Source organism: Serinus canaria, chromosome 1 (genome assembly GCF_022539315.1).
Source record: "Serinus canaria isolate serCan28SL12 chromosome 1, serCan2020, whole genome shotgun sequence".
Lineage (NCBI taxonomy): Eukaryota > Metazoa > Chordata > Aves > Passeriformes > Fringillidae > Serinus > Serinus canaria.
In genome coordinates, this window is record NC_066313.1 from 92,469,342 (window position 1) to 92,541,430 (window position 72,089).

Below are 72,089 nucleotides of genomic sequence, written 5' to 3' on the forward strand. Positions count from 1 at the left end.
CAACTACAGACATCTTTTTTTTTCTAAAACATGTTCAGAAGAGATGAACAGAATCAACACATCATTGTTCCTGATATTTATATGTGAATATTACAAAATTTTTGTGGATTGGCCTCTAGAGTTCTAGGCAGTAGTCTGCAGACTTGAGTGTCCATATTAAGATATAATGTAGTGAAGGTGGTGAAGCTATAGATCTTTAATATACTTACACACCTGCTGCTGTAAATTAATTGAATATTCTCCTACTTTAAGAGTAGTTTTGTGCATTATAATATTTTACATATAAAATTCTTCTTCTAAATTTTCTGTCAGCATCCATTATGGAGCTAGAGTAGCAACCAAGTAAAACATCAAGTAAATTTAATTTGAGTTACTCTAAAAGAGGAAATATTTACTGGCATAGTAGTTTGTTTTTTTTTTCCGTTCTCTATTTTTTTTTTTTTGAAAATTTCAACATTCACAGACTGGTTAATTAATTAGTATCACTCTCACTGCTGACTAAGTATAGCTTGTATACATGTAGTACTAATTAAACTGAAAACAAATTCCTAGTCTATCTCATTGAAATGGTTGTGACATAATTCAGACCTTTTCCAGAGAATATTGGCACTTAATAAACAAGAGATAATTTTCATTAAGGGCTAATATTTGTCCCAATTTATTATGCTGTCATTAGTTATGTATGGCATTAGCCACCCACTTTTCCTCTTTGCCTGTTAAATTTCTATATAATTTTATTTTATCCTTTATCTACTGGAAAATAAAAGATTGATCCAGAATACCCATTTATGTAAGTTTGAGCTATTATATGTACAGTATATCTTGCCTAGAAATGTACCTTTTGACTTCTGTGAATACTAAGACTGGGTTTTTATTTGTATGGAAAATTTGATTCATCTCAGGGCTTTATCAATTATCATGAGAGAAGAATGAATTTCAGTGTCTGTCATACTCTGGCAGTACAACTGCAAGGATTTCAAGACATAAGGTTGATCAAGTCGAGATGCCTACTTTGGATTAAGCTGACTGGCTTTCTCATCTCACTGATTATTGACTAGGGCCTGTTATTGCAGGCTAGATGTCAATTTCAGTTGTAGCAAACAGAATTTAAATGTCCAGCTATAGAGCTGAAGCCTTTCCTTTCTGATAAACCTGTGTCTCTACAAAGGCTTGAGGATTTGAAGTAATAAATGTTTTGAAGAGTTCACTGTCTGTTTCCTACTTTAAAAATATTGAGAATCCACATGTTAAATGCCCTATTTCATTCATTGCTGTACAAGCACTGTGAAACTTTTGTGTCCCTGAGGACATCAGCAGTCCTAAGTGTTCTTTTCCAGACCCCCAGAACTCCCAGGGCCCAGGGGAGGACTCCACATCAACCCCCAGGGACCCCTAGGTTCTGCCCCAGAATTGCCAAACTTCCCCATAGCCCTGCCCTTCTGTATATTGATTTAAACTGTAAATAACATTTCCCCTAATATAAGGTGTGGTAATATTCAATATTTTCATGTCCAACCCATTCATGGAGCCCTGCTAGAGCCTCTTTGTGACAAGCCCAGCATCCACCAGGTCTCAGAAGACAAATGCTACTTTATTTGACAAAGAGATATCCTTCCTGGGTGAGGGAAAAAACAAGACAGAGTACGACTGCTCTGTGATGACAGGTTATGTTAAATTTGTTAGTACACAGAACTTCAAAACTGAATAAAACTTGGTTTTATTATTTTTTTCTTTAAATGAGTTCATCTCTAGTACTTCTTTCCTTTAAAGGTATTTATTAAAAGAATATCTTGCACTAAAGCAAAATTTGTTTCAAGTTAAAGTTGCATTAAAAATTTAACATTCCTCTGCTTTTTGTACTTGGATATTATCATAAAATATGCTGTATAAGCCAAAAATATATCACTTATAGCGTTATACCAAATTCACTAAAGAAATTTTTATTAAAATACACCAAAAATAGAGATTACTCAATGTATTTTATTGTACCTACAGAATAAGAATGAAAATATCAAATAAAGATATATATATATCTGCAACTCACTTACATTCTGTAACTGCAAGAATAATAAAGACATTTTCTCATAATGCAGTTAAACTGAATTTAGTGATATATTTTAGAACCTTAGCTTTAGATAAAAATAATGTATAATATTATGATATAAATTAACAAAAGAATATATTAATGACAAAATGTTGCAAAAATGCTGGTATAAATGCATTGGTTTTTTTTATAAATAAATGTAAATATAAATAAATAAATTCTTCTATTTTTTCACATCCAGGAAAAGTGTCACAAGGCTGTTTAAAAGATAGTTAGTAAATTATATTAAAATTATTCCTCAGTTTAGACACCTCATTGAAAAGAAGTTGTGCAGTAAGAATTCTGCCTAATATTTTGATACTTTTTATATATGGAGAGTATAATTTATATAATTTAAATTTAAACATCTGTCTCTCCTTTAGGTAACACAATCTACAAATTATACCCATGTTTTACTCCAGAACTGATTCACATCATAACCTGTAGTGAAGGTGATATGAATGGAGATAAAGACCATTACCTGTAAATATCTTACATGACACAATAGTACCAAAACAAATTAAGAACTTGGTGAAGGAAAGACCAGCCTTTGAGAAAGCCATAAAAGCCCTAAAGTAAGAATGATTGAAAACAAAGAAATAAACAATATTCTGACAGAGATTTAAACAGGGTAGAAACAGTAGTTTAAAAAAAAATATAGGAAATAAAACATCCCTGTTTCCAATAAATACAGTGGTTATAAATTTGGTATCATATATTCATACATTTAAAGCCCATAAATTAAAACAAAATACTGTGAACTCTATTGTGTGTAAAAACTACAAGTGAAGATGGAAAAAATACCCCCAGAAACATTTTATCTCTTTCTGTTTTATTTTTTCAGGCCTTCTAAATTAATGCCTTTTTAAAAGCTTAGTATTACCTTTCTTTATTTCTTTAGTTAGTAATTATAAACCAATTCATGTTAGTGTAGGGTATTAAAATACAAATCTCATGCACAAAAGTGGCAGGTTTTGAAATGTAATTTTTAATGGGAAGTCTCTTTGTGGTCTCATATCTATATATTTATAGAATCAATGTATTGTACAAACACATACAAAGCTTAACACAGAACATGCTGCTTAGTATGTTTTTTCTTCAAATAGCCTGCATTATTATTTTCTTCAAGGAAGTATCTTGTTCAAATATCATTCAAAAAATAAAGTATATGTCCACACAAACTCTGTTCCTCCAGGTGAGGAAAAAATAACACAGAACACACGTGAGAAAAAGTATCTACTACCAAGAAACACTGTTAGCATTAAAATTAGCCAGCAACTTGAAGTACTGATAAAAGTAGTCTATCCCATCAAAGTATTCCTTGATGAAGGGTAATTTGGTAATAAATATTAAAGAAGTTATTTTAAAAAAATATTCTATATAAAATACAAATTTTTCTGAATATGCATAGGTATAGAGGATTTTTGCATTGTTTAAATATTCTCTGGAATGTGGAAAAGGATTATTAGGTTATATGAGATTTTCACTTTGTCTGGATTAAAAGTCAGTGTATATCCTTGCATTGAAAAGAAAATGACAGACCCTTGAACTATTGCACATTGTTTTGGTTTGAGTACAGCACTTATCTGCATGATTTTAAATTATTTATGTTCTTATGCTGGTGGAATCACACTGCAGAATTTTTCTCTTGTCCTGAGAATTTGCAATTTATAATCCTTTCTTAATAAGTAAATGATCCATGCCTAACCCTGAGAATTCCTCCATTAGATGTCACAGTAAACATTTAAATTTTTTTTTTTTCTTTTTAATAGTATGTTACATATTGAAAGCTTTCTTTACATACACTCAAGAAATACACTTAGCCTTTGTTCTGGTTTTGGCCAGAACAGGGTTAATTTTTGATTTTTGCCAGGAGGGAATCAAGGGGGAAGGAAGTCTTTTCCAAGTGGAGGTAGCATGACAAAGATCAGGTAATGGTGAACATTCGCATATGAATCACTCACCTCTCTCAAACATTTTCGTTATTAATATTGTTGCTGTTATTGTTCAATTTCTTATCTTATTGCTGTTTCCTGGAAATTGTTCTTACCTCAACCTGTGATCTTTACCTCATGTGCCTCCAATTCCCCTTTTCATCCCTCTGTAGAGGGAGGGGAAGAGGGAGAGGTGGAGTGAGTGAACAGCTCATGTTTTGGAGTGGTATCTGTGGGAATATTAAATTGAAAAATACCATTCCTAACCATGAGAATCCTAAAAAGAACAAACAATGGTACCTATTTTATGCAGCATTAGTGGCTTTTATACTCTCTCAATTACACATTTTAGACATAGAACAAATAAGAAAAATTGACAAGAGCAGTAGAAGAGCAACTTTACTTCTAATTATCCATGTTGGTTATTCAGTTAATGGGGACAGGAAAAATGAGGAACACAGAAAACTGGCTCTGAGGATGTGAATTTTCTGAGATGAAACCAAAATCCACTGTATGGAGGTTTTGTTCAGCTCATTTGTTCTGTTTTCCTGGACTTGCCTGATGATCTCCAAAGTTTCTTGCTTTCTATGTAATTTCAATTAATGAATTAGTGAAATTCAAAATAAAGATGTGCTCCCTGGTTACCTGAGATGACTCCTGCTAAGGTACCAATGCTCTTTTCAGAGTCGAGAGCTGTGCCAGTAAATAAACAATGTCTTTACAGAAAGAAAACAGAGAAAATATGTTCCTGAGCCCGAGGATCTTGGAGCTATATCCAAAAAAGAAGGAGAAAGAAAGGGTCTTTTTTTTCTTTTCAGTTAACTTTTGTATTTCATTACATCTCCATCACTCTATGTGTATATATACTCGTCTCCTTTTGTAAATGATTCTAGATTTCTAACAGAAATTTTTGACTATAACATAAACCACTGATGTAGTACTATACAGATGGCACCATATATCTTCTATATTTGCATATGTTCAATTTCTGTTTTGATAACAAGGAAAGACAGAGTTATTAAAGCTGTGAAAAAGCTGCAGGGAAAAAAAATGAGCAAAGAAAGGTGTTGTTTTCTGAGCCAGAGAAAGTATAAGGATTAGGATGAGATAAGTGCAGAAAACATAATAAATTTTGTTTTTTTCAGAATGGATCATGTACAGATCATAGGTAAAGATTGCATGTCTCAGATTATCTTCCATTCAGTGTGATGGGTGTCCCCCTTTTCCCTCTAACAGTGAGCTCTCTGAAAAAAGACAGCCTGTGGTACATAACCTTGCCAAGAGCAGAGCCTAGCTAGTTAGTGTAGAGAGCATTTTTTGCAGACACTGTATAGAAGCAAGCTGCACAGCCCTGCATACGTGCCTCACAGCTGAAATATGCTGCCCTTGGGCAAACATTATAAAGAAGTTTGCCAAGATGTACCCCAGGAAAAGGGATGTGAAGCAGGATGTTCTAAGGATGAGAAGATATGGGGCAGAACATTCTGTCAACATTTTTGCCAATCTATGCTACCTGACCAAAGATATGTTAGCTCTTTAGTCTTATACATAATACTTTACATAATACTATACATAAACATTATGTGCATTCCTACCTCACAGGGCCCTGTATTACCATATAAAGGTACCCTCAGATTTGAACTAAATTGAGCATTGATCATTACCTCCATGAGGATTGATCTCTGACTCCAGAGGGCTCCTCTCTCTATTACCCCTCTCTTTTCCCCCACCTCTCTCTCTCCCATATACCCTTCTTTCTATAAGTTAGAACAAGGCAGAGGATTGAAAATGCTTGGTTTTCAGAGACTAATGTACATGTCTTGGTGAGCAATAGGTGGTTGGCTAGTTGGCTTTATCCCAGCCATTTTCTCATACATATTTTTCATTTAGCAATTCATGCTTAATAGCAGTGTTAATAAAGTCTAAATCTAGTCTAGATATTTTACAAACATCACTGATATATTACCAAAAAACTTCTTCAATTAAAAGAAAGCATGTATTTTAATTTTTAAGCAATACTGTATATGTTTTCTTTGAATGTGATAACCTGTTCTTTCAAAAGGCCTGACTGAAATTAACCCAAACCTTTTCTTTATTGCATTTAGTGATCTATACACATACTGGATGTAGTCCAATTCAAACACATTTGAAGGATTAAAATAAAAATTGGTTGGGGATTTAATCATCTGTGAATTATGACAAAGCTTAAAGAGATTCTCTGATCATAGTGGAAGCCAATACCTAAGTGCTGAGCATGCTTTGAGGTTCAAAATGAGCCTCCACTGCCTGACTGATTTTAAGGATGAACTAAAACTTGGTGTACAGAAGGTCTCTATAAAATACCCTGAAAGACCAAGATTAACATTAATGATGTCTAACATGGCACTAGAATGGGTCCATATCTCTGGAGCAAGAAATTTTCAGTTGCTTTGTTATTATCAGAGCTAAAAAACAAGCACTGTTGGAGTTGTTTAGAAGCACCTGACTGGTCTGATGTTGGCACTATAGGATCAGACAAGCTGAATCCCAGAAATGTTTGCTTCTTTCCACTAGCATTTCAAATAACACATAATCATCGGGCTTAAAAAATGTCTTATCTAAGTGGACTGCCAGCCTTTATACTTTTAAATTGCCACAGTTTTCTACTCTTTTTACTAACAGGAAAAAATATGAATGGTTAGATTGTAAATTCTGAGTATGAAGATAGGAAAATTGCTGAAATAAACTTCTACTCTTGAAAACAGGTTTCCCAGTAAGGTTGTGGACAATTTGGCTCCGGAGATTTTTAGAATTCAGACACATGAAATCTTCAGCAGCTTAAGCTGAGCTTTGACATTTACACTGATTTGAGCAGGAGGTCAGATTAGGTGACCTTCAAAGATCACTCCAAAGACTTTCTATAGTTCTTAGAATAATAATGTCAACTCCAGTAAAAAGAACCCATGTGTGTTTGATTAATGCAGAGAAAAAAGACTGAAATAGAAGATATGAGTTTTGCTGCATTAATATTTTTATAAAGCAGAATATTTATGTATATTTCAGTTTCTTTAATGTATGAAACATTCTACTCTTAGTAAAACCAGAAACTTATAAACCCATGATTTTATGTACAGAGTGTGGCATAGAATGAGATTAAATATATGCTAATTAAGTCAATTTTCTTCAAAGGCTTTCTACAGTGTGTTGAATGTAATTTGAAAAGAAAACTTTTATTCTTTTCTATGAAGCCTCATGAAAAGAAGAAAGGATTTTCATACAGGTTGTTATTCTTTTAGTGGGGAAAGAAGGGGAAGGATTTGGTTGAAAATTGTAGGATTGGTGAAATTTCTATATTTTACAATATAGTATTACAATTTCTAGATATTTTATATGAAAAAGTGTTTTATTCCCAATCTCTAAAAGAACATTTGACAATGAATATTTAATGTTCTTTTATATTTCTTAAACATCAGGAATATAATCATAAAAAAAAAATGCAATTTTTTTGAAAGAGACAAAGCAGAAGTGTATACCACTTTTTTTACTTCTGTCTTCAGCATGGATGACAGACCAAACGGGTCTCAGTGCCCTGAGGTGGACAACCATGACTGCCAGAATGATGAACTCTCAACTGACCCTGAAATTGTGGGGGATCTGCTTCTCCAGATGGATCCCTACAAATCTATGGGGCCTGATGAGATTCATCCAAGAACCCTCAAAAAGCTTGTTGATGTTACAAAAGCTCTCTTGATGATTTTTGACCCATCTTGGGAATCTGGAGACATCTCAGCTGACTGGAAGTTGGCAAATACCCTGATTTTCAAGAAGGGCAAGAAGGAGGATTATGGAAACTACAAGCCTGTCAATCTCACTTCAGTGCCTGGCAAAACTGGGGAAAAGGTTATTCTGGTAGGCATTGGAAAACACATGAAAAACAATGCAGTCATTGGTCACAGCCAGCATGTGACCAATGACTGCATTGTGATTCATGACAGGACAGTCCTGCTTGTCAAACCTGATTTCCTTTTATGACAGGGTAACACAGCTATTTTATCAAGGGAAGCCAGTTGATGTAACTTTTTTGGATTCCAGTAAAGATTTTGATGCTGTCTCCCAAAGGATCTTTCTGGAAAAATTGTCCAGCACACAGCTGGATAAACACATCATGTGATGGGAGAGAATCTGGCTCGTGGGTCAGGCACAAGAGGTACAGTGAAGGGTGACATCAGACTGGTGACCTGTCACTAGTGGGGTTCCACAGGGCTCCATCCTTGGCCCTGTGCTCTTCAACATCTTCATAAATAACATGGACACAGGACTGGAAGGGACACTAAACAAGTTCGCAGACAATAAAAAACTGGGAGGAGCTGTTGACTCCCACAAAGGCAGAGAGACCCTGCAGAGAGACCTTGACAAATTAGACGAATGACCAGATGTATGAAGTTCAACAAGGGAAAGTCCCAGATTCTGCACCTGGGATGGAACAACCTTGGATGTATTTACAGACTGGGGAAGGAGAAGCTGGAAAGCAGTGCCAGGGAAGGGATCTGGGGGTCCTGGTTGATGGCAAGTTGACCATGAGTCAGCAGTGCCCTGGCAGCCGGGAGGGCCAACCCTGTCCTGGGGGGCATCAGGGACAGCATGGCCAGCTGGGCAAGGGAGGGCATTGTCCTGCTCTGCTCTGAGCTGGGGTGGCCTCACCTCGAGTGCTGGGAATGTTTTGGGTGCCACAGTATAAGGAAGCCATTAAACTATCAGAGAGTGTCCAAAGGAAGTCAATAAGGAAGGGCCTGGAGGGGAAGCCATATGGGCTGAGGTCACTGGAGGTATTCAGCCTGGAGAAGAGGAGAGTGGGGGAAGATCTCATTGCAGTTACAGCTTCCTTGTGAGGGGGGTACAGGAGGGGCAGGCACTGATCTCTTCCCTCTGGTGATCAGTGACAGGACCCAAGGGAATGACCTGAAGTTATACTAGGGGAGGTTCAGGTTGGGTTGGATATTAGACAAATGTTCTTCACCCAGAGGGTGGCTGGGCACTGGAACAGGGTCCCCAGGGAAGTGGTCACAGCCTGACCGAGTCCAAAAAACATTTGTACAATACTCTGGGGCACTTGATGTGGGGGATGGTGCTGTGCAGAGCCAGGAGCTCTATTTGATGATCCTTAAGGATCCCTTCCAAATCAGCATATTTTGAGTTTCTTTAAAAGAGATCGTAGATCTTAAATCCTTCAGTTTTCACTTACATTTCCAAAATATTGACATCTTTTTTCTAAATTTTTTATAAGAAAGAAAGCATTTTGAATGGATGATGTTATTAAATATTATAACCTAGTTTAAGACACTAGCAAACAATGATGAGAAGCCACATACTGATTAAATATTATAATGTCTTTAGAGATAGATGTTTCTATCTCTTCAATCACTTCTTGTTATGAAATATTCAAAAATGGAAATCTAGGACTTGATTTAGCTTATCTAAATATAGACATTTAGTATCGTCATGAGAGAAGGTGGAAAATGTGGAATTTCAATTAGTAAATTTTCCACTGGTAATCTTGTGCTGAAAAGCTTCAGTGAGGCAAAAAGCAGCAGAAAGTGTGGAAAGACTCTGACTATGGGCTGAAGAAGAGTTAGACTGAAAAATTAAATTTATTTGTATACAAATATTTTTTCCTATTCCACTTCTGAAAGAGAATGGGGGAACAGGACAGAGGGTGGTGGAGAAGAGGATATACATAAATATTATATTATATAATAAATATCATATTATATACATGAATTTTGAAAACCAGAATCTACATCTGAATCCAATAGGTTGGACTCAGGTACTTTCAATGACTAACACATTGCAAACAAATTCAACACAACAGAATTTCTAAGTAAGTCATATTCAATAAGGTGATGCTCTTCTGGCTCTTAATGAGCATACACTGCTGATTACCAAATAATTTAGGAATTCTTGCCATAAGGAAAGGTATCTCCAGTGTTTACACTGACTTCACCCAGCTGTCACTGCAAAGTGGCCAGCAATGGAATGGCTCTGTTTTTAATCTGTTGGGGAACATTAAAGGCAAGATACCACCAACATGGATTATTGTTTTTCAATATCACATCCCATACAGATAAGAATGAGTTTCTTTTAAAATCTTATATTACTGCACCTTGAACTGTCTATTCCTATAATTAATCATTCATTTCAAAATGAAAAGGAAAGAATACAGAAGACACATTATTGACTGCATATTACAGAAAACTCTGCATATACACTAAGATGATCTGTCTCTCTCAGTGGCAGCACATTTTGTCCTTAGGTAGCACTTTTTGTGAGTAGGTCCAAGAAGAGAGCTCCTTTGTCATTAATGAAATGCATTGAAGCAGGGGTATTTTGCTGCCACAACCAGGGGCATAGATATTCTGTATGTGAAAATACCCCTCCAGGACAATCCATGCTTTTAATCCCTAGTTTCAGAGACACTTAAAGTTTGTGTGTCTTTGTTGGTAAAATTTAGTTTTGTGGTAAGATCACAGTAGTTCTATATTAGGGTAACAGAGGTCACTGGGAGGGAGTTAATGTAGAGTAGCAGTGCTGCAATAGTCTGGGAAGAGTGAGTAGGAGTGCTCTGGAGGCAAGTGCAGGTACAGTTAGAAAGGAGTCAGTGGCAGCTTTAGAGGTGTTAAGATATTAAGGACACTGCACCTGAAGAAGTGTCATGTCACTGAAAAAATTAGGATGAGTTGAGTTGATGTCACTTCCTGACCCGTAGCAACCTTTAGCTAGCCGGATGAGCTTCTCTTTGTCAGTCTTGCTCTCTTCTTTTATATCTTGTGTCTTATTTGACAACCTGTCTGCGTTGTAGCTTGCTACTGTGACCTCCTGCTTACTTTGCCTGCTGCTGTGAGCTGCTTTGAGCCTTGCTCTCTGAGCCATATTTATAATAATAGAAGGTATTGTTGTAGTGGAGAAATCACCAGAAGTCAGAAGAAAGGGTGATTTGAAAAGAGAAGCTACAAGAAAAAATCAAGAAATCTGGAAAATACAGGAACTATGGAACTGCTGAACAAATTTGGAAATGTGTATTAAATTATCTTTGCTCTATCATTTGATCAGCATATGAGACAATGACACGCTGGCAGCATATTTTCTGAACACTATCTGTTACTGGGAACACTGTGCTTGCTATGTGAAGGTCTGCAGGTGGAAAACTGAGCCCTGGTCTGAGATTTGGATGTTTGAACTGTCATGAATGTCTGGGCAGAACATGCAGAGTTACTGGACGTGCCAAATAATAGAGCAAATACATACAAAATTATAGATAGTGCTAAGAGGAATTAAAATATTTCACAGATGGTTAAAGAAAATAATATGAAAGATAGCCAAGCTTCACAGACATTTGGAGAACAGGTTTAAGGCTCTTTTGGAGAACAGTGTCTTGCAGAGGCAATGAAGCCTAAGTTACTATGTCAGCAAAAAATGCATGAAGAAATCATTGCATCTCATTATGTCCTCATAACAAACTCTTTCTTCACAAGCAGGGTGAAAAACTGTCTTGTGAAATATAGGATACTTCTGTTGTTTTTTTTTACTGTAGATGGATAGACAAAAAAAAGTTTAAAGACTGTTGGGATGAAGTTCAAGAAATTACAAATATATAAAAGATCTTTAGACTACTATCTTCTAACCAAAGTAGAAATCTTTCAAAATGACTGCTTCTCCTTCCTTCCTTCCTTCCTTCCTTCCTTCCTTCCTTCCTTCCTTCCTTCCTTCCTTCCTTCCTTCCTTCCTTCCTTCCTTCCGTCCTTCCTTCCTTCGCATTCCTTCCTTCGCCATTCCTTCCATTCCTTGCACTTCCGCCACTTCCTTCCTTCCTCCGTCCTACCTTCCTTCCTTCCTTCCTGCCTTCCATTCCTGCTCCTTCCTTCCTTCCTTCTTCCTTCCTTCCTTCCTTCCTTCCTTCCTTCCTTCCTTCCTTCCTTCCTTCCTTCCTTCTTCCCTCCCTCTCTCTCTCTCTTTGTCTCTTTGTGTTTCTCTTTCTGTATCTCTTTCCTTTTTTATTATTTTCTTGTTTTTTTCAAGTTGAATGCAAGAGTCCTTTTATTCCAGGATGTGGTTTGGTTTTTTTAAGTATAAAAAACTTATCAGTAGTTATTAGTTATTGCACAGACCTGAAAATGTTTCAAATCTCTTGGTACAACACAGACTACATAAACCAGAATATTTCTAACATAAAAGGAATTAAACATTATAATAAAATAGTAAAAAAGCATAAAATAAAATAGCATAAAATAATACAATACAATACAATACAAGTAAATAAAAATAAAATAGCAAAAAAATAAACCAGGATGTTTGTAATATAAAAGGAATTAATCATTATAGGTAAATAGTGTATTAACAGAATCCCTAAAATCAGCAAGTATTCTAACATGGTAATCCTGAAAATTATATTTCTACAGAAAACTGAAAGGAAAGCAATTGAGGTACTATAAAATTTTCCTTATTTTCAGAAAAAATAACATTTTATTATTAGTTATATTATATAAACTATAGGTCATTATCATTTTTAAAATATTTAATAAAATTAAAATATTACTTTGAAAACTTTTTGTTGGATTTTTTTTCAGAGAAAAAAGGAAGTTAAAATCCCTGCTTGAAAGATATGAGAAGTGCAATGCTTCTCTTCTATATTCTGTTTTGTCCCTGCCCACCAAAAGAGGCAGGTGAGACTAAGAAAAGAGAAAATTAAAGAGGAAAAAAATTACACTCTCCTTAGTATTGATGCATGATAATAATCAAGAACATATTCAGCCAAAATAGTTTACAAATTTTTGTGATGTATTTATGAAACTTCTTTCATCCTTATGAATATTCATTTGACAAAATTATCACTACCATTGGTAATGCAGCTAGAAATAGCATCTAGGGTAAAAAAAAAAAATCTTTCTTATTGTTTCTAAAATGTCTTTTTCTTAACCAATCCTTTATTGTAAAGCCACATCCTTCTTGTGATCATAATTTTGAATATATAAGAAATTAATTTGCATCATAGGCTATAAAATGTCTACTCCCTTTTTCAGGCTGATCTTCAAAATGGAGTTATTAGCTGGAAAGAGATCAATCATTTTAGGTCACTGTCCTTTGAAAATTTTTCTCAGGTGACTGATGATCCATAGGTCAGAGAAGAACCTGTTCTATCATAGGTTTTAAAGGGTAATGTTATCCTGAAACCCCAATTCAGTTAATTTAAGGACAAACATTATTTTCTAAAGGTTAGGAAAAATGCATGTCCTAAACAAGAGCTTTTAGTTTATCACAGAATTCCATGGACCTGAACAATAAAATTTCAACCAGTTAAAATATTTTTGTTTTGCAACTGAGAACACAATATATATTACACTGCTGGTAAAGTTTCATTTCAAAAATTTTTCTATCCATGCATTGCTCTTCCTCACATAAGCACATCTTCTGAAGGATTTTGTCAATAAGCCATGGTTGCCTGAGCTCTATCCTAATAAAATGACAAAACCCTCTGATTGTTGCTCTTTCTACATCCTCTTGGGACCATTGCATCCTTGCTTTGCCTGCATGTACTAAGTATAGACATTATATAAGATTCCACTCCCTTTATTTCTCTTCTGCAATGAAATTCTGGAAGCTAAGAATATTCTGAAGAATCTAGTCCTGACCTACTTCTATGTAGCATCAGATTTTCATATTTCCTCTGGCTTTAATACAAGCTTGAAGAACTTTGGATCACGTTTTTCTTTGTGGTCTTCTAGACAACTTATCTTAAACATCTTCATCTTCTTCCTCATTGGATAAGTTGTTTAGCTGTAAGTGAAACTGAATATGGGAATGAACAAATGGAGTGTGTCACCATGATATAGGATGTCTATCACTTATTGTGTGTGTGAAGAGTTTTCCATTGTTGTGGGTTTTGATGATGGTATTTCTGCACCTTGAGCTGCATAGAACTGCTGCCTTGTTCTCCTATCATATCAGGCATCATCTGAGTAGATTCAAACCTATTATAACCCTACCACCCTAAAAGAGAAGAAAATAAAATCAAATTTGATTGTTAGATTATTTTCAAAGAGTACGCTTGGGGATATTTTATATTAATGTATTTATATAGAAGAAGAATATATTAAACAACTTCCCTTGGAGGGAGAATCTTTTAAAATTCAGATACTTTCATTATTACAGAAGAGAGGATCTGTTTACTTCTGCAGAATAAACAGCAGTTCTATTTCCATGGCAAATTGTATCACCATAAGAAGATAACCCTGGTTCTCAGTGTTTTGAGTACTACAGAGGCAATTTTTGTGGCTAGTTTAGGGCTGGCCTTCTCAGGAGCTTGTTGATGTGTACAAGCTTCATAATACTTTGCATAAATTGATTCTGTGTTCCACAGAATATTTTTGTGACTCCTGTGAATAATATGCCCATTGTAAAATGAATCATCTTTATAAAGGTTAAGATTTCATTAATGCTGAATAAACATTAAATTTTATTGTAAGGGAATCTTGATTTAAGATTTTATATACATATATATATATATATATAAATAGAGAGAAATATGTTTATGTATATATGTATTTGTTTAAATATATCAATGAGTTGTACAAACAACATATAAAATTTAAGAGAAGATCTAACAATTTTCTGTAAAGCCCACACAATTTCACTCATTTGCCAAGATCTGAATTTGATTGTGTAATAAAAAAATAATGTTCTACCTCATCTTTGTGAAAAACATTTACTCAGACCCACTCACTTCAGTTACCTTTCACACATTTTGAAGTAGATCCATTAAGATCTTTCCTTGACCTTTAGGTTAATTTCTCTTATGGCCAGCCACTCACAGGGATCATAAGTTTAAGCTGAATGTCCTTTCTCAAGGACATCTGGTGCTTACTTTTGTTCACAAAGGCACTTCAGTGATGTAAAATGACAACTGCCCATGTAGGGAGGCCAAAAGAAATATACTGTACACTTGAAAGCATGTTTAAAGATAATGTTAAAATTATTTAAAGCCTAGTTACATGAAATAAAATATCATTTATATTTCTACTTATTTTTACATATTCACATTTTTGGTTTCAGAAAATCTCTTGTAACTTGCCTGACTCTTGTTACAGTGTGAAGTACATTTCAAGACAAAGTTTATGTAAAATCAAATATCATTTTAAAAGAATATATATAAAAGCACACAAATATATGCATAAGCACATAGTCCTAGAAACTAAGTTTAAATAGGAAAAAAAAGGACAAATACATTATATAATTGTTAACAGTCTACAGACGGAAGTATTCATCAAAATATTAAAGTCTGAAGTCTAGGAGAGTTCTCAATCCACTCTTACAGAATGCTAAATAAGATTATCTTATGTGGAGCAGATTGCAATGATCAGCAAAACTGAGTTTGAAGGAGACCATCTGTGGCATTTTAGCCAAGTAAGATTGTATTGCCATAGCTAATAACAGGCTACTAACAAAATTTGCAAGGCCTCAGGAGTGAAACTTGTCAGGCTTGGTTTGCTTGAACTGTCCTTGATGTTTCTGGAGCTTTGATCTCGTTTGGTTTACCTTCAACAGATTTTTCTTTTTTAAAGATTGGGTAGCTATGACTACCACTTGTTTTATTTTTCATTATACTTAAATAGAAAAAGTGTAGTAATAACAGTGAGTAGCTATTCTGTGGCAATGAAATATTTATTTATATGATAATGACATTAGAGACAAAAACAGTATTAGAGACAGTATAAGAGAGGAAAACAGGCCTAGCTTGACAATAAAGAATTTGAAAAGTGTAGAAACAGGATACAGAATAACAAAGTAAAACAGAGGGTGATAAAGAACACTGAGGTGTTTGGTTAAAGAAATGCACATCTAGAGGACTGACAAAACAAGTTTGAAAGTAAAAAAGACAATAAAGAGTGAGTGTTGGTTCATCAAATGAGCCATAAATATAGTAAATTCAATCAGTCAGTAATGCTAAAAATCACTGAAGAGAGAGTACATTGTAGAACTTTGTTTGAAAACAGACTCCAGTAAAAAGAAGTAAGAAATGAGAAACAACAACAACAACAACAACAACAACAACAACAAAAAAACCAAAAAACCAAAAAAAAAAAAAAAAAAAAAAAACCAGGCAGAAGAAGAAATGGAAGAAATAGATCTCAATTTCTGTCTTTGCAGTGCAAGTGAAGGACCTGGAGCATAGATGACCTGCTTCAACCATTATTTATACCCAGCCCTGGCTCCCCGTGCCCTTGCTTGTTTGAGGAACATGGGTGGTCACAATCTCAGAGTTCAAAGGGGTGTTGAAAAAGGGAACCATTACTTATAATAATTTTAACTGTATTATTATATTATTATTATTATTATTATTATTATTATTGTTATTATTATTATTATTATTATTATTATTATTATTATTATTATATTATTATTATTATTATTATTTATTATTCTTATTATTATTATTTTATTATTGTTATTATTTGGCTGTGGTTTATTTTCCAATAGAATTTAACTCCAGATTGAAATCTGAACTAACAAAATTTCTTTGATTAAGATTTACATAACGTTAAAAGGTCAGATATTTTGGGTTACACATAACCCATACTTTCTTTTTGCTCATAACAACACTTTCTGCATAATGGAACTGGAATTCCTGAGACATATATTGTTATTTTGCATTTAACTTGCTGAAAGACTGCTTATTATGCAAAGTCAATAGATTATACTAGGAGCAACCTGATGGGAATTACAGCAAACTTTCAGTAGGTGAACTGGCATCAGGCAGTGCTTTTCACTTATGATGACATGAATCAGACATTTTACATAGAGAAAAAAAAAGAGAATTGTTTGAATAGGTATGTCTGCCTTAATGCTTTCAGTCAAGCATAAAAACTTTTTGGTGTCGTCTTATAGTCACTTACACTTATAGTACTTTATACTACAATAAAAGCTGATTATAATCAAAATGCATAATTAAAGACCACATTATGCTGTCAAGACACCTTAAAAATTATGTGCCAGGCAGTGTCTTGGAGAATGCTTCAGTTAAGGAAAGTCTTGTACTAATTGCTTCCTTCACTGAGTGTTCCTCAAAATATTATTGAGGAGCAAGACTTCCTTTATTTTAAGCAAGTTTAAATTGTATTCTTAATAAAGATTCATTCTAAGCAGAAACACACAATATCAATTTATATTGAGTGTGACCTGGTTCTGTCCAAGACAGGGTTAATTTTTGCAGTAGCAAGGAGAGGGCATTGTTGACACAGAGCTTGTTCTATACCACCTCATGGCATGGGGTAGGGAGAACAGATTTTCTTCTGAGGAGAAGGAGTTCTTTATGGTTGAGTGAGTGAGCAGAGGGAGGCATCTGTTATTGTCTGTTTTCTGAGGACATTTCATGTGAATTAGTTCTTTTTTTGTACCTTCTGTCACTAGTATTGTTGCTGTTTGTTTCCTTATCATACTGCTGTTACCTGTAAATTGTTCTTATCCAAACCCATTACCTTTGCCTTTTGTGCCTTCAACTCCCCTCTCCAGTGCACTCACAGGGAGGGGAGAGAGAGGAGCAATGCATGGTTTTAGTGGAAGCACTAAACTGGAGAATATTATTCCTAAATCACAACAGTGTGGTACCCAGGAAAATCAGCAACTGCCCCCTCTAGAATGCTAAAGACTATTTATAGGTCCTCTGCTGCATTCCTCTGTTGCAGCTCGATGCCTCCATAACTTTAACAGCAAATGATAACAATGTTTATGCTACTATATCATTCTTAAGTGTCTGACTTACAGAGTGCCTTACAGAGAAAAGTAAGTGTTCTTTTTCCATTTCCCAAAGTTCCTTGCATTTTGTTATATTTTCAATTGAATGTTATAGCACTATTTGGATGAGAAGCATGGACGTGAGTCACCAAGTAATCACACAATTATTTGAAGTGGTACTTCTTCTTATTAAAATAATTGTATCTGTTTGTTGGTCAAACCCTTAGCTCTGGATCAATGTATTGGATCAAACTCCTAATACTCAGCAACTTATGTTCTGGTACTTTGGGCCAGTCAATTCAATTAATATGCTCCCACTATGTATGATTAAAAGTCCTCTGCAGACACTGAATGTACTTACTGCCTAGAGCTGACATTTTTAAATATGATATGGGTATTCTTTTGTTTTCTGATTCCATTTATAGATATGATACATGTTTTGATTGTTGAATACCTTAAAACTTGCATACTCATAAAAAAGAGATGATTTTGTATTCTCCACTGGAGGGGAGCTCTCCACAGACAGAATCTACACAGTGTTGAGTGAAAAATCCATCTGGGGGCTGCTCAATTCTGCATTAAAGTGACATGTCCAGCATCTGAAAGGATGGTGGCAATTACTTGCTACCTATATTCTTCTTTTTTCTCCATCTTAGTTAAACAACTATTTTTATTATGCCTTTTGTTGTCGTGCCTTTTCATCGTCAGAGCCAAAAAGAAACCTATATTATATCTCTCTTCCCTCACCCCACTAAAGGACATCTGGTTTCTTGAATTTGAAATGATTTGTGTTTACTTACTGAAATAGAAGACATTGGAAAAGTGACCTTATCACACACCAAGACCTCTCTGTTTAGTTTTAAATTTTCTGTTACCAGTATGCATATATACAATACAAGAAGATGACATCCATAATATTGTCACTGCATTCTGCCTTAAGTATAGAAAGTAAGACAGCATTGTAATAAACAACATTTTACATCCTTTTAGCTCAGAAACTTGACCAGTCATTTTTGAACTTTATTAGGACCTTTTCCTGGTGGAGTACAAGAAAGATAACTCTATGTGCATCAAATGAGTGGATTATGACTCTTCAAAAGTTAAAGTTCATCTCTGCAATTAAATCAAGTCTGACAAAAACAGCAGCTTTGGGAAAAGGTCATGCATGAGTGCTGAGAGGCTACAATCCAAAGCATCTGAGATAAACAGCAAATGAACTGACTAAGGGCTTGTAAATCTAGTCTTTCTTGTATATTTGCTGACAAAGTCAGGGTGTTATGGCAAGGAATTTTTAAAATAAATTTGGAAAAGGAGCTAAATTACACAGCATGTTATTTGCATTGCAGACTATTGGTGGAAATCTTGTTTGTCAATGCCAAGAGTTCTATTATATTTTTCTTTCTACTTTAAAAAAAATTTTTTCCAAATGTTAATGAATGTGGAAATGGATCTTAATGTATTCAGTAGCACAAAGAACAGGTTTTACAGAAGACAGCAACTTAAATGAGAAAAGATCAAATGTAAGATTGTATTTTAAATAGATGTGCAAGTTAAAAACCAGGACACAGTTGGGGCATTTAAAAACCTTGTATATTAAATCAAACTACAATAATTGTCTTCAACAATACAGGATCAAAAATTAATTTTTTTAAATGTAATTAATTTTCATTTTATAATTAGGATTTTCATTACGCATTAAAGTACTTGCAGCAGAATTTCAGGGGAAAACAAAGGAACACATTTCTCAACTTTCTAAAATGAAGAATCCTTCAAAAGATTTATGAGGTCAGGTAAAAAGGTAATAATGTGCACAAGAACTAATAGGAGAGGGTTCTGGGGAAACTAACATGCAAAACTGCTGAAGAACATACAACCTCATTTTCACCCAGTGTTTTGCAGGAGATAAACCATTATACAGGATAATATCTAGAATATAAATAATGAAGAATAAATTTTGCATACTGATGATAGTGTGTGGGTATAATAATGAACAAAAGAATCTAGAATCCTGTAAAAAGGCAATATAAAACCCCCTGCCTCCATGTTTAATTTTAGAACTAATCTGCACCAATAAGGTTAAAAAGGAAATCAGCAGCACCTGAGATAAATGTTGTTTGGTTTTTCCCTTGCCACATTTATATCACCTAAACATTACGAAAAGTTAAACTTGTTCATTGTGTGGAATAGTATGAATTTTTGCCACTGTGGCCAACAGATAAAAGATGTTTTGTGGTATGAGTTCAGCAGCTCTGCTGGAATACATTATTGGACTGACATTTCATTACCTGTCAGCTGACTAAACATTTCAGTTTTTATAGCACTTTTTCATTACCATTTATTTTGTCTTTGAGTAATGTGTCCCAACACATTGAAACATGCTCAAACAAACTCTTTATATTTTATAGAGATTTATTTTGCTCTCAAAGTACAATGCTCTGTGGTGAACTTGCTCTTCTCATACTTTCTACAGTTTGTAGCTAAAAATAGACTAATTCTTAATATTACTATCAGATTTTGTTAATGTTGTCTAACATTATTCAATCTTCTCTCAGCTACTTGCATGGTTCAAGAGAAGATGGGTGACCATTCAAGCTCTGACCAGAATCTATTTTAAAATAGTTTAAGAAAAAAAAAAACAACTCAGTGATTAAAATAAGAGAAGTAATAGACAAAGAAGAGAAATAGGTATCCCTTTTGTCTCTCCTCCCCAACATCCCCCTAAGTGCAGTAATGAATTGGACTTGTTGAGCATAAATGGGGACTATGGATGTTTCGTGCAGCTTTTATTTTCACTCCTTTTTTTGATCGCTTTTCTTGATTTCTTAACAAGGGATAAATACCAAAAGATAAAACCTTAAGCAGCTATTGTCTTCCTTTGACTGGAACATCTAAATGGCTGGTATAAATTGTGCCAAAGAAACAGATTTCTGACAGGTCCTAGAAAAGTAATTCAGAGGTTATTCTTTCTGTAATTTTACATTTCATTTAGTATTTTCAGGACTTAATTTTTTCAATTAAAAAGAAATCCAATAAAAAAATCCAATAAAATTTCTAATATTATATCAATACAACTAAAAAAACTCCTCATTTTCTAATGAGTATTAAACCCAATTGTATAATTTTTAATGTAGTTTTGTAATTATATCCTGGTAAAAAGTATATTTCTTAAAACTTCCAAATCTTTCCAGCATGAGACATTTTCATTTAAAGCATAAGCTTTAAAACAACAGCTATGTCATGCAACTTGAAATTAGAAATAGATTACTTTTAGATTCATCTTGACAATCATTCCAAGAGAATCAAGGTCTCCCTGTGAAGCAAAGAAGGAACAGCACGTCACAGAATCACAGAATGGCTTGGATTGGAAGACACCTTAAAGATCATCTAGTTCCAAGCACCCTGAATGTATTTCTTCAATATTACAGTCCATCAGCTAGGGCTGTTTAACAGACTGGGAGAAGCCAAAATTAGGGCTCTAATACAAAACAATGTTTACAGCTTGCCTTTGCTAATAAATAAAAGGCCAAGTGCTCAGCTATAAAATTGAAAGGTGTAATTCTATGAACCTTGTCTCACAGCCATGTTGGAAGCTGAGCTCTGTTAGGCATGACACATGGTTTGCCAAACCATGTGGAAGAAGGAATTGCAGGGCAGGGAGCTGTAACTGCTCACTGTTTCTTGTACTTCAAAATGTTCTTTTGAGAAACTTATATGCCTGGAATATTTATCACTGATGCTTCTAGTTGGGAAACACAAAACATTCAGAGAGGCTTTGATGTTTTTACATAATTTGCCATTGTATTTGGTGCTTCAGGACCAGATGAATTCTATAGAAATTGATTCAATTCAACAAGTTTATAATAACATAATTTTCTGAAATTATTTGGACACATCTAATTTGCATTAGATGCAGGACAGAGTCTTCAAGAAAATTTTTAGCATTGATGAAGTGAGGTTGAAATAAGTCTGTCTAATTACAAAGATAGATCTACTTAGAGGAGAATGGGCAAATAAGATTGTCAAAAAGTATTTGTACAGAATTTTTTTCTAGCAGAGAGAGTTAAAAGCCATTTTATGTGTCAGAAAGGAAAGGAAAACCTGCTGTATAAAGAACTAAATTAAGGTTTCTTGCTGAAGGAGTTCTAACCTTGCCTACAGTTGCACACTAATTTTCACTGTAATATCTATGCTGTATTGTCCCTATTTCATATTTGCTCCCTAATTATTTATTTTGACAGAGGTAAGAGCTTAAACAAGAGGAAGCAATGGTCTGTAAAATTACAAAATGAAGTTTTATTAATTTTAAGTGATAATGAACATAATTTATCAGAAATACTTGTGTGAAATCCTTAAATTAAAGTGCCATCTGCAAGACATTGCTTGAGCCATATATTAAATATTATCCATAACACAGTCATTGTGTTATGGACCTTCTCAATAATATTACCTGTGATTCTTTGACTGTAATGAAGTCCTAGTCAGAAGATACAGCAATATAATTTAGATTACTTTCTACATCAGGACTGTCCAGAGCTATCCCTTAACCTAAATTTCAGCCAGAAATGCTATGGAGAAATTAATACATAAATGAAGTAGTTCTCTTGTACACTGTAGTGTTGAGCCAAAAATAATTTCAGTCCACAAAACCACCAATAAGCCAGGTCCAATATGCTGTGAAACACAAGATTTAAACTTCTACTTACCAACTTCACCATTATGAAGGCTGCATAATAGCTGTATTTTGTAATACAGTGAGTAAGGTGGGTGAGGTCTGGTTCTCTTTCTTGACTTTTTTTGAGAAAAACAAGATGTTCAATAATATTTACTGTGAGTGATGGTCCAAAATTACACAGTCTCCAGACAGGTGCACTATCTTCTTTTAGTTTTCTCTGCCTTTTCCTTCCTTGCTTCTGTCCTTACATAAAGGAAGTATTTCCATTCTATCTATAGTTCGAACAAAAGAAAGATGAGGAAATTGATGAAAAAATGGGTGTTGGAAAACTCATTTCCTTTGAAACTCAATACAACTCAGACTCACTAGAGCTGTTCTAAAAACCTTTATCCATATCTCTTAGGCTCAAAATAATCTAGAATGAAGTATTCAAATTCTATTTAAAGCCCTTTAGATTTATGGGCCCAACACCCTTGTTTGCTGAAGAAAAACAAAAGTAAAAAATAGCAAAAAAAGAAAAAAGTAACACTTTCATTGCAGTGATACATTCAGCAACATCACTATGTAAGAGAAAAACAAGGCAGCATTGTTAACTATCACTTTCATAAGAATTACACTCAGAAATACTTTTTTAAACTAATACTCATAGATATTTATGACATTTCCTTTTTAGCCAATGAAATATGTGTCAAACCAGTAAACATGGTGATTTTTGATATTATCAGTCAATAACATGGAACAATTGTTTTGAGAATATAAAATTCTCTGGTTCAGAATAATATTGCAGTCATATTTCTATAGATTGGATTATCAGGTTAAATAAATAAACATTCACTCTTGGAGTATTTGACTGATAGTTCCTTTCATTCTAGACACTTTCATTTTTTATAAAAAAATGCAGTTAATGCAGTAATGCATTTTTCTAAAAAATGCATTACTGCATGCAACTGGGTATTGGAAAAGACATGGCTAATGGGGCTGAAGAAATCAGAGGATATTCAGATGAATTTTATTTGTCTGGGTGTGTTAGTTTCTGCACTGAATCTAGTTGATAAAATCAGACCTTCACATCCCCTTATTCTACCAGAGTTATTATGTTTTAGCTACTATTGGCTACTATGATATAATATTGGGCTAATGACACTTGAGTTAATTAGGCATCATTTGTCTTTCTTGGCGTGCTATTTTCAAAGAAATATAAACATTTTCCTTTAAACTTATCAGTAAATGAATGGCAGCCATTCAGTCACATGAGTAGTTGGCAAAGATTCTATGTTGTACAGCTAGAAATAGAAAATGTTTTTCCTCTCTTCATTCAGAGCATTACATACTCTGATTAGTGGTTAAATAGCACTGGTTTTCCTTTCCCTAAGTGGCCTTGGAAAGCAGAGCCTGTAATTTAGTAACAGCTGCAAGAAATTAGCTGAAAACAATCTACTACAGACATAGACAATTCATACTATAAAACAAACAAATACAAGCACTTCACACAATCAGAAACCTCATCCTTCAAATTTATCCAAACTGCTTATTCAGGTGGTTTTCATGTTGTTCTCTTGGGTGATGAAAAGTGTGAAGACTGTGGCCAGAAAAAAAGAAAAGATTATCCATTTTTATAATACATATAAACCCATTATACTTTTTTTGGAGGGAGGGGGAGGCTAACTTAAGAAATTCTTCTTGCAATTATATGTAAAATTATTATTATACTATTCTTTGGCATTTTATCAAATTATTTCAGTTCATAGACTCCTACTTAAGTAATAAATGATGTTTTTATTCCTCTCTGATCTTGTTCATTTTTCAGTTAAATTTTGTCTGGAGAGATTACTGTGGTACAAACTGGTTAAGAGATATTCTTCATTATTCAATTTTTAAGAAAACTTGAAGCCCATGGAGTTGATAAAAAATTTTCCCACAGGTAAACTGTAAAAAACTTTGATCAAAAGGACCAGATTTGCAGAAATATATTTATTTGGTTCAAAATTTCTCACATCATTACTTTTATATAGGATTTTACTTAAAAAAAAAGTAAAATTTTATATTAAAAATATTTAAATAACAAATTCTTGTATTTCTATAGATTCATTAATTTTATGATTTGGATTTATTTTCTTCTATGAGATTTTCTTTTTGGCAGGGTTTTTTGGCATTTAGTTTTGCTTTTTCAAGAAGGTTTCATGTTTTGAGGGTTTAATTGGTGCTTTAAAAGGAAGAAGAACTGAAAAAATTTCATAATTATTAAATGAATGCGAAGAAGATACAATGCTTAAAACAGCAAAAAAAATATTTTGGGTTATTTTTTACAAATTTTTTTCAACATATATAACTGCATCTAAGATGATGGATTTGCCCAAATATTATCAATGTTCCATTTAAAATTACTAGATCTAAAACAGTAAAAATCTTTCCCTTTTAAAAATAAAACAGAAGACTGGTCTTAGTGAAGTTATTTCAGTTTCAATTAATTTTCTAGCAGCAATTAATTCCCATGGAAAAATGAGAGACTTCAGTCTCACAGGAAGAAAGAACAATCTTAAATACTTGGATAAATTTCTGATTTCTACACCTGACATTTGTTTCACCTTATGGTTTATTTGGATTAAAAAAAAAAAAATTGTGTATCTTGGATTTTTCCATAAGAAAGAAACACTGATGTTCTAACTTCTGTGCTAGGCAGAACTGATTAAAAAAGCAGTTATTTAAACATACATTAGCAATTTCTTGCACAAAGAAGGTATTTTTTGTCTTTCACTGCAGTAGTTTCTTGTGGTGAAAGACTTACAAACCATGTAAAAAATTTGAAATTATGTTATATACTTCATTTAAGATCTAAATGTGTATGCATGCAAATGTGAGACACATCTAAATTCCCATCATACTCAAGAGACTTCTAGCCAGTATATACACTGGATTCTAGAGAATTAGAAGAAGAAAAAAAATTCTGACCAGAGTAAATCTCTATGAGGGGCTTCTGTTCAGCTGCCCACTTACAGGAATCTAAAGCCTTGTGTAGCATGTGACATGGAGAAAAATGGAGACAAGGAAGGGGTACCCAGGAGCCTCTCAGATGGGTCCAAATAGCTGTGAGCAAGTTAATCAGATACAAAATTCCCAAAATTCTAGAGTCATCAAATATAAACATTGAAATAGCATGGCTATTCATAAGAATTCCTTCCATAAGAATGTCTCAGAGAGACAGACCACAGATTTCTCTCAAATGTAAGCAAAGAAAAGGGATAGAAATGTTTAAATGTTGCTTTTCTTTTTTTCATTTTTGTCTTTATGTGCTGCCTTGTTTTACTTCATTCTTTATTGTGGCATGGAATTTTAATTGTACTTTCATTAATTTGAAAGCATAAAAGCCTCAAGAAAAATGTACATGGCATAATGCTGAGAGTGTAAATACTCTAAATACTCTGTTTCTGGACAAGTTTGTAAGCATCCAGGAATGGAAGCAAAAGGGGGGAAAAAAGTGTTCAGTGTTGTTTCTAACATAGTATCTGACTGATTTTCTTTGGATGTGAGGGGTGACTAGATGCTTTATATTCTGGTAAAATAATCTTGTGTAATTTCAGATCCTCAGAGCAGGAACTCACAAACTGTTGTATACCTCCCTGTGTTACAACGTGAATTCAAAACACTTAAGAGTTTATTTTTCTTAGCAAAATGACCAAATTTCAGTATTATGAACAGAAAAAATAAACCCACTTCTTCCTATGCCACCCCTGACCATCTGGTAGTTTTTATGTCTCATCCAGAGACATAACCCACAGTTTCTGGAAGCATAATCATAAACACATTTCTCTTTGATTAGAGTGTATTTTGTTTTTATTGATGGCAGCTTGTTTATTGACTGTACCAATGAAATCTTATTTTCCAATAGATTTTTTTTTTTACCACTGAGGTTGGTATTGCTTGATTGGATGACCTTCAGCAGCAGAAATTCATCTGGCATATTGTTACTAAATTAATCATTATGTTTGCTAAATAAATTGTTCAAGTAAATGAAGATCAGTACAAAATCCAATGGAGGATAATTTTTTAATAATTTGGTACTTTCTTATGCTTTTTTTATAAGCTTTTAAATTAAAAAGGCACTGTTTAGTTCGTAATTTTACCAGTCAAAATCTGATGGTCAAGCTGTTGTAATTGCATGTTTTACCTAACCCAGTTCCTTTAGCTTTTATGGTATGTATGTAAAATGGGTGTAAAATTATGTTTTTGGATTAAAAGCTTGATTTTTGTATGGATAAGTGTTTAAGTGTTTGTAATCATCTTACAAACACTTAAACACTTAATCTTCGTGGATGTTTAAAATGGCCAAGGTGAGATTTCTCTCCATCAATGTCCATCAATGCCGCAGTATTTAATTTATAAAGGAAGACTAAATATAAGTTTTTAAAGTGCAGTCAAAACATTGATCTGTTGCAATCAGATTATTTTCATTATTTTCATTGTCTATGTAATTTTAAACTTTCTGAAGAATGAATGAAATTTTTGCTTTTTCTATTCTTTCTTCCAACTCTTTTTTCAACTGCATTCTAATTTTTCATGATACTTTAAAAACTGCTTTTTACACATGAATATATATATATATATATATATATATATATATATATATATATATATAACTATTAGAGATCCCTCTTACTATGCTTTCTGTTGCAGCACATACTAATACTCTGCAGTAAGTGGATTTATCTCCAGCAGTCCTGAACCTGTTCTCATATTGTTTAATAAACAAATCTGGATTCACAAATCTGGATTGAGTAAGTCCTTATTTGAATGCAATCAGACCCATCATATTAGATTTAAAAAATGCACTATTTGTGCATCTGTTCTCATTATAATTCTAAATTTTCTATAATCAGCAACTAAACCCAGCCACAGCCAGCCCCTCCGATCTCTGAGGAACAGCTGGAACACAAGAGGGGTTATTTTCTGCTAAATTCGTATACCATCAATTGATTTCTGTACTTTTTTCTCTTTTTTAAATATGTGATAAAAAGGGAGTATCCACTTTTTATTTATTTTCTTCAAACCATTCACAATTTAATGGACCTCCATCTTATCTTCCACAGATTGTTTCTTTTTAAACTCTGACATACTTTCTCCACAATTCCAGTTTGTAGGTAAGTAATTTCATGCTTCTGATCATAATTTTCATCCTTCTCAGAACTTTATCTAAACCTAGGGGTATTTTTTTTTTCCCCTAAACGTGCTAATAACACATTTTATTCAGCATGGAGTAAACATCCATTACTATATCAGTGTTTTTGTCTTTGTTTATTTTCATTCTATACTCCTTCACTCTCATTTTTGACAAAATATTTCCCTAGTTAGAATTATTTTAAGATGATTTTTGAGAATGTTAATCCCTAATTCAAAGACCATCATTCTGTCTCTTCAGTTAGGGTGATAGTTACATGTGTATTTCACTCTAAATTTATGAGCACTGAATTATTGAAATTTTTTATCACTGAATACAAGTTCCTTATGCAATATTTTGCATTCACCCCTATTTTTCACTTTGAAAAGTGTTTCTCAACTGTAATATTTGGCAGCTCATAATTCACTCTCTTATATAAATGCAGTGAATACCATAAATTACTGAATAGACCCTTCAGGACCCCTAGAGTTTCCTCTTAGCAATGAAGAATACAAATATTCTTTTTTTTTTTTCTTTATTTTGTTAACATTTTTTATCTCTAAACATATGTAATGATCCATGGAAGAACTTTCATTGGTTTTGTTGTCTTTATGAACTTTTCTGAAGGGTCATGTTTTTATTATTTTCTGCCTTCTTTCCCTGTTTAGTTCTGTTCCCATTTTATATTTTTCCCTTTCTATGCTACTTTCTTGCTGAGTTTTATTTTACTTTCCAGCCCAGTTTGCATACTTTCTGAATATTTCCTATGTGTCTTTTAACTTTTTGCAGCCTTTATGATGTTTCTTCGAAAAATCCTTTCTTTCATGTTTAAAGCTATATATCTCTTTTTCATTATTTTCTATATTATCTAATTTATTTTATTATTTTTCCTCAAACTTTTGATAAATATATTTTTTTTCTTCTTTTTGAAATCCATACATATTCAAATCCTAGAATCAAAAAATGCTTCAAGATGGAAAGGACCCTAAGTTCAAACACAATACAATACATGTCGGTTCATGAAATCTGTAAAACCCTCTCTTCTTCTTCTATCAATTATCACCAAATGCTTTCTGCTTCATACTCCATAATTTTTATTGGAATCTCTGTTCTTATGTCTATTACATGAATTTTAAAAGAGTCTTCTTAAGGTTCCTACTGAACAAAATATACATTTGTGCCTTAGAAATTACTATAAATTTCTTTCTGATAATTGTCCTATATATTGAAATCACCATGGGAAGTTAATATATTTTCCTTATAAAATCCACTCATTAAGCTTTTCTCCCTGCTGCAAACAGAAGTGAGTACGACTAGCAATCTGGAAATATCTTTCTTGCAATGAAATTTGCTTTGTGGCAGTAATTTTTGGATTTAGGCACTTTCTATGATCTATCACTCAGAATATTTCATTTTTATCCCTTTATTTTAAGACCTGTGTCAGTTTTCCACAATTTTTCAATAGATATTCCACATACATTGATGCATATTACACCAGAAAATTACACACAGAAGTGACACTGTAAATTCAGTCTCCAATGTAGATTTGAGAGGAGCTAGCTTTGCCAAAATCAACTATATTCTGGCTGTGATGGTAATTGCAATATAACCCTCTGTCTACCTAGAACTATGAGTTTTCCACCATTTTTTTCTGTTCTGAGTAGGGGCAGTGAAGGAATGGCTGGGTGGCCATCTGGCAGTTGGCTAAGATCTCCACACCATAGCAGTCACGGCTTCATTATTGAGTTTGCTGAAGACAAGAGGAGAAAAATAAGGAAATAAAATCACTTTCTTTAGGACTAACAGAGATTTTATTACTTAATTTAGCCAGCAAAACAGCATACTTTTCTACAGTACTTCTTCAGTACTTCCTTAAACTAGTTGAGTTTTACTTTCATTTGACAATGTTACTATGGTGAAAGAAAAGAATCCTGAGTTGTAAGGTCATAAAGAACATGGAAGAACCCAGCTGAATAATAGGAAGCTGAATTGTAGAATTTTACTGCAGATCTGATATTGTGCTGTGAAACTGGATCTGCAGCTTTGAGTTTCTGATTTCAGGCATGAAGTATAAATCTCCTCTTTATCTCTATATTGGACTTCTTCACCTTCAACAATTCATGAATCATGTTAATAATTTTAAATTGAAATCTTAAAAAAAATACCATCTATTTCTGACATATTTATGTTTATCTCTACTGTCCATACATTACAATAATTATTTTCCATTCTTCTGTTGTGTGTGTCAGTTTTTTGCTGAATTTTTGTACTAAATTTGCTATAAAATATTCATACAAATAAGCATTTTCTTACAAACTATGATTCAGACACTTGTTTGGGGCAAAGGATGAAGCAATCACATTTGGTCACTACTATTCATTTGGAAGCAATGAACCCTATGGTTCATTGCTATATTCTTCACCAAGTAGGTACCAAAGTGCTCTACACAGCAGAGAAGGATCATTCAATCTTTTTTTACTGGTATTGTTTATTATGCCCATTTATAAAGAGACTGGAGGAAGCTGCACATACACATTCATTTACATTTGTATCTCAGGTTTGCTTTCACACTCATTTCCTTTGGCAAATAATTTAATTTAATTTTTTTTTTTTTTTTCAGTTTAGAATTAGTGATGCTTTCCCCCTAATCCCTCCCCCCCCACTAGTTTTTTTCTCATTTTTAAGACATTATCTTTGATAAATGGTCTAATCTGACAGTATATTTGCATGGCTAGTCTTACCTTGCACATTATATGTGTGATAATACTTGGGAATGTATTGCATAATTAGGGTAACCCTCCTTTTGTTTTCCTTTTGGTTTCCTTTCTGTTCATTTATTTAGGGTTTGTATACAACTTCTCACTATAAGATGGGATGCAATGGATGAAGCAGAAGAATACATTAAAACCATAATTTATTCACTAAATGTATTATGAAATATGATGACTCTACTATTTCTATGACCCTTTCACATCTCTCTCATGTATTTTTTTACCTCAAATTACATTCTTCCTTAGATCACTCAAGCTCTACAAAATAAGATTATTTGTCTGAATACCAGATATGCCATGAGACTTTAATAGATAATGAAGCACTTGAAAATTAATTATGTGTCCCACATAGGTGAAAAATAATAGTGTTATGAGGTGATAAATAGCATTCATTACCATCGTTTAATCCAAAACTTTGACTACTATGAAAAAAATGAAGAGCCCATGAACTCACATCTATTGTTAATCTCAACTTCCTTAGATGGCTTAAAAACTAAGTGCATTAGCTCTTTCATTGTATCTCTAAATTTCGTGTTCTGTTTCCTATGTCAGTCTTTAAAGTCCATTTTTACCTCCTTCTGTTTGTGTCTAATCAAAGCAGGACAATACTTACTGTGGCAATATTGTCAGTAAACACCCATCTCTCCATGAGAGCTCTTCTGCTAGTGCCTAACCCTCAGAATATATTTCCTCTTGGCTTCTGAATTGGAAGAACATGAATAATCAAGCAGCTGGCTCTTGTTGAAATGAAAGGTTTGGAGCAAGCTGTGTTGTAATGTCACATTGTGCTGCTGCCCTTGTGCTGTGGAGTTACCCACAGCTATATGCATGTCTGCAACACTGCAAGGGGAATGGGCACAAAAGGACTGACCTTTCTGTTTAAAACAGAAGCAAAAATACATTAATTCGTATTCTTCTGATTCAATTTAAGCCTGGGGATTCATTTGCTATGAGTTGTTTCTAAATGTTATTATTGTACAGAAGGAAATAAGAAAACCCAACCAGCAAAACACGTAAAGAAAATGCATAATTTTTGAAAATGCAAAGTATAGCTTTTGCTTGCTCACATTGCATAAAACAGTACAATTTTAAAAATGCTGAGACTTGAATGAATAGAAGCAACCTAAATTAACATTTCTAGATCTGCTAGTGAGGAAAAAAAATTAATATTTAAAGTGATTAGTAGATTTACAAAATTTCATTAATATAATAAATTGTGCGATTCTTTTGCTTTTGAATAAATATGTTTTAGCCAGTTTTGATAGTTGAATTAGTGACTTTGGAGAATGTGTTTTGATTATACACTACTTATACATTATACAGAAAGTGAGCTCAGTGTTAGATGTGAGCTAAAAGGATATAGTGTCAGATAGCTCAGTGTTAGATGTGAGATTCTACAGGAGGCACAGGGCTGAATCATGCTGCAGCACATATTCATGCACATAGCAGGAAAGAGTTTCTAATAAAAGCATTTTAAAGAATTTTTATTAACAGAATTTCTGCTGCTAAGTAGATGTGATAAACATGCAAAATCTAGGAATTAAAACTGAGTGTAAATCTGGGCAAAGTACAGATGAACTGTAACTTATGAAAAGCAGTTAAAATAAGCCTAAAAATTGTTTTAAAAGAGCAGGCAAAGAAAACAAATACTTGATGGATCTCATTTAAAACATAACATGGCAAAATCAGTGTCACTATTAGATTACTTACCTTGTGCATCTTATACCTAGCTAAGCTGTAACTAAAAACAGAGATGACTGGGAAACAACTTTTAATTCTGTTTCTTTAAAAAACCTTTATACTGCAATCTGATATCACTTTTATTCCCCATGTAATACTTTCAATATCATTTAAAGAAAAAACTTTGACAAAACAAACCAGGTTTTTATTACATAATTACTAAAATATTTGTAAATGAATTCAAAATATTTACAGAAAATAGTTTTAAAATTCCTGACCTATTTTATGTGTAAAAAAGCAGTAAGGTCATTCTAATCAATGTTTATCTTAAAAAGGTTTGCATCCAGTTATTTTTATTTTAATGAAAACTCTGGCCATCTGTAGCTAACACAGATTTTTTTTTGTGGTAGATCAGACAATAACTCTCATTTACTGAAAGCAGAGTATCCATTCTATGTAAAACTTTAAAAAGAAAATATTTTTGTATAAACTAGAAACATTTGAACCACCCAGTCATTTCTGTTAAAGTCACACATTTTTCCTCTTCTGACTTGTAACTAATAAGCTGACAAAATTTGAAAAATAATACATTGTGGAAGGACATTTAGACCCTGAAAGTAGGTTACTTTTATGTTTAATATCCCCAGAGCTGCATCTTGTCTCCACACCACCATAGGTCAATTCAGCAACAGACAAGCTGAATTCTAGGTTATTATTACCCCCAGTATTAGGTTAACACCTAATATTATGTTAACACAAATATTAGGCTAACTTTTAGGTTATTGTTAACATCTATCATTGGTATAACCCAGCTGAAATAAGTGTAACATTTTAAAGAAAAAAGGACAACATTTTCTAGTTTAAAATACAATCAATGTTAAGACTCGTTCTGTTTTAAATACATTTTTTTTTCTACTGAAATTATTTTACATTTCCAGCCTCAAATGTTGGCAGTTAGTCAAATGGCTATTTTGTGTCATGGTGCCTCATTCAATGGCCTTAAATCCATAAAGAAATTATAAATGGAACAGCATTTAAAACACTTCACTTACTCAGAGGTGAATTTTCAGTGCCCCTCTGAGATGGAACAGTAAATTTGATTCATTAAGTTAATTATGTGTATATGTAAAGCATTTTCCAAAATGATTTCTAAAACCTACACAAGGTCATAACAGCTCTTTTTATTTAGGCATTAAGTTTAAAAACTCCAATGCTTTAAAAAAAAAAATCTCCGTACCATATGAGCATTCCTATATTGTACAACATATATTCACATATACTTTATTCACCTTATGCATTAATATAATTACCCTAAGCATGCTATTCACCCATGAAGTTTATATATACCAATTCCATCTAGTGCATATTTTACTTTAAAATCAATAATAAAAAGCCTGTTTATGTCTTCATCATAACTTCTAAAGCCAATTACGACTACATCTCCTGAAAATTTACTCTAGCATGGTAGTTAATCTGCTTTGGGTTCTAGCTCAAGAACAAACCAGGTTTAAACAATGCAGTAACAAAAGGAAGCTCAGCAGTATTATAGGTAATAAATGAAAAGCCGAATTAATATTAATAATGAAAGATTTTATTTGCTCAACTGAAAATGCAGTCCTGGATAGCCACATTCAAACAGACAGCGTTGAGCCTGGGATTGGCGTTTGGTGAACTTCAGTCCAATTTCTATCTCATCAGACTTCCCTCTGTTCACAAATGCTGTCTCCAGCAGGGCTGTTTTATACAGTTATTTCTGCCCATGGCAGAGGTGTCCCTATTCTTTTCCTTACTCCATATATGCAGGAAGTCTCCTTTCTCAGTGCAGGGCTGGACAATGCTGTTTCTGGGAGGGGATGATTGTTGATGTCGAGTAAGGGAATCTCAGATTCAGATGTATGTTCCTGATGACTCTGGTTATCTTGACTGAAGATACTTATCAAGTGTTCATAGCTCTTGGGTGTTCCCTGGGTTAGTTGGTGTTTTATCAGGCTCTATCTTGTATATGCTGAAATCATTGGAAGTATGATATGGTTTATATTAAAGTTGCAAACACTCATGTGCTTCTCTGGGTGTCCAGATAAGAGGAGAAGGAGGCTGTTTGCTTTGTGCTGAGCCCGAGAGCAGGGGGCTACATGCAGAAAATTACTAACACTGCTGCATTTAAATTAAAGAGGAATTCCCTAATTTAAACTGATCACAGAATCATGGAAGTGTTGAGGATCTTAAAGGCCAGGGGCAGGGACACCTTTTCCTCTTCCAAGCTGCTCCAAGGAAAGGCCCATCTCTGCATTGACAATGTATTTTTGCCTGCTAATGAGGTTTTCTTACCTTGCTGCCATCTGGAGTTTCACAATCTCTGTGTGGTAATCTGTCACCAGACTGTCCTTGGTCTTAGGCTTTTGGATTTTTTGTTACATGCACAATTTTATTTACAACTTGATTTCATATATATTTCATATAAGCACAAATTATCTCACAGCACCTATTACAGCAGCTTTCTTGCCTCAAACAAACTTATTTGTTTGAATACTTTGCCAGTATAGTAAGTGCACATGCAATGACCATAAGGCAGAATTTAGTCATTTATAAAGATTACTATTTGCAATGTCACTGCAGCATTTTTGCAGGAATTTTTTTTTTACTTAATAATCTTACCATATTCTAAGAGGATGGGATGCAGCTCTATTGATAAAGCTGAAAAGCAATTGAGACATAAAGTTTTAACATAAGGGAGGTAAAACTTTTTAGTTTCAAGTCTCAGGAGTAGAGTAAAGGGAGGGACAGCTGCAGTGTCCGACGAGATATCAGATATTGCTGCACACAGATTGTTTCTGGGTATCTTGGCCAGATTCTCTTGCATTGTCTTGTTTATAAGGTAACTTATATTGAATGGTGACAAAAAAGACAAAACATCTTGCTTTACTTTTTTCTTTGTAGTTTGTGTCTTACATCATATTCCACTCTTTCTGGTAAAAAAAAAAAAAGTAAAAAATATGTGTGTGGGGAAGAATTCTTTCCACACAGACAGGAAAATTATGGATGAATTTCAGCCTTATATCAGCCTGGGAAGTTTTGCTTAACCTGGAAATTCTTAAAATATCCTCATTAAACACAATATAAAAATGTCAGCAATAAACAATAGCAAGAGATGCAAATTTTGAAGTAAGATAAAATCCATTTTAAATTTAAGGCTGATTATTCCAGGGTCTATTCAAATGCTTAGGAGCTTCACATCATAATCCAAAAATTTAATAGAAGTGCACAGAAGTATATTTTAGTGTGAAAGGAATGCTATGATCTGGGGAGAAACCATTAAAAGTATCAGTCAAAAATATGGAAGAGAAGATGACTGTGTTTCCACTATGAACTCAATGATACAAACTCCCAAGATAGACTGATGCACCTGAATGGAAAAGAAATTTAAAAAAAAATCAGAACCAACAAAAATAATAACCCCCACACCCAAACCAATGAACAAACCAATCAATCTGAAAGGATGAGAAATACTCAGATGACTATGAAATAGACAACTGATACAACTTATTATTAGCTCTATCTAGCAATTTTGTCTGGAATTTAGCTTTATATTCCGTCTGACCTCAAAAGGTGCTGTGCCCCTAAAATGCCTAATCTCTCTTTTGTGTGCATGAGGAGGAGGTTGTTACAGATGAAGTGTCTGAAAGAATCCTATGATGTGCTACTGCCAACAAGACTGTTGTTTTCAGGCTATGACACTGATCTAATTCTTTCAGGTTTTAGGCAATATCAATTCATAGTATGGTTTTATTTTTAATTATTTTTTCATAGAAAATAATAAGATATTTTTAATATCAGATTCTACTTAAATAATTTACACCCTTAACTCTTTTTTCTTATTCACTATGCCCTGCCCCACACACTTTTTTGCCAAAGAAACAAATTCATCAACTTCTCTCATGCAAATTTTCTTCTCTGTGTGAGTGTGTGCCTTTGCAATTTTGAATTTGATTCTCAGCACTTGACCTAGGGCCACTGGAACAATGGTTTTAAAATCATTCTGAAACAGTTCCTGGAAAGGACATGTTGTTGCTGACTGAATCAATGCAAAATGACTGACCAGTAATTAAATCACTGCACCTGTGACTTTTCTAGCTAGACAGTGTAAAAGTATTGGTTACAGTAAATGACCCTGCAGATTACACTATATGCTTGGCAGTAACACAATTTGCTGAGGATTTTTTTTCAGTTTTGGGTTTTTTCACAGTGCTGGGGAAGAGGGGGATTAAAGATAATTGTGTCTAAAATCACTCAAATATATTATAGAAGGGTTTCTGGCCCAGTTATTACCACTGCAAAGGCACTAGACAGTATATGAAATTTTGAACAACACTGAAACTCCTCAAACCCTTCTGCAATTACGTAGGGGAAAATTTCATTTTCTGCCTCCAGTTATATAAATATTGGTTTATGAGATCTCATGCAATCTGTGACAAGACAAGGTGACAAGACCACTTTTAGGTTATAAAAGCTAGATTCCTGTGTAAGGTAGTGTAAACCTGGCATAGCACACTGTTCTGCAACACAGCTAGGATAGTAATGATTCTCTAGAGCAACCTTTTGCTAGTTGTTTTGCAATAAAGTAATGCTAAAATTGTAAAAATAGCAGTGCGGATGTGTCTATAAAAACCAACTTCTCTCATCTTTATCACCCAAACCAGTTGCCTCCCAGTCCGATTAATTGAAGGTCAGGACCTGTCAAGAGCTGCACATCAGTCTCATACTCTTCTGCATGTAGGTTGACATGAAATGGAAGTTTCCAGATGCAGAGCAATTTCATAAGGAAATGCTTTTCTAGAAATATCATGTCTCTGTACAAATTTTTGGGAAGGGGAGGTAGAGAAGGAGGTGGTGAACTTTTTTATTTTAGATCAAGGACTCATGGCAGTAGCTCAAAAATGCTTTGGGGGAGATTCAGAGCTGACATTATGAAATATTACTGAGAGGGTGGTCAAATACTGGTTACAGACTTCCAAGAGGGGTAGCCGATGTCTCAAACCTCTCAGTGTCTGAGACATTTGAACAAGGACCTTAAAAATACACTTTAACTTATTTCAGCCCCAAATTAATCAAGCATATGGACTAGATGATCATTACACCACAACTTCCAACTGAAAAATTCTATTCTATTCTATTCTATTCTATTCTATTCTATTCTATTCTATTCTATTCTATTCTATTCTATTCTATTCTATTCTATTCTATTCTATTCTATTCTTAATCTAATGAATCTTACAAATGATCAAGTCAAAGCTATTGAGTAGGAAACATAAGCCAGAAAAAACTAGAGATAGAAACAGAGTAAATCCTATTTTCCTTACATAAGAATTGCCAATGAGAAATAACAGTGTGGAGGCATTGTACAGTTCTGCCATTTTAATGCAGACCACAGGTCATGTGTAGGAGCAGATTTTGTCCCTCTACCAGATAACAAGATCTATGAAGCTGAAATGGATAAAGGCTATTATACTTGTTTGGTTCTGATGCAAGATGATTGCTTGTCAATATTTCTGATGATATTATAGACATCAAAATCTGCCTCAAATATATGTACAAGATTATGTCTCCTTTCTAAATCCCTTTTTCTTGAAGTCTCCTTCCTTGTTTTTGGTCATCATTTTTCTCCAAAACACCATTACCTTCTTCTGATCAAAAAGTTTCAAGAAAGATTTCCTCTTTATTTTCATTTTTACAGAGTCACAGAATAGACTAGGTTGGAAAAGACCCTTGAGATGATCAAGTCCAACCTGTGACCTAACATTACCTTATCAGTTAAACCATGGCAATTTTTCATGCCCTCTGTCCCATTTATGGCAAGCCCATCATATCTTGAATAATCAATCCCTATGCCCTCTGTCAGAAAAAGTGAATTTCCATCCCCTCAGTGATAATTTTAACTTGAAGAACTCATGTCTTTGTAGCAAGATGATGTGTTTCCCTAGGAGGGTTGTATAGGTAAGTAGAACAAAAGGACAGCAGGAAGTTTGCCCAGTGAGTGTTTGAGGATCAGGTTCTTTCTGATGAGCTTTAAGAAATATGTTGACTTTTTGAATACTAACATATGTTCAGAAACCAAACAAGAAATAAATATTTTCCTTTACTACAGCACCTAAAATGTGTTATTATAGTTTATGAGGACAAATGTTAGTTTCCTCGGATGGTCTTTTGTCCAAAATATTAGCAGTAAAATATCAGAACAGCTGTGAGTCTGTTGCAATTTTTTACTTGAAGATGAAAAGTTGACTTGACTGGTCAGGTTTAATTACCTCTGAAACAAGGTGTCATGAACAGTGAAACGGGCACTTCTGTCATCCAGAAGAAAAAAAAATCTATAATTTTTCTTTTCTGGATAAATCTCAAATGCAGGCAGAAGGAAATTCTGAAGAAAATCTGTCTTGTTTCTTGCTACCGTGCACTTGACCACAACGTTACTAGGTATTTGACACCTGAGTACCACTACAAGGCATCAAATTTCACAAAAGTTTGTTTCTAAGTACTGAGACATAGGACTTAGTGCTTACTGGCTTACTGTTGGTGAAAATTATGATGGTGTAGTATTTTGATTTTTTTCAATTGGCTCTATAGCATGCAATTTGAATAAAGACTGTAAGGAAGAGTAGAAATAAAAGACTCAAAAAGTCATTTTGTATAAATAAGCTAAATATTGTCTCAAGTTATGATGTGTCTGTAGACTCTTCCATTAATAAATATCTACTTTAGTTTCAGATGCATCGAGTCCCATGAATAAGAGATATATTACTGGCTAACTTGTACTTGTCACACAAATATATAAGTACTCATCTCACCCACATCAACGAGGCCTATTTTTTCCCTTTAGTGAGAAGACATTCTGTATTCCTCAAAAATAAAATTGCAAATCAATGGATAAAAAGTATTTTTCGTGAAAACCTATATTTTAAATTCAAGTGAAAATACATGGTATTTGCATAGATATTCTTCTATAACCCTCCAATAGACTGCTATAAAGTCCTGTTCAATGTATGTCAGTGTGCTATCCTGAAAACATAAACTCCAATATGTTTGTGCTTCCTTGTGTCTGGCTTTGTGGTAACAACATTGTCTTCTGCAGCAGTTGTGAAATCTAAATGTAAGTTAAATCTTCTTGAAAGATATTAATGTAGCCTATGCAACTAAAGAGTCATTATACTGCTTATTATTATGTGCATGCAAATGTTGTTTTCTATCTAGTTATAGTTGCTTTTTATTAAACAACAGAGAAAGGTCACTCTAAAGGTTATACCAGCTTTGCTGTGACAGTATTTAAGCTGCAGTGCAAGTTTCCCTGATGTCCTGAGGGACTGTAAAATATATTGTTATATTTTCATCTACTAATTGCTCCTTCAAGTGACCTGGTTGTAGAGAAACTATCTCAGCTTTTATTACAGATACAGACAGATATGTTTCTCTGCATACTGCAGAGAACTGTAAACATGGGATGAATAAAGAAGAAGAAAACTGACAAACAGCAAACAACAAAAAAACCCAAACAAAGGCACAGGTTGTCACAGGCAACCTTGGGACTATAAATAGCTCCCAACTGCTCGGTTAGAGAAACACAACCTTGGGACTTGGGCAAGAAACAAAGAACAATTTTCTGATGTACATGAAAAATACATAGCAGATAAAGATGTAACGTGGCTTTGCAAGGATACTCCTAAACATGGATTCATAATGTTTTAAGTGTTTTTGTTATTGACAATATATATTTTGATTTCTTTTTTTTCCATAACAATATTCTGAACACAAAACTAAGAGATCTGAGTTTCCTGACTATTACACAAATTATGATGCAGCAAAAATTGAAAGAGAGAGAATATACAAATTATTAACTGAGATGAAACACTTAGGCATGTAGAGCACATAATCACTACAGTTTCTTTAATATATAAAGAGACAAGCATAATTTTTAATGCTGAGCAAAATAATAGACAATTAGATAGTCTTAGAACAAATACAATTGTTTTTATAACAATTTTTGTTGACCAAAGCTTCTTGTCACAAGAGGTAACACTTTGCCAAGTTTACCTGTTGCCATTCTCATTCTGATTTTGTCTTGTTATGGAAAAATAACTTTGAAACTGAAGCAAAATCTATATAGGAAAGAAAATCCTCAGCCTAAAATAGAAGGGAAAAAAAATCCGATTTACCTGATACAGACTCTGTTCTCTGGCTAGATGACTCTGGCTAGGTGGTTTTACAGTACCTAAACAAAAAGACTAACATTCTCATTAGAATGCCTGAGTGCGTGCTTTGTTCTCAAGTTTGCTTTGCAAGCATATCACAGTAATTATACCAAACACAACACAAACACATCTATTTCTAGTCATAGTTTTTCTTGTTACTAAAATGCTCCTCTATTAAATGAAGCATTTCTCCTAGAGACAAAATATATGTTAAAGGTCATTTCCACTGCAAGGAGTGCCGTTTCCTACATAGCACTTTACTAATATTCTTTCATTGACCAGATTACCTCAAGCAATGAACAAGGCAAAACTAGTATTTTTTTTTTTTTTTTTACTTTTGCCATCAATTTATTGTCTGCAGACTTTAGATGCTCCATGGATGTACCCCTCAAGATTCTTTGTGTGCTTTAAAAACACTGATGGAAAGGAAAGGAATGTAATTTAATATCCTTTTCTTCATGACTTAAGGATTTCTGTGTCATCTTTAGCTCATTTTTAGAAAGAAAACTTCTGTAATGTTACAGCCATTGTTTAGTTCTTATTTATTCAATGTATTTAATTTACTTTAGTCTGCAAAACACAGAACAAAGTCTGTCTTCCTCCACCTTCATTTTGTAATGAGTTCTCTCTGACTCTGGTCTCTATTACTTCTGCCAGGAGTTTTGCTGGTCGTCTGTGAATGTGTACTGGTTCAAGAAAGGACTTCATCCCTCCTCTCTTCTCAATTGCAGCCATTTAGCTGTTTTTACTCATCAACTTCACACAAAACTGACACTGACTTTCAAAGACCTTTATTCAAAGGGCTTAGTTTTCATATTTTCATGTGTTTCCATGTGTGTTTCATGTGTGTTTTGTGTGTTTGCGTGTGTTTTCATATTTTATGTGTGTTTTACATGCAATTAACACACTTCCTTGTGAACTACTTTTGTGCTTTTCTGTGAAGCACAGACAGGGTCTTATTTCTTTCTGCAAACTGCTGTGAGACAATGTCATGTATTTTTTATTTCCTTGAGTATGTCTATAAGCAAGATTTAGTGGTATATCAAGACAGATCTTTAATTATTTATTATAATACTATTTTAGCAGTGTCTTACTTTAAAAAAAATCCTTTTATGAGAAAGTCATGCATTTACAAGTGCTTTAAAATTTCACAATCAACTATGTGGCTCTGAAAAGTCTCATTGGGACTGCATGTGCATCATACATGCTACACAGAGCAAACAAAGAATGCATGCTGAAAATACCACAACAGCTCTAGAGCCAGGGCCAAGTAATCACCTCTTCAGCTTCCAGTTAATAGGAAATCTGATCTAAATTGGCAGAATGAAGGGCATGGACCTCCTGGAACATGTGAAATATATAGTACTGCATAGGGAAAAACATGCAGAATTTCATGTTTCTCTGTGAGTACCATCGTGGTCTAGTCCTGCCCAAACTAGTTTAGTATTCAAACTGCAAATTTGTGGCAACTGCTTGTTTTCCAAGGAAGACAATAAAGAATGTAATAGACAGCACTGTTTTCCAACATTATGTCTGTATTAACAGAACTTCTCAAATGGTAGTGGTGGAGGATTTTTTCTGCTAACTTATGATTCTTCTTCCTGCAATACAACTCCAGCTACATCAGCTTCCTCCTACTTTGAAAAGCACATTTTCAGGTGTCTCTGGGCAGTTAAACTTGCATAAGTATCTTGCTATGCACATGTATCCCAAAACACAGAATGTCTGTCAGTCTATTATTTATGTATTTGCATTCATTCTGATGCCTACAGACCTATATCTGCATGAGGAGCTAAAAGGTAACTTTCTTCACAGAAGTGTCTATAGAAGAAAGTAAGTTCTTTTGAGAGTGAAAATGGTTTCTCAACTCCATCACTAACAAAAATCTCCATGTATCCTGATTCTTTTAAACCTGTTTTTATGGCCTATTTTTGTTTCAGATTTGTAAGAATAATAATTTCTGTGAATTGTATGATTTTTCTTCCTACATATTTCAGATTAGGTAATGCAATATGGCTAGAGAAATTTTCTTGTAAAATTAGTTTGCTCTGATGGAATGCCTAGCTATATTGGGATTAATTGTTTGTATTCTAGTTACAGATATTTTAGCTCTTGTTTTAATTTAAATGACTTTGTTTTAATCACTCATATGTCTTTTTAAAAAAAAATGTTCTTTTTTCCCTTTTTTCTTTTTTTGCACCCTGGTAAAATATTCACCCAAAAAAATCCCCCAAAAATCAATGGACATCAATAAATTGAAAAGTATGGAACTAGGTCATATTAATAACATCTCTATGTACCACATGGGATGCAAACAAAAAAGGAAGATTTTTCTTATTAAAAAAGGTAAACCTTTAGATAAAATTAAGTCATCATGATATAAAAACATAAATAGCCCTTATACTACAAAAAACAACCTTCTTCTATTTGGAGGTTTTCAAAGGTGGCGATGGGTAGTAACAAGAAAAATTAAATCTGATCAAATAAAATCTTGACAAACTTCAAAATTTTTGTATCACATAAATCATTTTTGTAATGTGCGTAATCTGCTCTACTCCTTTTTCTTCAGGGCAATATTCCACAGAATTTGTCTCACTGGAAGAGAGCTGATGTAGACAACCAAGACGCCTGTCCTATTCTCAGTTGTGAGAATATGTTGAGGTAGAACACTGTCAATGAAGGGACCAGCAGTGTGTTCCAGTTTGTGAATAGCCAAGAATTAGAGACACCAACAGGTGGCATTTTTGGGCACTGTCCACCTGGGCTCAGATCCTGTACTGCATTTTCTAACTGGCACAGCATCATGCTGAGTATTAATGCATTGGCTCTGATTTGCAGAGCTGGCCAAGTCACTGGTGCCAAGACATTAATACTGCTTGTGAACAGGAAATTAAGCTGCATTCTGCACCAACAAAGTCAATGAAATCATTATGACTTCTGTCCATTCAGAAAGTGAGTCTCAAGTAGGAGATTTGCAGATCTTAAAATGAAAAAAAAATCATATATGTAATATCTTTTAAAATATAATTTTTATCAAAAGAGAATAACCTGATTTCCCACCCTCTCCCCCCCATTATTCTTATCATCAGAAATAAATGCTAGCATGTAGATGTGAAGGCTGTCAAAAAGAAGATGAGCAAGATCAGTTCAGTAGCTTTTAAGAAAGTGTGAAAATGAGAAATGGAAATATGATTTAATCCAATCTGATGTGGCATAGCAAAATCCAGAACTTTAACAAATTCATAGAGGGAGTTTCATGAGACAATGTCCTTTTCAGAGTGGATTAATTCTCAACAACCTCATGAGAAGATCGTTCCTGTAAGTAGACCTCCTACCCTACATCTGACAAATACGTCAATGGTTTCACTCTTGTGTCAGAATCCAGCACTCTCTGACCAGGCTCCTTCAGATATTCTGCACAAGAAAGGTTTAAAATTTTAATACCAAATTTACCTATTTGAAGATATTGGAAATTATGTGGGACTCTGATTTAGCAGGGTATGCAGCAGCATTCCAAGTACATATAACGATTGCAGTATTCAGCTGGATCCCATTACAAATATAACTCCCATCATCACGTGTGCTGTGACAGTGCTGAGCACCCTCAGTCACTGGAAAGACTATGTGGAAGCTCAAGTCTCTTGCTGTTTTCAAAGTTTTTCCTATTGGCTGCTCAGCTTTTACAGTCTGTGTTGGGCTGAGCCACAAAAACACTTCCCCCATGCTGGTCCAGCTGGCTCAGAAAGACATTAAACCATTAAGGTCATTTACACAGTGAGTTGACCAGCTCAAACATTTTACTAAAACAAAGGTGACCATCTGTTCTTTTTTGGTTTAAGTTCAGCTTTCCTTAAAACAGCTCCTGTCACTCCCTGTACTTTCCCCTGAGTATCACAAGCACATTGTCTGTGATCATCTTCTCTGATTCTTCTTTCATTATAGGATTTTGGTGATTGGTTACACCATAATATTTCTTCATGACAGCTAAAGGAAATTTCTGTTGATAAATCAGCATGTTTTTGATGGTGTGTGTGTGGCTGGGTGGCGTATGTCGGAATCTATAGCAGTTTCATTTGGTTAGTCAAAAACAAAATGTGTTCCTCACCTATATTGCACTTCTAGGAAAAAAACACAGATAAACAGAAAAAAATAAGCAAGGAATTTTGTCCTTAATCCCAGTATAGTCAAATCAATTTGGAGTCATTTTGTTACCAGGAAATATTAGGTGTGCAGACAAACGCATCCAGCAGTACCTGGGCTGAAAATTTCCAATGAGTATTGACAAAACACACCCAAATCAAAGAAAAAGAAATGTGAAAAGGCTAATTATTAATTAAGTGTAGTTTTTTATGGAACTAAGAAACAGAAGCAAAATGCCAAGTGGGGTGGTAAATCCATGAGTACAGGCTACCTTATGATCTGTGCTAGTCCTATCACACTTTTCTTGGTCTCACAAAGTTTAACACAGCAGGCTCTCAATTAGCGTACATGTGTTAAGAAGAAAGCTGCCACAAGTGGGTGGGGGTGGTGGCAGAGCATGTCTATGGCCCTCTGATGGTGTACAGCTACAGGTATGTTTTAGTGTGCACTGGGATATCAGGGAGCATGCCTGAATCCTGACAGCCCTAAGATATCTGCCATGCTGGCACAATTGCCCAGATAAATGTTTCAATGCTAAAAGTCAGTTAAAAAGAAATAACCTAAGAATTTTCTCCAGACTACAATGTATGTCTAGCTATGATTTTCTGGTTTGATTAACAGAAACAACCTCTATGTCACCTCCCAATTCGCATTAAAAGGCAAACAATGATTTTATCTAGAGTGATTTTGCATTAACAAAGCTCTGCTCAAAACATCTAGAAAACATGGACAATAACTAACCCTGAATTAATTGTCTCACCTTATTGCTTCCATTTATCTTCCTTCAGCTTTTAGTTACTATTCCTATTCTACTGGAATATGAAATACTATGATGAAGTTTATTTGTATTTGTTTTCAAATCTTCCTTAAAAGGTGTGATGAAATACATAATAAATATGGAGGCAAGTTAACCTTACCCAGTTTCAGATCAAGGAGAACAATTTTTATTATAAATTAAATGATAAGGTACAGAAAAATCAGCCTTAGAGATCTTTGCATGTTCCCAGATTATGGGTTTTAGGTAAAGTACTGCCAACAAATTTATAATTTTTTCTTTCTTTTTTTTCAATTATGTATAAAACATTTATAATTTTTCTTGTATTACAAAACTGCATCTAACACTTTCAGTTCTGGCAGAAAAATATAAATATTAATAAAATGTATTTAGGGGTTTTGATATTTTTTATATATTTGATGTTTTCTATGATTTTTATCACTCTAAAAAGTAGTATAGTTTAAATATATTTTTGTCTATAAAAACCCACTCAGCTTTGAGTTTTTTGCATCTCTGAAAGTTAGAGCTAATCAAATCTGTGTTCTGTGCAAGGAAAAATATTCACATTGGGTTTATCTTTTATTTAATATTTTATTCAGTAATTTCTTTAGCATAAGTAAAAAGAATCTAGTTTTACTTCTAATATTATTGTTGACTCATCATTTTGTGTCCAGATTGCTTGGAAATACTTGGTAATATAGAATATGATATGACAAGTTATTTGTGGCACATAATTTGCTTCCTTCACTCACATTTAATGCATTTTACAAGCAGCAAGCTCAAATCAATACCAACACAGAGAGTCAGGAACACTTTTTCGGCAAGTAAACTTGTTTATATGCATCATGAAATTTCTTTTCTTAATATGAATTTTATATGCACACTCAAGCAAAAAAACCATGAAAACAAAACAAAAAATCCTTCATAGACAAGATACTTTGTAAGAATTATATAGCTTGAAATATATGCAGCCAAACTGACTATCTTAGTACAGAAAGGTGTTAACTCTAAAAGCATTAAGTAGTTTCTTTTGTAAAAAGGGTGACAAAAAGGATGGCTAATGTTGATGCTGGCTGTTCTCCTTTAGTTGTGCATTAGTAATTTCCAATGGTAATGGACCATATTTTGCTATCCCCTTCCTTGTTCCCTATATTTCTCTGCTCAATGAAAGCACCAGGAAGCTCAAATGGACTATGTGGGCAAGCAGAGATGAAAAGGGCTGAAAAGGGAGACTGCCCCTTCCCTGAGGAAGCTGTCACGGGCACTGCCACAGTGGTACATGTGTCGGTGCAGGCAGGGCTGGTAGTGAGTGGAGGCAGGGGAGGCATTAAGGTGAGAGAAATTACTGCCCCCATAGGACACAGCTGTGCATAGGGTATATTTCATTCTGATTATTTTCTGGTTTTCTTGGCCTAATTCCCCTGAGATTTTTCTACATAAAGAGTCACGTTTCTCATTCTTATCCCAATAAAATTTGGCTGTCCTTATTTTAATCTATTTTGGTGTCCTGTGGGGAGATGCCCCAGCACAGCCACCTCAAAGCTCTATGTGTCTCAGGATCCTGTCAGAAGCCCAAGCGACAAGGTGTAGAGGGAGAAACAATGTCTGCATTACTGCAGTCTGGAGGACTGTGCTATGACTAACTGTAGGCAGCAGTCCTGATGCATTTTATTCCCACTACAGTGATCTACAATTCCCTTCATTTATTTCCATGATATATATATTTTGGCACCAAGACTTACTCTGTCATTGTTAGTCATCCATCTTACCGATTTGCCACTTCACTCTACAGTGGCAAAACAAAATACATTTTTTTCTCAATGCACCCAGCTGGACTTTTTTTTAGATAAGTACACTAAACAAGGTGTGTGATAAAGCTTTTCCTTTTTTTTTTCATGACATAATATATTTGATCTCCCTAAAACACCTCACCCTTTTACTGCTAACTTATGAAATAAAACTTGAGGCTCTTCTGCATATTCTCACAGATTTAATCTGTAATTGCAAAGGAAACTCCCATTTCGGCAAATAAATCTGTTTGTTCTATTTAAAGAACTATTTGGACACATTCAAAGAAGGAAAGCAATGTTTAACTGTTGCTTTCTGTGCTCTCAATTCTATTTGCCATGCTGCAAGGATTCATACCCTGTTCTAATAAAAAAGTATACTCTTTGAACTCCCATAGTCAGAGATGTTTTTGTTCTTAAAGTAAACATGAACCATGGAGAAAGTTGTGCAAATAAAATGCTGAAGTCGTAAAATGATTAATTATACAAACTACACGATATTTTTTTCATGAAGCTCCTCTCCAGAGCAACCTGAGCTAAACTCTACACCAAGGAAAAGCAAACCATTATTTCCTAAATTTTGGTGAAATATTCCATCTCCTGAACTTCAAGACAAGATAAACACAGAGGATGGAAAGGAATAGCTTGGTTTTACTTTAACTAAAGATAATCCAGAGCATCATGTTCATCATGTTCTTGTTATTTAATTGGCCAATTTACAGCTAAAGATATGACTAATAACCAACCCGTGAAAACTCTCCCCCTCACCTCAAATTTGTTAATTAGGGAAACTCATAAGCCATCTGAACTGCACAAAAAATGACAAAAAAATAGGAGAAATGAAAAAAAAAAACCAGTTCTATTGAATCTTAATGAGGTTTTGTTTTTTTTGTTTTAAAACTTTGCCCCATAGTCTCATTAAAGTTAACATTTCCCAGCTAAGGAATTTCTGTTTGGCTTTTTTTTTCAATAAAGATGACTCTGAGGTACTGAACAATCCTTGTACTTTTCTTTCCCAAGGACATTTTGTTTCTCATTGTTTGGTTTTCCTCCAAAAAATATCAATTTATTTCCAGTATTTCTACCTGAAGGTCTAGGATGTCACAGTGATTCTGCCCAGCCATTGTCACAAGGTGCCAATTTACAAGGCTCTGTGCCTTTTGGCTAGTATTAGTCAGGAGCCTCTTCAAGAGGCTAAAGATAAAGGGAAACAGTCTGACATCTAGTTTATTTGTTCTTGGTGTAACATATAGACATCAGACTCCTCAAATTTTTCCATTTTTGTTTGAATATTAGTTTCAACCATGCTAATTATTCAATTGTCTTGAAGAGTATTTGTCTGAACATTTCTTAGCAAGATAGGCATATTCATAATTTTTTTTTCTTTTATGTATTTTCATTAATGCCTTAAATTATACAGCATCAAATTTCTTTAGTAGAAATGTGAAATTAGCTTTTGCAATGAAAACAAAAAAGGATTTTTTAGTTGTGTAAGGTGGAGACTAGGCTTAGAGACTTGCACTAGATTAATTATTAGAGTGAATGCGACAAACACCAGCATGTGTAATATACATCATTAACTCTCATTGTAAAATAATTTCTAAAAAAAAAATAAAAGAAAATATATTTTCTTTATCTGACATGAAAAAAAGGAATTTTATCCTCTCTGCTTATCTTAGAACATAGTGGGGAAAAGACAACAAAAAAAAAGATATTTCTATGATTGATCACGTATTAAGTGAAACTTTGGCATTGATTGTTTCACATTAAAATATTCTCATGGTTTACAACAAGAAATAAAAATATGAAAAAAGAATACATTATTCTCTTATCTTTAATGAATAATGCTATAATGGAGTATGTATTTTTTTTACATTTATGGAGAATTACTTTGAAAAAGTAAGATTTTTTTGTGTGTCTCATATGATGTATAGTCTAGATGCAGGTAGATACCTCAAAAGACAGTTTGTAGCATGTATAATACATTTTCTAGATTTTATTAAATTTGTATCAGTAGCTAAATTTTATTCATCAGTTATGGATGCAATGGAGATTAACATAATTTCAGTGACAGTTATGGTAGTGACGGACTGTTTTCCACAATTACTGGGTCTTGAGGTTTTTTTGGCTTTGAGGGACTTGCACCTTGTACTATTAGGAGTCTTACACTTTACATGTGGTGGAAATATTTCACCAGAACAAAAATTCCTGGTTGTATGCACGACTTTTTCAGTTCATTCTATTACACCACAGTGGATCTAAATAGTTCAGCTTAGGCAAGATAATATATTTCAGTTTTATGTTAAGCCATTTAAGGCATAAGCATGGGGTACTTAGACCTTGGGGTCAAATGCCTTCTTTATTATAGAAAGATAAAGAGAGAAGACATTTGATTACTAGAATAATTATTATAATTCATTACAAACTTGTACCAATTTATACCTTGTAAATATGAACATGTATGAACCTTAAGTAAACCAAGGGCTCTTTTATCAATTTCAAAATGGACACTGAGTAAAACAGTGATCCTGGGAAACAAATCTTCTGGGTTTTAGAACAATATATTTGCAAGTTTCAGTTAACATGAATATACATTCAAGTGGGCAGTCTGTATGTCAAGTAATTCTTTGGTTTTGAAAGATGATCCTTGGAGGAGGCCAATGCAGCAATTTGGTTTCTCTCCAAACTGTAGAAAAGAAGAGAGAAAATCAGAGGAAAGAGCTGAAAATTCTTGCTCATAGACTAAGAGATTGTTGAAATCTGTAAAAAAAAAAAAAAAAAAGCTGTGTCTTGGATGCTATTGAAGGATGCCCCTTCCTAAGAAATTCCTAGGTGATAATTCTGTGGGAGTTTGCTGCCATTCAGAATACCACACAATTTAATGAAATGGAACATGAAAGCATTAGTTTGTTCTGAAGGACAGAATGAGCAGGAAGAAAGCTGTCATAAATGAAATCTTCATTTATTTCTAAACTGACTGAATATCTTTGAGAGATGTAGTTTAAAACATCTAGTTTGATTCATTTTCTGTTAAAAACTGTTTGCTTAGAGAAGAGGGTTAAAGCCTAGTGGCTGATTTCAAAGAGTTTAGCCCAAGAAGAATTTCTGTTAGTTTATTTTAAAGTACTGGGAAACTTGGATTTCAACATTCATTAAAAGAATCATCTCCAATTTTTGCTATAGATTACCCAGGGATTTAGCAAAGAAACTAACCTACATAAGGCTTTTACAATTTTACTTACTAAATTATTATGTTCTCTTTTATTTATACTTATACTGTGCTTAAAAAATGTTTAAGTAAATGTTTTAAATGTTTTCATGTTTCCAATGATTTATGTTTTCAATGCACTTGGATAAATGGAAAGTGATTTACAAGTGCAGAAATAAGTTTCAAATAAGGTCTGGAGTTCAGAAAATTAGTGAGTCAATAGCTAAGAAAACTTTTTACTTAAATTTATTATACCGAAAATAAAAATTCAAAATCCAACCTGTCAGAAATGTAACAGATTAAGAAACAGCAAAACATATATCTCTTCACATTATTGTAGGATTTACAATTGAAGTTAAAACCTCTGTCGTGTTGAAATGAATGACTATTTAAAAGTAAAATAAGAAAACTGTCTGATAGCAGTATTATTTTAAAGAGATGAAGAGATGCCATGAAATCCAATATGTGGTGCTTAAATTTTAAGTTCCAGACTGACCCAGTCAGAAACAGGTTTTGGGTAATTTTTTTTTTTTTTTTTTTTTTAAGAATTTGAATTGAAGCAATCAGAATACAGTTACATGCTGAGTGTTTTAAAAGCAACACATTTTTGTAAGTGTATTATAATGTGTGACTACAAATAAAGGGTACAAAGATTTTTTGGTTGATAGTTCAGAGACTTAGCTATTGTGTTTAGACTAATTATTTTCAGGCTTTTACATTATGCATTTTACTAACTATGACTTTAATATTTGTGAAATACCTGTGATTAAGATTTAGATCAGAAAACTTTTTCTGTTTCACTTCATAAAACTTCAGGCATGTTTCCACTCAGACTATCTATTTCCAGTGTTGATTTGTATTCTGTTCCTTACAGAGGAACAAAATATTGCAAGCATAAAATGTGTGAGTAGGAATTTAAATCCTTTTCTATACAAACAAATGAGATTTGAAACATGGCAGAAATGCACTTGTGTCTGTTTTCTTGAAGGACCTATCAGAACAAGATTTTATGTAGCTATTGTGGACTCTTCACACATTAAAAAAATGTGCATAAACTCCCCTTGCTATTTTTTGACCAGCATTAACTCTTCTCTGTGGTCCAAGAACAAAACAACTAAAAAATAACAACTTCAGAGTTCAAAAAGTACTTCATACATCCAGCAGCAATTGAAATTCCTTATTTTCTGCCTGAAAGGTATGCATAATTTAGGAAAAAGATTTTCTGGAAAGAATTATAAAGTATTGGAATTGTCTTCCCAGGGAGGTGGTGGAGCCACCATCCCTGGATGTGTTTAAAAAAAGTCAATGTGGCACTCAGTGCCCTGGTTTAGTTGAGATGTTAGGGAACGGGTTGGACTCGATAATCTTGAAGGTCACTTCCAACCTAATGAGTGTGTGATAGCTTTTGTCCCAGAAGAAATGTCAATCTACTTGCTGCTTAAATGTAGCACTTTTTCATCTTATTTTCATCTTCAGGATGTGAAGACTAAAAATGAAAGTCATTTGGTGTAAATAAAGGTCTAGATGAGGAGGTTAAAAGCAATAAATAAAAACTTTCACAGATATGTGAAATAGATGTTTCACTGGTACACAGGCTAACGAACATTCCTCTGATCACCTAATGTCCTTTCAAATAGGTTGCTAGCTATATCATACCAAAGAAATATTTAACAGATATTTATTCTTCTCTTCTAAATGTACTGAAGCAGAGAGGTACCATTCTTCAATTCATTGGTAACTACACCACAATTAACTGCATTCTCATGTCTCATGTTCTGTAAGCCTGTCTGCATTTAGTTGGAAAGAAGTGCTCTTCTAGAAATTTTCTTTAATTCTTCTGGTGGCAGTTTTGAGTTTATGGTGTCTAATGCAACATAAGCATTAGCCATTTAGGATAAACAACCCCAAACATCAAAGCAAAGTTTTATTGCCACCATAATTTCTGTAATAATTGAATATGCTTGTTGGCTTACAATTATTTACCTGTTATACTGAGGTCTCTGGAGAAAATTAACAGTGCATATGGTATTTTTTTTTTTTATCAACACAAGGCATTCAATCTATTAGTAAAATAGAATTTGGTTTCAGAGAATCTGAAAAGATCATACATATCAAAGAAAGGCAAATTCAACAAATAAGTGCCAATAAATAAAAATTTTATGCCTGGGGCAAAAGCTGGATGTATAATTCAGAAACTGAGAACTGTCATTAGAGACAAATCTGGAAGACAGAACAGATGATTACTGCATCATAATTGTGGACAAATACCTTCAATATTTCATCTCTTGTTCATCTTGATTTTGATTTTCTATCATACCCTGAGGCTTATGTATTTTAGCAGCAGGTCTTCTGATCTGACAGGGCTTTTTGTCAACTGACAAAAAAAGTTAGGTAATGAAATCACATCCTACATAATTTTATTTCTGCAAATGTCAACCTTTTCAGTTCCCACTTTGTTTTGCCAATTTGTCTTAGCATCATTATATTTATTCGTTATTTGTCTTATTTTCCTTATTTTCTAATGTATCTTCTGTTACAAATTTTTTCCACTAATCCACACACAATTTTCATACTCAGTTCCCATCCTGTCTGTTTTCATTAGAAATAAGTGAATTCAATCCAGGACATCAGCTGTGCAGAGTAAACAAAAGTCTATGCTTTTGTAATTTAACTGTTGAAATATACATTTTAGGTACTACCTAAATAATACTACCTATAATACTACTTGCTATTAATGATTTTTGAGTTCCTATTAAATGATCAAATTTTCATTATTTATACTGTCATTTACTTTAAAAATTTGAATATTTTTTTGCATTAAGAATCAGTCCTAAGTTTTGAACTGCTACAATGTGCACTTAGTCTTTTAAGATTTTCTTTGGGTTTGGGTGGCAAGATTTGGTAGTGGGGAGGATACAGGGGTGGTTTTTGTGAGAAGCTGCCAGAAGGTTCCTCCACGTCTGGCAGAGCCAATGGCAGCTGGCTCCAAGAGGGACATGCCACCAACCAAGGCCACGGCAATCAGAGATAGCAGCTAGGTCTCTGTGATAACACGTGTAAGAAGGGAAAAAAGTTATTGTGCAGATGTAATTGTGGCCAGAGGAGAGGAGAGTGAGAATATGTGAGAGGAGCAACTCAAGACACCAAGGTCACGGAGAAGGAGGGGCAGAGGGAGCTCCAGGTGTTGGAGCTGAGATTCCTCTGCAGCCCAGGTGAGGCAGCTGTGCCCCTGCAGCACATGGAGATCCACACAGGTGCAGAGATGCACATGAAGCCTACGGAGGACACCTGCATGCTGGAGGAGGATGCCTGAAAGAGCCTGTGAACATACAGGAAACCTTTGCAGGAAGATGCTATTGGCAGGCACATGCAGACCCATGGAGAGGGGAACCCACACAGGAGCAGATTTGTTGTCAGAACTTGTGACCCTGTGGAGGATCTACTTAGGAGCAGGTTGTACCTGAAGGACTTGATCCTGTGAAAAAAAGAGACCCATGGTGGAGCAGGTTTGTGGAGAACTGTCTCCCTTGGGATGGATTCACAATGGAGAAATTCATGGAGTCCTTGGGATGGATTCCCATTGGAGAAACTAACTGAGTACTGTCTTCCATGGGAGGTATCCCATGCTGGAGCAGGGGAAGGATTTTTCTTCCTGAGCAGAGGCAGGTATAATGTGTGATGAACTGGGCATAAACCCCATCCTCTGTCTCCCTGCACCACAGGGTGAGGTGGGGGGAGAAGAGAGAGTCTCAAAAGGACGAAGAGATGGGCAAAAGATATTTTTAAGAGGTATTTAACATCTCATTATCCTGCTCTGATTTTGTTGGCAGTGAGTTCTGTTGATTTCCTTAACTTCAGTCTGTTTTGCACATGTTGGTATTTGATGAGTGATCTCTCCCAGTCTTTGATCTCTCCCAGTCCTTAACTCATGCACCCTTTGTAATTCTTTCTCTCCCCTGTTCAGTTGTGGAGGGAAGTGGGAGAGTGGTTTGGGTGGGTGTCTGGCATCCATCCGGGTTCAACCCACTAGTCTGTTCTGCAACATCCATTTTATTGCAATAATCCAGCCTGACATTGTGGGAAATAAACGGTTTGTAAATTTGAAAAAATTTGCCAATCTCAACAGAAGAAATATTTGTTATTAATTGCTTAACAGATGGTCAAGGTATGCTGACATAATTTTACTGCTTAAGAATTCTACACTCATTCAACCAAGACATGAAACTTAATAAAATCTCAATATTCAGAACTGCAGAATAAATTTCAGTACATTCTAGGAGATTATTTATTTACACAAACTTCATCATCAATGTTTCAGTATAGAGCTGAATAGAGGAAATGAGACTTTGCATGAAGTATGTATATCTGACAAGCAAGAAGTCACCAGGATGGTAACTAGAATTGAAATAGAGGACATTGCTGCTCTCTTATTCCCAATATTATTGAGAATACAAGTGAGAAAAACAGATGGGTAGTATATATGATCTTACTTCTGAGACATTGAATAAAGGAAGCTGGCTGAATGTGAAGGAAGCTGGGACAATGATTAATTGCTGAATGAGGTATTGGGTAGGGGGAAGGCAGACTATGAATCTGTAGTAAGGGCTGATTGATGCTGATGACAGGCTAAGGATTATTCTTCCCTAAGTTACTTTTTAATGTTTTTTCTTTGTTAGATAATTACAATTGTGACAAAAGCAACAAGGAAGTAATTTACTCAGGTTTCTTATTGTAATTTTTTGTTGCATTTATACACAGATATGAAAAGAAAGAAATTTTACTGCTTATACATTAGATTTTCAACTGTCTTTAAACATTTATTTTGTCAAACACAAAAGATTTTACTGACTTTCATGTTAACTTCATTGTCAATAATAAATGTCCCTAAGGTGGTGGCCCTGACACGAGAAAATTGAAGTGGGTAATCATCAACCTCTCTCAGCTACACTTCAGCTATCCTTGTCTTTTACCTGTCCTATTGCTAATTTCAGGACTTTCACTCCTGATGTCTTAAGGTGTTTAAGAGTTGCCATGATACTTTAACATATCTGAAAATAACTGAACATCCTAATGTAGAAACTGTATAAGGTCTGGTCATCACGAAGAAAAAAGCAGAGATCTGATAATTTGTGGCATCAATTTTACGTCCTTTCTCCTTGGCTTTCAGCAAGTTGTTATTTATTTTATCAGCTAAAAGAACATAGTGTGATAAGATATTTTCTATATGAATTTAGGCATTCCATGTACTCTAAATGGTGACAATACTTTGCCCATCTGAACTGCTAGGTGACTGTAGCTTTTCCTAAAAGATGTTAAAAAAGCACAAAATTTTCATAACACTACGAAGGTTTGTAATAATTCAGAATTTCATCCTGGGTCCAGAAAGAGGTATTTCATAGTCAGTACCACAAAGGATGGAGAAGGAGAACCTGCAAGAACCACAAAAATGAAGAAAGAGCAGCTTATAACAGAAAAAACCCTATAATTTTCAATTCTAGACTTAATATTAGTTTATATGCAATATATACATGGAGATATGGAAAAAATAACTTGTTTTTCTTTCCCCTTGGTTGAAAAGGAGAGCTTTAATTGCTTGACCAGAAAGAATGAATATATTAATGGCAATAACAGAAACACTTATTGAGTAGCTGCTCCAAAGCAAGCATCAGACTTTGTGTGATATTGGTTTATTTGGTTTATCTTATAACACTGTAGTATTTAGTGGTGCCTACCACGTACTTTACTGACGTGGCTTGTCTTGTCTAGCAAATCCATGTAGCCATAGTCAGATTCATAGTGAAGCTCATGTGTAGTAATTCAGGTACTAAGGAGAAAAAGAATAATTTTCCACACATGGCCTGGTAAAATTTACTTTTGTCTTCTTTAAATGGTTATATAAATATATAAAATAATTGCTTGCTTCAAAATTCTGAAAGAAAGCAAAAAAACCCTTTCTATTACCTACTGAAAAGAGGGAAAATAAAAGTTCTAACAATTTTTTGCTTAAAAAGAAATTTTTAAAACACCTGCAATATTTCATTAAGGACATATAATTAGAATAATACACTAATTTTATTGCTAAACTTTTTTATGATAGAAAACAAAAAAATGTACCCATCTAAAAATTAAGGGATTTCTCAGTGGCTTAGTATGATTATTTATTGGTGCAATAAATCATATTATATGAGGATTATGAAAAGTTCCATCTGTTCTTTAAGGCAACTAAACTTGACTTTCAGGATTTATCCTATGCTTTGAATAGATCACCATGAATATTTACCTAATATGGCTGTGAAGATTTTCAGATCACTGTAGAATTCCATCATAGCACCTTCTAAAAAGAGGGCTCTAAGTGTAAGATAATATATCTTAATTTTTATATATAAATAGATGAAACATAAATTGATGAAATTAACTAAATCTTTTGATAAATGTGAAAAAAATTTCTGAAGTTTTTTCAGTAGGTTTGATAATATCACAGTTGCCATGATGATGTAAGTACATAAGAAAAACTGGATTTCAAAAAACACAGAAAGTGAAATCCTAGACTTTTCTTTCTTCAAGATATGGTATTTTTCAAAGAATTTAAACACTAGAGATATTTCTCTAGTTTTATTCACTGTTTTTTTTTTTACAGAAAATCATTAAAGTAACACCTTGTAGACAAATAAGATGTAGAAGAAATATTGGAACAGTCTTAGGAATCTTGGAGAATGCATAAAGGTTGTGGTAAGTTTAACATACTAAATATGTGAAAAATTAACAACTGTGGATTGTGCCAGCTGTGAGAGTAAAAAAAACTCCTGAAAGCCCCTACACATTTGGAGGATGAGGGAAGGAAAATATGTGTAGTTGAAACATTGCAATAGAAAAGACTTCTTTAGCAGAGACAGAAGTGTGATGTACAACTAGAATGAGAACCACACTTTCTAGGTCCCGATATTCATGGTCTAAGGTAAACTAAATGAAAGGTAGAAAAGGGTAGAAAAATATGGGAAAATGGTAGTAGGAATCATCTTTTAAATAGGTAGACTGTAATGTGAAAAGGCATTTTTTGCTGCAGCCATTATGGATAAGTCCTTGGGCAAAAACAACAGAAATCCTGCAAGTGTAAAATGTTCCAATATTTCTATAATTTCTAATATTCATGTGTAGCCTCAACACAGGAAATCTAAAGGACACTTGGTGTACTAAGACAGACCTGAGCTTGCATTGATACCATTTTCCATCCTTTAATTTTTAAAATACCATGCAGCAAAATAGGATCTCTCTTCCCCCTTCTCACAGATATTTGTGTTTCAGCTTAAACTAGATAAGCATTAAAAACAATTTAATTTAAAAACAAATTAATTTAAAAACAACTTACATACAATTTAATTATTTTCTATACAAATCATGTATATTTTTAATTTTAAAAAGTGTTTAGAAAAAATAAATGAAAGTAATTTGAAATAAATATTATGACATTAAAGTCAGTCTACCCTAAGTGTCAAATTCTATAATGTTGAGTATTTTTTATGCTAATAATACAAGTGATTTTGTAACATTTGGCCAAATTCTGATTTAAACACTAATAATTGCAAGGGAGTTCCTCACATTAATACCAATGTCACAATATTCCACTTCAATGTCATAAGTGTGGGCAATACTGAAAAATGAGGATAATTCTTATTTAGGAGTCCAGAAAAACTCCTAAACCCAATATTTAAAAAAAAACATGTCAATAGGTGTATTCACTATCTACTGTTGGAATAGCAATCTAATTAAAGGCAAATGAATCTGCTTTCATTTCTGTCCTAGCTTCCTACCAGATACAAGGAATGGTTTTGCTAGAAAATAAGAGCAAGATTTTTTTATATCTGTCTCAGAAAAACACAAGACTTTATGACAGTCTATTCAAGGTATGCCTGTGGAAAATGAAAATATCAGAAAATTTTAGGAGCATAGCAAAAATGTTTAAAAAAATAAAAACAGGCAAAAAGCCAGATTCAAGTAAGATCTTTAATAACAAATTTTAGCCTATTATTTTAAACAGGCAATTTGCACATCCCTAAATTGAAAATTCTGAAGAATTTTCTTTTATTAAAAAGATAAAAGCGCTTCAATAATGAAAATCTCTACATTATATGAAATTTTGATCCTCATATTAGCTCTGTGGTGTGAAGAAACAGTCTCTGCTCACTGTGTTCCAAACTTTCAACTTTGTCAGAATTACTAATGCAGATTTGGCCTTTTCTTTTTTTTTTTTTTTTTTTTTTTTTTTTTTGTGGGTCTTTTTTAATTAGTGAATCAGGTCTCAAAGGGCATATTTACCCCACCTTTAAAAAACAATACTTAGCTTTTGCATATGATATCTCTGCAATTAACTTGTTATTCATTTCTGTGTTGTGACAGCACTTACAAGTAATCTGTAATTGAAAAAATTGCAGATGATACCTCTGGGAAAAACAGGACATCTCTGGTATTTTTATCCTGAGGGTGAAAGAATAGGGGGGAGATGCAATTCATTCCATGGGACACTACAAACTCTTCCCAGAAGCTGTACCAGGTTAGCTGGCCTGCTGCCAGATTCATGAAGACGAGGGGTGAAAGTAGATGGTGCTAAGGACAGCTACACAATAATGCATCTTTAGGTTGTTTTCTTCATGCCACCTACTCTAGCCCACTTTTTTTACTTAAAGCATCTGACACCACATATATGGAAAAATATTTTCTTTTGAAGTAACAACGCTTTCTTTTTTGATAAATTTATTCAGTGAATCAGTTTATGCATTTCTCTTAGACAAGATTTTCTTTTGAATCAGATTTTTACCTGGACTTCTCAAAAAGAAAAGAGGGAAGCAGTCAGTAACTAAAAAGTATGTCTTTTGGGTTCTAGAGATTAATCATTCTGCTATGTGATCACAGTTTTAATGCTGTATTTTTTTTTAAATAATTTGTTATCAGTAGGAAAGATTGGATTGATGGGGTTTTTAGGATTATTAGGAAGTAAAGGAAGGGAAAAAATGCTGCTCTGTTATCAATGATAAGTGCTATTAATAGTTGTTCAGAAGATTCAAAAAGCTAGGTCTTAGAAAAAGGTACATTTACATACAAAGTTATTTCTTCAGTACTGATAAAAATTTCCCAATTGATAAAATATTTCCAGAGAAAAAAAAACTCCTGTACTCTGATCTCTCTCAAGCCTAAACCCACACCCACACACATTTAGGTAAATATCCATGAAACACACACCTGCACTTTATTTTGGTGTATTCTCAGCACATTATGTAGGCTTGAAATGCTGCTTGTCCCCAGAGACTTGCACTGAAGCCTTCTGGTGCTTTACAGCTGTAGTCAGTGTTGGTAGGATGTTAAATGCTGTGCATTTTCCCATTCCCAAAGGAAAGAAAAAGATGGAAGACAGAAATCAATTAAAGTGTTCAGGCACATTCAAAGCCTTCATTCTTTCATATTTCATAAGTAAGCACATTTCCTAGCAAAAAAAAAAAAAATAAAAGCATTCTCTAGGGTAAGGTCAAGCATTTCAAAATGGTTATGAACCTCAACCTAGCATTTTGAAAAATGCAGTAGATCTCCAGCTGGTAAAGAAAACAGATACTGAGTGATTTGATTCAGATTTCAAAATTGTTTGTGAGGTTCAGTGAGAATTATACTTGCTCAATTCTTCTTTTTTTTTTTTTTTTACTTAGGTTTTGTCAAGGCCAGGAAAAAAAGACCACCATAAGAAATATGTGTCTCTCTTGAATCAAACAAATTATACAAAAATTTTCTATATTTCTTTTATATTTTTTTAATTTTCTTTTTTGTGTGTGAGGGAAACATTTAAGGGACAGGTGCATTGCAATGGACCAAGTAAAAAAAATAAATGCAAGATTTAAAATAAAGTAAACTGTGTCAAAGTAAAACTGTTATTTAATTTTCTTGACTTTGAATGGGTAATGTGGAAACCCATGTACTTCAAATGGACTACTACCATTACTTAATTATCTTTTTCAGTAAGTAGTGGATTTTGGGGCACAGTGGTCTGTATTCAATAGAAAATTGGTATTTTGTATAAAGACATGCAACACATATTAAAGCATAAGTGAAGTTTTCTGAAATTATATAGCTAAATTCAAAAGAAAACTCAGTGGGAATACAGAAACATAGGAAAGAGAGACCAAAGCTTTGTTCTCCCTCTTAAAATAAAATATTAAGTTGCTCTGCATAGATATTTCCACCCTCTTCCCTGTCTCGTCCAATTACCAACCCTGACTGCTCAAGCAATTTAATCATATAGTCAATTCTAAAAAACTTTTAGAACTAAAATTAAGTTGGGGTGCTATTCTAAAAATCATATTCTTCCTTTCATAAAATCAATAAACTTGATTTTTCATTGCAAAAACCAATATATATATACTATTTTATCACCTATTTTAGATAAAATTTATCTAGATATTTAGCTATCATTTTTAAGATAAATAAATGTATCTACTCATGATACATATAGAGATCTGAATTTAGAATCTTAATTCTTAAAAACTAACACTAACTTTACAGATTCATTCCACAACATAGTTAAGATGTGCTAAAAAAGAACCTTCAATTGACTGGCATGATCGATAAAAAGATTTTATGGAGAGAGTTCATAAACTCTAAACATAAAGCCTATTTCTTGGGAAAGAGTCAAGAAAACCAGTAGCAGAGATGTTTTTCTACTATGAAATCAGTCCATGTTTTGTTTACAACCCTCAGCAGCAGTATACTCACAAGATAATATTAGAGGGGAAGCAAATGTATTTGAGAAATAACCAGTGATTAAGGCCTATGTAATTTCAGAAGCTTTCTCATCTGCTACTAATATTTTTGGAACAGGGCAAAAAGACCAAAGCCTGCTCATTCACTGCAATCCTTAGTGTGAGGGAGGTGTGCTGATAACTTGCTGTCCAACAAACAGAATAATATTCACAGAGACAGGTGCATGAATCAACTCTCTTTCTGTTTCCCCCTCCAATTTGCATGCCCTAGAAATAAAGTGCAGCATTCATATCAGTTCTGGGACATAACCAGCTTCATTTGACTATAATTCAAAGGGGTTTTAGAAATTTATGTAAATATTATAGACATGAACCCTTGATGTTGGCAGGTATATACAGATCAGACACGTGAAATTTTGTCCTCCTGAGAATTTATTAGTTAAGAGGTGCCTTAAGTAAGAAAAAAAATCTTTCTGATGTTAGGTTGATATGTGACCCAGTAAATTCTGTTTCTCTGAAGGCCACTTTGAGAGAATCCGCACAAAAAATTATTCCATGTTAACAATTTCCATGTAACTCTTCTAAGTCCACAGCTGTATGCTTTCAAATAGTTATTTATACATATAAAACATAGTATATGATTCCAGTTTTTAAGTTCATTGTGATGTTTCTGTGTAACATTTGAGTTTTCCTCTGTTTTAGTAATATCTCCTAAACTTCTGCCATGAGAAAATTGAATTTTTGTGATTGATCTTAAATCATTGAGAAAATATTAATCAAGATGTGGCCCAAAATAGATACATGAAAACTTCCAGTAGATATTTTCTCCTAGTCTGGTACTGTTCCAACAGAAATCTCAGTCATTTCCAGTTCATCAGTTTCAACAGTGTTATACATTCTGGTGCCAATACCAATATTCACAGACTTTACTTAAATTTTCTATGAAGAGATTAAATATTTGGCTAATGCTATTCATTCTTCTCTAAAATATGAACTAACTTTTAAAATGCAGCATGAACTTTCTCTTTGAAACCCTCATAGAATTTTATGGGGTTTGGAGGTTTTTTTCCCATTTACCTTTTTGCCTGCATCATTTTCTTTAAAAATTAGTTTTGAAGTACTTAGGAGTATTTAATCTTGACTGAGAGATCTTTGTTTATATAACTCTTTCCCATATGCATCCACCCTTCTTTGCTCATACATTTTTCAAGACCCAGGCAAATTCTCAAATATCTTTTTTTTAATATTCTTCAATTATATAATCCTGTTCTAATGTCATCTTTATTTTGACAGACTTCATAAGATTAGTTGTTAGAGATCTGATGTGTCATGTGTCACATCTTTCAGAAGATATATTAGCTGATTTTACATCTTCCACAATAGAACTACATATTCTGTTTTGATGCTGTTATGATATAGTAATTCCCATATAACTTCCATTACTATTTTTTCCATTCACTTTCTCAGTCTTGTTCACTTACTGGTCCTTCTTACATCTTTACTCATTTCTCAATGATAATGAGAAAATGGTGATATTTATTTGTTTTTCTTTTTTAATGAATATGTATCTCATTGGTGACACATAAAAACCTCCTGAAAATCAAGTCTGTATCTTGTTTCTTCTTACCTTAAAAGAAAATATGTTTTTAACATAAAAATAGCAACACATTGTTTTTTTCCCAGCTGGATGGGAAAACAACAACACAGAGCCACTCACTCAACACTCTTTTCTCCCCCTCACCCTGGTGGAATGAGGAGGAGAATTAAAAGTAAAACTGGTAGGTTGAAATAAGAATAATTTATGAATTAAAAAAAAGTTAATAGTTCTAATAATAGTATTATTATTAATAATAATAATAGTAGTAGTAGTAGTTGTTGTAGTAATGGAAAGGGGAAAAAACCTAGCAAGTGATTCCCAACACAGTTACTTACTACCCGCTGACCTATGCCAGACCCTGTTCCTGAACCCAGATGTGCCTCCCTTCTGGGTATCTCCTCCAGTGATATACTGGGCAAGATGTTCTATGGTTGTTGTAGAATATCTCCTTGGCCAGTTGGATTACTTGTCCCAGCTATTCTCTCTCCCACTTTTCTTTTGTGTACTTCCTAACTGGCAGAGCATGAGACCAAAAAAAACCAACCAAACAAAACAAAACCATGCCCAACAAACCAAAATAGGGCCCCAAACAAACAAAAAAGTCCTTTGCTTAGGATAAATCCAACTTATCAAAAAAACAAGAAGCCATTGTGTTATCAGCATTATTATCACTATGAATCCAAAACACAGCAATGTACCAGCTAATGAGAAGAAATTTAATCTATCCCATCTGAAATCAGGACACATATACACTCAAAGAACCCTTTAGTTTGTCTGCTTATAAAACAATCTTGGTAGTTTACTATTGTAAACTTATGGAGATATGTTTACCTAGATATGACCTGTTGCATGGTGTTTTATCAGATCTTTTCCTGCTCTCAAGCAGCACTTGTTACAAAACCTGTCAGCTATGAAATGATACATTTTTTGTCATGTGAGTGATAGCTTTGGAAGAGTTTCAGGTTGAAAACACCACCTGTTCATGAAGACATAATTCAGACTTCTTGCAAATGTATAAAACCACTGATATAGCTGTAAGATGTATCTTGTTGTGACTGTCACATCATTCACTTTTTAAATGTCAAACCTGTCATGTTTCTTGATTGAAGTACTCTTAATGTAAAATTCCTGATTTCTTTTTCCTGTTGTTCAATCAAGACAAGGCCATGCCAGTGAATATTCGGCTTTTTAAAATATCACCTAGAGAAAACAGTGACTGGTATGTCTTGTCCCATGATCTCCATATTTTGTCTCTGTTTATAGTTGTATCCCTCAGAGGACACACATTGTAACTATGTATTTTAAATCTTCTTCCATGTGATGGAAATGACACAACACTGTGGTTTTTCATCTAGCTCCAAAACAGACTTGAATTGAGGACATTTAGTCAAGATACAGAAAAGCATACTGCATGTGAATTTGAGCTGGAATTCTACCAATATTTTTTACATTTCCACACAATTTGAATAGGAATATATTAAAAATTGAAAGTAAAAGTATGGAGGTCCCCCTTCACTTTTTGACTTTCTAAGGAAGATATTTTGTATTCCCTGTTAAGTTGCCAGCTGGCAAAAAAAGAAAAAGAAACAAAAAATAAAGAAACACAAAAGATGGTAAAATTTACTGAAGCACTGCAAGGATCACATAAGCCATGACAAGTAAAGACAAGCACTGTAGAAGAGTGTGACAATCTCTGGGGTATATTTAAGGTATAAAATAATCAGAGGAAATCTATGGATTCAAGGCAGTTATGAAGGGCCAAGCAGGTGATTAGAGAGTTGGTCATCTCTATTATAAGGAAAGGCTGAGAGAGTTGGACTGTTCAGACAGGAGAAGTGAAGGCTCTAAAGTCACTTTCTTATGGCCTTTCAGTATCTAAGAGGGCCTAGAAAAAAGTTTAAGAGTGGCTTTTTACTAGTCTGTGCAGTAATATAACAAAGTGTGATGGCTTTAAATTGAAAGAGGGTATGTCTAGATTAGATATTAGGAAGAAATTCTCTATTCTTAGGGTGGCAAAGCACGGAAAGAGGTTGCCCAGAGAAGCTGTTGATGTCCCATCCCTGCAAGTGTTAAAGACCAGGTTGGAACAGGCCCTAAACAATCTGATCTAGCAGAAGGTGTCCCTGCCCATTACAGAAGGATTGAAACTAGATAACCTTGATGGCCTCTTTCAGCAAATGCCAGGCTCTGATTCTATGATTCGGTGATGGTGATGTCTCTGAGACAGGTATTAAATGAGGGGTAAAGGAAAGTTACAGCAGTGGGGCTTTGGTGTTCACATTAACATTTATTTACTCCTTCATTTATCAAATAATTTGTACATTTTTCTTGCTGAAATTCTTCAAAGAGTGGAAAAACGTAATTTTTACAAGTATCTTTTTTTTTCCCCCTTTTATTTGTTCTAAGGAATGCTGTAACTGACACTACCTCCAGTAACTCCAAGGCTGGGATTTCACCATCCAGCCAAGGTCTGTGCTTAGGCTGGGTGGAGTTTGGAGGTTCAGTTGGTAGAAAAGCTGAGCATGTATCCCAAGGACACACATATATGTAACTCACAGATGCACAGGTCTGATTGCACATGCTGCCTCAGACAAGGAACTGCTGCCAGCAGCCCTCAGATGTAGAGCTCACACTAACACAAGTGCAGACAGCCAACGGTGTCTTGGTTGGGACTGAAGGTCACTAGTGCATGTAAGTGCCTGTGCACACACACACAGCACATCTGTGAGTCTCCAGTCACAAGAACATGCACATTCGTGGATCCCTTGAGTACTGATACTGCACCTCTGTCCACCTGGTACCTGTTCATGGATCCTGGGACCCTTAGCTGCCCCACAGCAATTCCCTGATTCACATGCAGGTGCTTAGCCCTGCTGTCTGGCTGGTGCCCCTGCCTAGTACCAAGGTTGGTGGAGATCCATGTCTCCAATCCCAGCAGCCAGCACCAGGCACCTGGCAGTCAGCCCTCGCTCACCTGGCCTGCTTACAGTCGATTTTCTTAAAACACACCATGTAACAATGCAGTTACCACCTGCCCACCTGCCTCCAGCTGATGTCCCTGAGACCCCACTGGCTCCAGTAGCTGGCATCACCATCCCAGGAATCCTGTACCCACATCTCAGAGTAGTGTCTGGTCCCAGTCCACTCACACCCATAGCAGCCAGCTTCTAATAGCGTCACAGAATGGGTAAGTTTGAAAGACACCATTGGAGTTTATCGGGTCCAACCTCCCTGCTGCAGCAGGGTCTCCTAGAGCATATTGCTCAGGATTGTGTCCAGACAGCTTTTCAATATCTCCAAAGAAGGAGACTTTATAACCTCTCTAAACAAGCTGTTCCAGTGCTCCTCATTTGAATAGTAAAGTTTAGCATCTTCAGGTGAAATTTCCTCTGTTCCAGTTTCTGTCAATTGTTTCTCATCCTATTGCTTAGCACCAGTGAGAGGACCCTGGCTCCATACTCTTGACACCCTTCCTTCAGATATTTCCATACCTGGATAAAATCACCTAAGCCATTCAGTTCTTACACTTGTACAGGATAACAATGAGGTGGCACAGGGAGATCTGCCACAGGATTTAAGGAGAGTTCAGCTGCAGGGCTGGGAGATAAACCTGCTGATGGGCCATGGTCTGCACTCAGTAGGACCATTCCATACATAGTCTTGTCACCCCATTTCTCCTTCTCACCTCCTTCCCTGCCTAAGTGATGTGTGCTCCCACAGGCACAGACCTTGAATATCACAGATCACCACGTGCTTGTTTTCCACTTATGACTGAAAAAGCCCAGGCAGTTGGCTGTTCTACTCCAAAGCTGTGCCTACAGATTCTTAATAGGCCTTTGGTTTGTAACTTAAGGCTTTTTGTCCTTTGTAATGACTCTTCTGTCTCTTGTCTGCCTCGCTAAATTTCTTTTCTTTCATGAATAATGAAAGATAGAGATATCTTTTCAAGTATTGTTCAGAAAAAAAAACCCCACCTTTAATAATAATAACAGTAATAGCAACAATAAAAAACATCAAAACCCAGGAAATTGAAGAAAAATATAATTCAGAACTTCTGGAGGAGCCACTAGTGAAACCCTGTTTCTTACAAAACTTTTGACAGCTTTGCCATTGATTTTATTAGTGTTATGACTTCAAACAGTGTCTTTTGCATGGGGTGTTAATTAAATGTCTCTGGGTTTGGAGAAAACAAAGGTAAAATGTGATATAGACAGTCATGCCTTGATGATATGGCAGGTTGTTTCAATCTACCTCAAGTCTTCAAATTATTTCCTCATGCTTTGTGACTTTCAAAGTATTCATACTTCTTCAAACAGTATTGCACTTTGTAATGATTAAGCCAGTTTTATTTCTGAACCATTTAAACAAAAGTTTTCATTTGTGTATACCCAGTGATTTGCATTTGGTTACACGGATGTCCTCTCAGATGATTAATTGAAAAAATTAATGTGGAAGAGCAATCTTTCTTTCTTTCCTCTTTTTCCTTTCTTCATGGAGAGACGTAGAAGGCAAATTAGAGACTGCCCTTCTGCCCTCTCTGGCTGAGGAGCTACAGCATATCTTCACAGGAGGCTGGTGTGCCCTTTCTTTAATGCTGAAGAAACCAATCTTCATTGGGAGGGAGCATATCAGGGTGTCCTACATTCCTACACTTCTACTGAGCAAAATGAGAACAGTGGTATCACTTTCATACAAGATAAAGATGTTGCTCTTTGGCCACAGGAAATACAGGAGAAAGCATTGTTGATATCAAAGGGGATCCTTATTAGTTAGGTGAATATTGTAAAATACCCAAAGGATTCCCTGCTGCATTGAGGTTGTTAGAGGTAATAATAGACAGTTCTGCTGTCTTTGGATTCTGTCCCACAAAGAATTCTTTTGTCTTTGTCACCATTTCTGAGTGAGGCTGTAATTTATGCTTTTGTCATTGTTAGGCTGGGGCTTGCTTTCCCACTGCATTACATCTTTTGTATTCAGTTCTTGAATATGAAGAAATTAGAAGAGAAAGGGGACTCAGATCTTGACTCCTGTGGTGCAATTTACTTGCTCAGAAATAGATAAAAGAAGTGAATCTTTTTTTTTTTCTAAATGCATAATTAATCAGCAGTTTCTATTGCTAGAAAGTTTCAGTGAGGCGAGGAAATTAGTGATATTTAAAGATATTTAAACTTTTTTCAAAATTTAAATAATATTTTATAGAGGTTTTTAAGAAAGTTGCACCTGTTCTTTAAAGCACAAACCAGACATTTGACCAGTGAAAGAGGAAGCTCCTTATGAGCTTAAATTACATCTTACCTGCCTGTAAAAGGGCTTTCTAAACTTGACATGGATCATATCATGCTGATTGAAACAGTTCCCTTCTTTTAGGATGTAGTTTTAGACAGACATCTAGTCAAATATAGCATTTCCTTAGTTCTTAAGAAAGTCGTCCTGAAAATACATTTAAGACCAAATCAGTGGAGGCTGAATGCAAGCACTATTTAAATTAAAAAAAATTTTATAATAAAAGGTATCATGCTCTTATGTTATAAAATACCTCTAATTCAGATACCAGTGGCATTACTAAAGTTCAAGCAGTTTCAATTAAATTCTAACCCAAGGTTTTAAAACTAAAACTGCAAAGAGAAATTAAATTGTACAAAAAGGTAGTTCTGTCTTAGTTTTTTTTGAAAAGTCAAGTCACAGTGGATACTGGCATTCAATCCACAGAGGTTCTCAAGTTTTTCAGTTTTGAAGACATGTTGAGATGGAGTGGAGGATACATTTTCCTCTTGTACTGGTTTTGCTGTGGAATCTGCAGCTTGTTCTTGCCTTGGCTAACTCTGTGAAAATGGAAGGCAGGTGTATTTGTGTATGTGCAGCCCAGAATGAATGAGGACTCTGTGGCTTATGTCTTAATATTTTATTTACTTTTTGTAGACAGTACTGTGATCCCCTCTTCTCTGCCTCCAGGGGACAGAACAAGTCCTGTTTGAGTGAGAGATTAATAAGTGGGAATTAGTTTGTGAAAGTACGAAGTCAGCAAAAGTACAAAAATATTTTTTTTGTACTGTTAACTGCACAATATAGTTAGCTCAGTGATGAAACAGAGACTGAGTAGTACTTAGGAAATTTTTATCAGCATTTCATTCCCCTTCATTAAAAGCAATATAAACATATGAAATAAAGACAGAACTCTCTAAAAAAATGTTAAGAGATTTGTGATGTTATTATTTAAAATATCGTGCAAAATCATATTGTATACTTTATATTCAAATTCTATTACCCCCTGAATATTTAATATCATACATTTTATGTTAGGAATCACATATCTGTCACATAATTGCTATGCTGTGTTGTATCTTCTACATATATTTCTGTCACTCCTCTGCTTTCATAAAACACAGTGACAGAAAAGATTATTCTGACTACATAAAATAAACACTTCTCTAACAGAGAGAAATATCACAGAATCATCTGGATTGAAAGGGACACAGAAGCATAACCAAGTCCAGCTCTTAAGAGAGTGGCCTGTAATAGGATCTTATTCACAATATTATTAACACGATGCTGACAAACTGACCTAATCTCAGGGTCCTAATTTGCCTTGTTTACTTTTGAATTAGCTAATAGTTGTTGCATCCATGTAAAATCAGAGATAAAAGTATCATAGTGACTCTGACTTGTGTCATTTGTGGTGCAGAAAAAATGAGGTTTAGAGACCTTGAATTCAGTGATGCTGAAGAGGGTCTCCCAATACTGTTGTCTCATCCTCTCATGCCCAAGTTACAGAAAATAGCTCCTTACTGAAACTCTAACACACATTAGGCTCACAAGAAAGTGAGTATCTGGCTTCAAAAAAGCAACAGTGTTTGAAAGATCTTTTAGAAATTCAATATTATACTGACACACAAGGTGACAAAATATTTTAAAAATTAAACAAACTTGTGGCCCATTTTCATGGGATGTTTTTTGTTGTCATTTTCTTTTCTCAGATTCTTCTGCTCCAAACATCTGTTCTCCTTAACTGGTGTTGCCAGCCTTTGGAGCCTTAGCATAATGAGGCTGCTGCTTACAATTTTAATATGGTGTCATTTTATTCTGTTCAGAGCAGATCTAATTAATGCCTAATTAAGAAACCATCCAAGGTCACTGATGTCAATAAAGCTGAACAAATGTTAGGAAGGATAAGAGTTTGGGGACTCAATCTGGCCAAGTACTAAGCCTGGTGTAAGGCTCTGAACTCTGTGTGTGTGTCTTAAGGAAGGTGCCAGCTTCATTTTAAACACACAGCTTCAGCCATTTCCTGTTGACTGATTGCTTGCCTTTTGGATTAAAACTGTAGCACAAAATCTGCAGGAATCAGAGGACACTTCAGTATCGGTATACAAAATTTTCTGTATCTTTTCAATATAATTTATTTTGTAGTAGAGCATACCTTAGCAACAAAGACATCTGCAAAAGTTTCCCATTGTAGGGATCATCCTTTACTCACTGGATTATAAAGTGATAAAATGGTATTTGTTTCTTTGTCACTTCCATTAATTCAGACTGGAAATTTGCTGCCTCTGCCAGGAGCTGCAGGAAGCAAGGAAAGCTTATTATTTGAAATTTAAATTGATCCCTTTTGACAGGCAAGGAGAGATTGAGCTGGAGCTATAGGAAATGTATGTAGCTTTTTATTACTGCTTATAAGTATTTGCTCGCATTTGCTCTTGAAGGTATACAAATTATGCAGAGTTTCACTGCTCATTCCTATGCATAATACAAATCCTAAAGAAGTTCTTGTAGAAAGGATGACTAAAACATTATTTGGAAAAGTATTTATTACACTTGTGGAGTCCCACTAGGAAAATTTGTGCATCATACTTTGAGTTACTAAACAAATTTCCTACTTGGAAAGGCCACATATAGATATCCTTAATCAGGGGCATTTCTTTGTACTCTGCTCTGAAGCAGCAGGTTTCAGCTGGCACAAGAATGCAAATCAGTAAGTGATCTAGTTATCCTCTTGCAGAGTGGTGATTGTCCAGTAGTTTGACCTTTCTTAGATTTCTTTTCATTAAAACAAACTTTTGAAGGAAATTCCTTTATCTTGGTAAGAGGAAGTTGCACCAAAAAAAAAAAATTTGTTCAATTGTACTTATTCTAACACAAAAAAGGAAAAATTTAAGTCACTAACCTTTAACATAAAACCTGTGGAACTCACTGTCAATGACTTTAGGAGAGCAAATTTTGGCCTCTTTAAGTATCTGCTTCATGGTTACTTGGCATAAAGCCATGAAGGGAAACTGATTAATATACAAAGATTAGGAGCAATAAATTGCAAAAAGAGGAAGTCCAGTGAAAATTCCAGGAGGCCTTCACAGTTGAGCAGGGAGTTCCCAGACAATAGCACGCATCTGTATCATCTGGGCAACAACCTCTCAGTGATGGCTAGCTGTGTGTTGCATTAGCTGCAGTAGCAAGAGCATTAACGCTTCTTAGACCCCATCTTGGATGCTATATTCACTTTTGGACCCGAGACTGAAAGAGAAAGATTGACAGACTAGAGACTTTGCAGGAGGTAAACATGAAGTAAAGGAAACTGGACTATGAAAGAGTTGCAAAAAAGTCCAATCAAGTGACACTCTTAAGGTAACAAATGAAATACAAGTAATAGACATGTGTTTTCTCTGAGATAAAAAACAGTTAAAATTTCAGGAAACCATAATGATCAGTTCTGCTTACTCTGTCTTGAAGCAGGAAAGACAAGACAGTTACTAGTTTATGTTACAATCTCATAAAAGCAATTTAAAGACAATTTAATCTATGTTATCAGTTTTGGAAAATCAAAAGTTTATATACTCATAATAATAAGTTTTATTTATTGTCATTAATATGTTGTTTATTAAATAATTTTTAATTATTATGACTTATCTAATATTTATTATATACTTGATCTTGTTGAGAAATACCATTACAATGGTAGAGAGATTTTTCCAAAATAGATTTCTGTTTTTATTGTGCACTCTTAAAGATATGGCTCTCTGGTATTATTTCTGTATATGTCTCCTTTACTTTATTATCCAGGAAGATTTAATTCCTAGATAGCACGTTCAAATTTCTCAAATGTGTTTAAACATTTCTTTTTTAAGATGCTTCATCTTGCTTTTCCAGGATTGGCTTTTAAGTAGCCCCAGGATATCCCAGTATCTTCTTCTTCAATGATCAGACCATGCATACATTCTTGTTTTGTAGTCATTGAAAATTCATTCTACAGAACAGTGATTCACATTTGTGTGTGTATGTACATTTGTGGGCACGCATGCATAATGGATGAAAATTTTGCTAGTATTTTTCAATTCTCACTGCATCCATCCATGGCAGTAATACTGTTTTGATATCAAAGTTATTTTCCTAAATTGTATTGATTCCGTTTAAGATGCAAGACTGCAGTGAGAGAATTAAGGAAATAAATTTGTTTAGAGTGGGGAGAGAAGGAAATCTTACTGTTGTTTTCGTTTACCTAATAGTTGGTTCTAAAAAACACAGTGCCAGATTCCACTCAAAGGTGCTCAGCAAAGGACAG